The 72,089-nt window shown below is 38.6% G+C and overlaps 3 protein-coding genes and 2 long non-coding RNA genes across 10 annotated transcripts; 1 reads left to right on the top strand and 4 right to left on the bottom strand.

Moving 5' to 3' along the window:
* The first annotated feature begins 2,291 nt into the window (after nt 1-2,291).
* On the top strand, nt 2,292-4,260 carry LOC131709668 (CD276 antigen-like). The gene is made up of 2 exons (XM_059012260.1): nt 2,292-2,456; nt 2,859-4,260. The coding sequence occupies exons 1-2, from the start codon at nt 2,341-2,343 to the stop codon at nt 3,559-3,561; spliced, it is 819 nt and encodes a 272-aa protein (XP_058868243.1). The 5' UTR covers nt 2,292-2,340; the 3' UTR covers nt 3,562-4,260.
* Nucleotides 4,261-12,388: 8,128 nt separating this feature from the next.
* On the bottom strand, nt 12,389-42,034 carry LOC117967171 (erythroid membrane-associated protein-like). 6 transcript variants are annotated; one of them, XM_059012254.1, is made up of 29 exons: nt 41,616-42,031; nt 39,145-39,211; nt 37,209-37,250; nt 36,459-36,548; nt 34,639-34,674; nt 34,234-34,275; nt 33,797-33,823; nt 33,661-33,696; nt 32,155-32,238; nt 26,299-26,334; nt 26,051-26,077; nt 25,905-25,940; nt 25,298-25,324; nt 25,153-25,194; nt 24,391-24,480; nt 20,655-20,690; nt 20,130-20,156; nt 19,995-20,030; nt 18,497-18,577; nt 16,460-16,540; nt 15,385-15,420; nt 15,127-15,153; nt 14,984-15,019; nt 14,592-14,618; nt 14,442-14,477; nt 14,199-14,225; nt 13,795-13,821; nt 13,670-13,696; nt 12,389-13,363 (listed from the first exon to the last, which is right to left on the bottom strand). In XM_059012254.1, the coding sequence occupies exons 2-29, from the start codon at nt 39,164-39,166 to the stop codon at nt 12,861-12,863; spliced, it is 1,644 nt and encodes a 547-aa protein (XP_058868237.1). In that variant the 5' UTR covers nt 39,167-39,211; nt 41,616-42,031; the 3' UTR covers nt 12,389-12,860. The 6 variants fall into 6 exon arrangements, with proteins under 6 accessions (XP_058868237.1, XP_058868238.1, XP_058868239.1 ...); XM_059012255.1 differs by lacking the exon at nt 41,616-42,031 and adding an exon at nt 40,626-41,368; XM_059012256.1 differs by lacking the exon at nt 14,592-14,618 and having other exon boundaries at nt 41,616-42,032.
* A 5,074-nt stretch (nt 42,035-47,108) lies between these two features.
* On the bottom strand, nt 47,109-48,984 carry LOC117967120 (CD276 antigen-like). Its single transcript, XM_059012261.1, has 2 exons — nt 48,927-48,984; nt 47,109-48,478 (listed from the first exon to the last, which is right to left on the bottom strand). Exons 1-2 carry the CDS (start codon nt 48,980-48,982, stop codon nt 47,725-47,727), a joined length of 810 nt encoding a protein of 269 aa, XP_058868244.1. The 5' UTR covers nt 48,983-48,984; the 3' UTR covers nt 47,109-47,724.
* A 12,021-nt stretch (nt 48,985-61,005) lies between these two features.
* On the bottom strand, nt 61,006-63,011 carry LOC131709669 (uncharacterized). Its single transcript, XR_009311569.1, has 5 exons — nt 62,847-63,011; nt 62,604-62,630; nt 62,207-62,233; nt 62,083-62,109; nt 61,006-61,768 (listed from the first exon to the last, which is right to left on the bottom strand). It is a non-coding gene; the product is annotated as an uncharacterized LOC131709669 (long non-coding RNA).
* Nucleotides 63,012-66,096: 3,085 nt separating this feature from the next.
* LOC131709670 (uncharacterized) lies at nt 66,097-67,033 on the bottom strand. Its single transcript, XR_009311570.1, has 3 exons — nt 67,005-67,033; nt 66,742-66,777; nt 66,097-66,238 (listed from the first exon to the last, which is right to left on the bottom strand). It is a non-coding gene; the product is annotated as an uncharacterized LOC131709670 (long non-coding RNA).
* Between the last annotated feature and the right edge of the window lie 5,056 nt (nt 67,034-72,089).

The raw sequence follows: 72,089 nt of genomic DNA, 5'->3' as shown, positions 1-72,089 counted from the left end.
GTAGGTATTTATAAACGAGTATATTTAAAGTTAAATTTGTATAACAGCTACAGACTGCACTGACACCTGCCTGGAAGACAGCTAGACTGCACTGACACCTGCCTGGAAGACAGCTAGACTGCACTGACACCTGCCTGGAAGACAGCTAGACTGCACTGACACCTGCCTGGAAGACAGCTAGACTGCACTGACACCTGCCTGGAAGACAGCTAGACTGCACTGACACCCGCCTGGAAGACAGCTAGACTGCACTGACACCCGCCTGGAAGACAGCTAGACTGCACTGACACCTGCCTGGAAGACAGCTAGACTGCACTGACACCTGCCTGGAAGACAGCTAGACTGCACTGACACCTGCCTGGAAGACAGCTAGACTGCACTGACACCTGCCTGGAAGACAGCTAGACTGCACTGACACCTGCCTGGAAGACAGCTAGACTGCACTGACACCTGCCTGGAAGACAGCTAGACTGCACTGACACCTGCCTGGAAGACAGCTAGACTGCACTGACACCTGCCTGGAAGACAGCTAGACTGCACTGACACCTGCCTGGAAGACAGCTAGACTGCACTGACACCTGCCTGGAAGACAGCTAGACTGCACTGACACCCGCCTGGAAGACAGCTAGCCTGCACTGACTGTAACCTACATGTAATGCAATGATCTGCTCGCTGAAGTCAACCTTCAAACTTCTTTATGAAGGGTTATGCTCAGTATTTTGTAGCGGTATGAGAATCAACAGCAGAACCGACTGTTATGCAATTCATTTAATCTCATGTGCAATTTGCTTAGCCTTACCCCCGTAATTACAAAAACAGCGAACGTGCATTTCACAAAAATCGCCCTTTTTTTAACGTTTTGGTCTAAACACAATGGATTTCAAAGATATTGGTTTAATTTAATATACGGACAGTGCTAGAGGTTATTATAGAAACAAACAAATACAAATCTAACTTTAAATATGCTCGTTTATAAATACCAAAACAAATAAAAATGTAAGTTTAAATCTACAGATTTTACAGTCGAAGGGTGATTTACCACGAGCATTATTCCGTCTTCAAAGCCAGACCGCCGCAAGAAAACAAGGGCAGGATAAAGACAGAAATAAATGAATAAACACGTAGATTAATAAATAAATGAATAAACACATGCATTAATAAATAAATGAATAAACACATACATTAATAAATAAATGAATAAACACGTGCATTAAACCTGTCCCCTGTGGGTGTTTGGTGCCGCTCCCTCTGCTTTAGACGAGTCTCCTCCTCCTGTCAGCCCGAGAGCCGGGACTCCTTCCAAACACTACAGGCGGAGTGATACCAGACCCACAGAAAGTCGGCTCAGTGAACACTGCGGACAAACGTTTAAGGTAAAGTGTTTTAAAGATGTGTTTTTATTGTTTGCAAAGGGAATGCTTTGGCTCGTTATATTTATTAATGTATGTGTTTATTTATCCTGCCTTTTATTCATAAACATCGGCAATTTTGAGGTGGATAATGTAAATGAACGCTCCGAATAAGCGGCTGTCCCAATTAAACGAGAGGCAGTTGAGACGACCCGAGTCACGCTTTTTGATTCTTAATGAAAAGAAAACGAATGAAATCACATCACATTATGATTAAATGTTAAATACATCATTGAAAATACGAGTCAATGTTTTTATTATTCCTGAACAAAGTGAATCGCACCTGCGATGTTGAGACGCCAACTTTCTTTGCAAGAGCAGCCTGAGAAACCACAGGAGACTCCTCCTCCTCCTCCTCCTTGAGGAGCTCAGCGTACTTTACTCAATGTACTCAAGTCACAGTGTAATCACACACTCCCTGCACAGCGCTGCACCACCTGTCTTGCTCTGAAAAGCGATCTCCATTCATCATTTGAAAATACTGCATCCCAATTAAACAAAGTGACGTCCCAATTAAACAACGTCAACAGCATTGGGAAGAACCGTCTCCCAGAGTTGTATCCCATTTCAGCAGCAATCCCAATTAGGCGGGGTGTGTGTAGCCAGGCTAGTTTATAATAAGCAGTGTTGGAGTGTATTCACAAGGGTTCAAAGCTGGCATGTTTGCTGCAGGCTCTGGGTCCTGAAAAAAAGGAAGAGACCCTGTGTCTCCTGCAGCTGAAGTGAACCTGCAAGAGAGGCTCATGGGAAGTGTAGTTTTTCTGGTTGTGAATCTGTAGGCGTTCACAATGGCCCTTTCCTTGTGGGTTTAATTTCATGAAACTTTCCTGGAGTATATAGTCTATAACTAAGAGCGCTGTGATGTGTAAAAATAATGATAAACAGACAGACGAGTCTTTGAATATTTAGTGACTCCAGTGTGTAACGTGGTATGAATTTAAGATTTCTCTTGTGTGTCGGTACAGAGATGCAGACGGAGCGTGCAAAGAGGATGGACTCTGCAGGAGAAGAAGCGTCCCTGAATTCACCTGAGCTGCCCTGGAACCAGTAAGACCCCCGATCCAGTATTGTACTCCAGGGTGTCTTTTCTCTTGGCTTCAATGTGTGCCCTTCTCGTCCTGCTCTCTGCGCTGAGTTTGATGCGTCACTTTCTCCTCTTCTTGTCTTCTGTTCTGTTTCAAGTTTCTGCACGCTATTGAACTTGTTTCATTGGCACCGGATCACATCAGGCAGCCTGGGAGCAAACTGTCCCAGTGAGTGTCCGAGTCATAAATGTACTGAACCCTGTGTGTGTGTGTTTATAACCCTGTGGGTGTGTGTTTATAACCATGTGTGTGTGTGTTTATTACCCTGTGTGTGTGTGTCCTCTCTCTCTCTCTCTCTCTCTCTCTCTGTCTGTCTGTCTGTCTGTCTCTGTTTTTCTGAACTTTTTGCTCTTCTCCTGTTCAGGCTCTATTTGAAGAGAAGGACTGAGTCCAGGATCCAGTTAAGGAGGAGAGTGTGCTTCACTGGCCCTGCTGCTGCTGCTGCTGTTACCGGGGTATTGGCAATCCTCATACTGGCTGCTGACAGTGTGAGCAGTGACAGAGAGTTTGTGAAAGTCTCGAGCTCAGTGAAGTGTACTGAGGGGCAGGACTGTATCCTGAGCTGCACCTTCTACTACACAGCCTGGGATGAGACGTCAGATGTGATCTGGAGAAGAGCAGAAACGGACCACATTGTTCACAGTTACTATAAGAATACAGACCATCTTGCCCATCAGCTCCCTCAGCATGTGAACAGGACCAGCCTGTTTGATTCTGAGCTGCAGCGCGGGAACGCTTCACTGCTGCTGAGGAGAGTCAGGGAGGAAGACGCTGGGAAATACAAGTGCTCTGTTTCCACTCCCAGACTGTCCGGGTTGGGCCTGACTGAGGTAGTCGTGGTTCCGGCTCCACCCACAACAGCACCAGCTCATGTGACAGTCCCGAGCTCTGACCGACACGCCTGGTGGGGTTTAGGAGCAGTTCTTCTTTGTGTGATTGCAGGGCTCTGTGTCGGTCTGTGGCTCTATAAAAAACACGCAGGTTGCTGCTGGAAGTCCAGCAAGGCTTCTAGTCCAGCACAGGCAGTGCCGTTATCAGATGTGATCGAGGAGCCCAGTGAAGTCTGACTGCTCAATTTATCCAGTTTAATACAAGCTCCACTTTGAAGTCACTTTGAATTAGGAAACGTGATCAGTGTTGAAGACAAATTTTAAAAATCACATTGTTTCCGAGACAATTGAACTATAATCTGTACTCTCATTGTCTGTGCACAATATTGGAACAATCCAGCAAAGAGATACAGTAGTTTATTCAACATGACATTAACCTCTTCAGCTCCAGGATGCACATCAAAGGAAAGAGCACTTGCAGTACCACGCCCTGCCTGCGCACGTCAAGGTTTGCCTTCTGTTCTCTGGAGTTTTTATTTTCAATCTGATCTTTGTATTCATGCTCTGAGGCAGGGTTGTCCATATGTTTAAGTTGTAGCACGTTTGCGCTTTTGTTGTTTTTAAATATTGCAATCTACTCAAACTGTTTGCTTTTAGCATGCTTGCACACTCTCTGTGTTTCTGGATACTGCACTACGCACTTTGTTTTGGATTTGTTTAAATTACTACTGCTTTGCACACAACACTGCCATAGGAAGTGACTTGAAGTTTTGTGATAGTCTGTGGGACAACACCGCTCAGCGCTGTGACAAGGTACCTGACTCTTTAAGAGCGTGTCAGTTTTTGTGTAGAGAAGGAGAGAGAAGGGTGTGGTTGCTGTGTGGGCTTGTTAGAAAAAGTATTTTCAATCTACTGCTTGGGGGGGGGGGACAACTCAGGAAAGAAATCTATATAAAAAATCTGAATCAATTCTACAATCATCTCCTTTAGCGGATTTTGAAATTCACCTTTGTGAATATTAATAGAGATTTATATCCAGGCTGTGGATTCCTGGCCACTGTCTCACCAAGCTGTTCCTGCTTTACCCTGGGATTGAGAAGGATCATTTCTCCGAGCTGCCTTTCCATTTGGAAATGGTTTTTGTTGGAAGGATTTTTCCAAACCCAGGTGGTTCTGCGGCTGTGCCGCTTCCTGGACGCTGGGTGAGATCTGGGTGCTCAGATTTATTTGTATTTTTGTTATTATTTGTTTTTTTCTGATTTATTTTAGCTCGCAGAGGGCGCTGTTGTCTGTGGCCTGGCTACCACCTATGGTACACAATATGGTGCAGGTGCTCAAAGAATAATGAAAATGAAAAGGCAAAAAGAAAAAGGGAAAATAAAACACAGTAATGAAAACTACAAAATAAAGGTGCTGCACTCCAGCGGGTTTTCCTCAATTGTCGCTACCTGTACGACCCGGGTCTCCGTCCTACACTCTGCTGTTCCCTCAGCTATTTCTAGACACTATCGGGGTCTGCCCAAGGATTCCCCGCTCTCTCTCTTTATTTCTTTAGTTTCTTCTCTTTGAGTTTCTTTTGTTTTCTGTCCCGTCCGTCCACAGTCTTGCTGAGCAGCGTGACCGCTTGCTCGTTGTTAGGTCTAAAGGGGCAGATCTGAGGAAACACCAAAGTATTAATGTATAGGTCCAGCAAGCCCCGCCTCCCAGCCACTCAGAGAGCAGGAAAGCCCACACATCCTCTTCCACGCCTCTCTGCGTCCATGCCATGACTGACAGGCGGATCCCACGGGACTGCCGCCTCTTCCTGCAGCACTGTGCATACGTCAGACGGCCAGTCCAGGTCTCACCTGTTACAGCATTAAAACATTTATTTTACTGTATACATTTTGCTAACTAATATATATGTTTTGTTATGCAAAAATAAAATATAAAAAAGATCAATCTTTTGTGCCTGTCTTGCTTTATTGAATATGACTATCTAGGGTTAATAAAAATGTTATAAATGTAATGGCTTTTTTCCTAATATTATTATTATTATTATTATTATTATTGTTATTATTAGTAAAATTACCAATTACAATAATGTCTAAATCTGGTACCTGGAGTGCACATTCATTTTGAATCTGGAGTTGAAGAGGTCAACGATTATCATGCGAGTTGTTATAATAGATATGAAATCTGCAATGCGTGCTACGGAGTGCGGCTCATGTGAAATGTATACAGCTGTTGATCCATCATAATTTTTGAAAGTCTTTTATTGTCAGAAATGTTCTCTTAAAAATACATTAACGCAGAAAGTTGCTGAACTTGAAAATCAAATCCTAACACTCGGAGATCTATACAAGTGAGCAGTTTATAGAAAACAGTGTTCATGAGGTAAACAACACCTGGTTAACTTCAGATATTGCAGGTGAGACCTCTGACTTATTCGTCTCAAATGCTCATGAGGAATCAAACTCCTCCTTATCAAACACTGCATGTCCTATTATGGAAGGGTTACATGGAGAGGATGTTAACTTGACTAGACCATGGGTGACAGCTAGGAAAAGCCATAGAACACCTACAAATAAACAACCAGAGGGTATTGTATTATCCAACAAATATCAAGTCTAAAGTACCGGAGATTGGACCATACAGAAAGCAATGTGGATGTTTCATTGGTAGGTGATTCTACAATTCGCTATGTTGATCGTGATTTCACTCGTAAAGATCCATTGAACAGATCTGTAACCTGCCTTCCAGGAGCAAACATTCAGGGCATTGATATGAGAATACACAAACTGGTAAATGGATCCAATAAAACACAAACAGGGCCGGTGGTAATTGTGCATGAAGGTGCTAATGACATAAAAGACAGAAAATCAGAAGTGAAGAAACAAAGATTTAAGTCTCTAACTAAGAAACTGAAAGAGCTACATTGCAAACCCATTCTTTCGGGTCTACTGCCTGTTTTGGGCAGAGGTGATGAACGATATAGTAGAATTTCAACAATAAATAATTGGTTAGCTGGGTGGTGTGTTCAAGAACAGATAGGATACATTAACAACTGAGAACATTAGATAACCTGAGATCCCTGAATATGGGATTGCTGGTAATCCCTAAAATAAAGTATGTTAAATGGGGGGGAAGGGCTTTCTGTTATAGAGGCCGAAAACTTTGGAATGAGCTGCCAGCACATGTGAGGGAAGCTGAGACTCGATCTGTTTTTAAAACCAGACTAAAAAACATATGTTTGAGATGGCATTTTTATAATATGTATATATCAGTTTAGTTTTTATTGTTGTATCTGTTTGTATTTGATCTGCATTATATATATATATAGTTAATGGTGTTTACATTTTACATTTCTTAAACTGTTTTAACGTGAATACCAAACGTGCAATACATTCATGAAACAATTAGCTATAAAGACTTGGCATTACACAGCGCCATCTAGTGACTTAAATACACAACTTTTAATAACTGGATTAAAATGAAAAGAACCTTTTAAAATAAACTGTTAGGGATATTTAAATGTTAGTAAGTGCACAATACCACAATCTATTTTAAAACTAAACACCATGTTACTTAAATTATCCTAATCACCTCTGTTGTGAGTAACCCTTACATCGCAGAGTAATTAAATCAGACTTACCTTAAATTAATCTTCTCGAGTTTATCTGTGCAAAGTCTCTAATAATGTCAGTAACATGCAGTTTTGTGAGAATATCACATTCCGTGGAAAGGATGGCAAGGCTGTTTAGGTGATCCTGGTTCATGGTGGCTCTCAGTTCATTCTTAATGAGTCCCATGCAAGAGAATGATCGTCCTGCAGAACAGTTAGTGCACATTAAGGACAGGTAAATGCCCAGAGCAGGGGTGACAATCCAAAACGTGGAAATCACTTCAGAATTCAGGATAAGTTGAAGGTGGTCAAACGCTGTTTTTCTCTTGTCCTTGCCAGAAACACATTTGGTAAATTGGAGCATACAAAACAATGTTTATTATCTGGGACTGCAATCCTAGTTGTTATTTACCCTGTGCTTTACACATTGGTGTGTATTATCTGGGACTGCAATCCTAGTTGTTATTTACCCTGTGCAGTACACATTGGTGTGTATTATCTGGGACTGCAATCCTAGTTGTTATTTACCCTGTGCTTTACACATTGGTGTGTATTATCTGGGACTGCAATCCTAGTTGTTATTTACCCTGTGCTTTACACATTGGTGTGTATTATCTGGGACTGCAATCCTAGTTGTTATTTACCCTGTGCTTTACACATTGGTGTGTATTATCTGGGACTGCAATCCTAGTTGTTATTTACCCTGTGCTTTACACATTGGTATGTATTATCTGGGACTGCAATCCTAGTTGTTATTTACCCTGTGCAGTACACATTGGTGTGTATTATCTGGGACTGCAATCCTAGTTGTTATTTACCCTGTGCTCTACACATTGGTGTGTATTGCCAGGAGATTATTGTTTGGTCGCCAGACCTGGAAAACAAAATAAAACTCCTTTCCAAACTGGATTATAATCTCTGTCTGTTTCATTCACGCACTGCATCACTCCTGCACCTGTACCCAATCAACCACTTTGCCACAGGATGTGAGAGATATTGGAAGTGTCTGTTTCTTCTCCTGTCTGGATTATAATCTCTGTCTGATTCATTCACGCACTGCATCACTCCTGCACCTGTACCCAATCAACCACTTTGCCACACGATGTGAGAGATATTGGAAGTGTCTGTTTCTTCTCCTGTCTGGATTATAATCTCTGTCTGTTTCATTCACGCACCGCGTCACTCCTGCACCTGTACCCAATCAACCACTTTGCCACACGATGTGAGAGATATTGGAAGTGTTTGTTTCTTCTCCTGTCTGTTTGTTTTTTAAGTGGATCTTGTGAGATTACAGGCAGCTCATGCAGAACTTCAATCAGTAACTCTGCCCTGGTTAAAAAAAAAAAAAAAAAAAAAAAAAAGACTAAAAATGTCAAAGTTTACCTGATTTGAGGAAAAATCCTTTGGATTCTGTTGAGACAAAATAGAAGATTTTCAATACCAGTCAATAACAGCCCTGGTAATGTCTTCAGTGCTATCAATCTACAGCAGTATGTATTGTGAGTGATGTGGTGCATATTAATCTCAGTAAAACAGACAAACATTTCAACAACTTTGTTTCTATGTTTAGAGGCTGCAGTGGCTAAATAACTAGACTCTCAGTCTCTACTGGCCTGGGATCCAATCGGATGTGAATAAACCTACAGCCTATCACATGATGCGACACTTTTGGAATCCCCAGTGCTGTAAAATGCTCTAAAACAAATCCAGATCTTGTTTATCTTAAAGGGGTATATATACACCTGATACGCATGCCAGCGTCAGTGACACACTGTCGCTGGAGGTGAAAAGAGCTCAGTGCCTACTGGCGCTGGTGTATAACACCTGTAACATGTTAAACCAGCGCTCAGTGTATAACACCTGTAACATGTTAAACCAGCGCTCAGTGTATAACACCTGTAACATGTTAAACCAGCGCTCAGTGTGTAACACCTGTAACATGTTAAACCAGCGCTCAGTGTATAACACCTGTAACATGTTAAACCAGCGCTCAGTGTGTAACACCTGTAACATGTTAAACCAGCGCTCAGTGTGTAACACCTGTAACATGTTAAACCAGCGCTCAGTGTCGCACCGCCGCGGACCAGCAGACCATTGCAAGCTAGCAAGCCAATACAGAAAGTGTCGCATGACAATTGTTCGTGTGGTGTTTTAGCTTGCTGAAACCATCTTCTTTAGAAACTTTATTTTTATTTTTGATGGCGCACATTGTAAGTGAATATTCTGGAAGACGAGACTCCCTTTTCAAAGCGCGTAGAAACAAGCAATCAGCAGCGACAGTGCTTCCCGGCAGCTTTTGTCGAAATTCTCTTTTTATATTTATTTTCTGTTAACATTAGTTTATGGATAATCTTGTTTGCTTTTAAACCAATTAAATTGTTACAAAAAAAGACTATTCTATAGTCCATTCATTTTAATTCCGTACATGGTCTTGTTGTACTAGTGCTCAAATATACACTCCCTTTTTTCTTTATATATTTACCCGAAACCTCGCTTAATATAAATTTTAAGAAATGACGTCAGCACTGTACTTGCATCCAGAGCGCATGTGCCGATGAAAATAAAAATACGGCTAAAAACAAAACAGTATTCGGTTCAACAGAGACAGTTAGTAACTTAAAAAGAAATAAGCCAAGTGCTCCGTGTCTGTCTGTACAGTTTGAAATTTGAATGTGCCGCCCCTGCTTGCTCTGCGACGCTCATCCAATAGGCAGGGACCAGGGACGGGACGTTGAAAAGAATTGTGGGAAATGTGGGACCAGGCATAGAAGCAAAGGTATATTTCAAGGTCTTAAAACGACACTGAACGCTGGTTTAACATGTTACAGGTGTTACACACCAGCGCCAGGAGGCACTGAGCGCTTCACCTCCAGCGACAGTGTGTCACTGACGCTGGCATGCGTATCGGGTGCACTCAGCGCCAATACCAACCCAAAATTACAATAGGGTTTCACAACCCCCAATTATATCTCAAAATACATTCAACTACTTCACCCAAATCCAAAGTTAATGAGACTGTCCTATCTTACGTCGCCAGCAGAGGTCGCAGCAGTGCACTCTTCTGCGCAATCCTGTCAATAACTCCATCACTGTCTAGGGCCCTCAGTATCTCTTTCTCTGTAGACATTAGCATGAATCCAAGTGCTCTTGGGACATAGTGCTTCTCAGTCTATTCTTGACAAACTTAGAGAGTAGAGAAACACCTTTCACATGCTACTTGCGTTACTGACAAAGTCAGGAGGAATTTGTAGCCCAAACCAATTACATGATAGGCATCAGTCAATAAATTGTACCGGGATAGAATCAAATAGCAACACATGGCACAGTTTTTGCATGAAGTGCACGTTTTGTTCTCTAGCTCCAGCTCATCTTCACATGCTCCACTGTTTCCATCCTCCTCAGGCATCTCACTTGTTGTGTTGACTCTGTATCTATCCCAAGCTGACATCTTCAGTCTGTCACACTGTGTTTGGGTGATAACAAAAAAATGTGTCCAGCTCTTTGGACTGAGGGCGTGTGAAGTAATCAAAGCTACCAGCTGACCCCCCTGCATTCACTTCATATGCCTGCATCTTCTTGCTCACCTTCTCTTTCCTCAGCTGTTGTTCTCTCTGCACTGGACCCTGCAACAGCATCCATTCTCTCCCGCCTCAAGCTCAGCAGCATCTGACACTGCTGCTGTACCCTTGTGCAAGGTACTTTACCTAGATTGCTCCAGTAAAAACCCAACTGTATAAATGGGTAATTCTATGTAAAAATAATGTGTGAAAAATAATGTAATTGTATGTAAAAAAAAAAAAAATAGTTATATCTTGTAACAATTGTAAATCGCCCTGGATAAGGGCGTCTGCTAAGAAATAAATAATAATACGCTGTGAGTGTCCAGTAGGGGGCAATACTATAGCCAAATAGCATGTCATGCTATAGTTATAGAAATAGAAATTGTCTAATACCACCATTAGCTCGGCTTGCCATGATTTTGTTTCAGTTTCTATCAGGGGTAACCAGCTAAATGGTGGAGAGAAAGAGAGACGTGACCTTGGAAATGTTCGAGCTAATGTTTTTTTTTTCTAAGTAACCCAGCTATCTAGCTAGCTAGCTAGCATAGCATAGCTATACATAGCTGACTAGATCGCAAAAAGTGACTAACGTCACAAATATTGGTGTAGCTATTTTATAAAAGCAATAAGGTACGAGAGGCAGTGATATATCGTGTATATCGTCACAGCTAGGGCGTTATTAGGTACGAGGCGCAGCCAAGTCTTTAATCTATTTTAATGCAACCATAAACTCTACTTCTTGTACCTGCTGTGCTCGACCCTGCCACAGTGTTAATCATCCGCTGAGGGGTCTGATTAACACTGGCATCCTGACGTCCCTCGCTCTCCCTACTACCAGCCGGCCTGCAGAACATGTCCGTTATTTTTGTGCGCTTCGCGGCATCTGCCTCGAGAGAATGTTGCCGTTTGTCTCTAATCTTTTCTGCCCCACCTCTTCTTTTTCTCTCCATTTTCTACACTGACACTCATCCACTATCAATACAAGAGGTTCAAACAAAAGACGAAATCTGGCTGACCAATCCCGTTCTAAGAAAATCCAGGCAAGTCCAATCAGGGAGCGGCCACGCCTTGCCCCCTCCTTAGATATTGCGATATTGGATCTACCCAAGAGATGACTGGTGTGGTGATGTATGCGCGCGAGATAGCCAGACTGCCAAGTTAATAACAGCGTAATTCTCAGCATGTAATGGGAAAAAAATAATTATAAATCAAACAGAGACCAGCGGCCCACGCAGGTCCAAACACACCGGCCCACCGGGGATTCTCCTGCACTTCCCGATGGCCAGTCCGCGCCTGTTATTTAGGGTGCTACTGTATTTAAAACACACAGAACAGTAGAAACAGAAACAAGAAACAAAGCACAACCTGCTATAGTTATACACTGTATCACACAGCTATATATAATACAAAATACAGTGCTTTAATATGTAACAGAACCTTCACCCACAGTCAATCATGGACGCAATACAATACACTGATGAAACCTTGACTTGAAGTTTTATATTTAAATACCCACTACAAGGCTTCTTTAAAACCCGCGTTCTTTTCTCTCACCAGCACGCATTCTTCCCCTATAGACTCTTCTTCTTTTCATAACCTGAATACAAAACATCTAATAATAACGAAACTCCAATACCTTCCTGTATTCTGTCAGAGACAGACAGACAGACAGCAGTTTGTAAATATTTTGTTCCCATCCTTTCCATAGACAACATTTCTTAATTGTAGTGATTTGGGTACAGATTAACTACCAGGGTACAGATTAATAATAATTGTATTTTTAAAATGTGTCTTTTCCTTATGTGATTTTTCAACAGAAATTAAAAACACATTTTTACAATACTAATTATTATATTTCCATGTTTGAAGTTAAAATGATATAATAGCATCTGGCAGGGAAAAAAAATCAGTACATATTTATGTATATATATTTTTATTAAAGTTGGTAAAATAATACATTGAAAAAAAATGTAAAAGAAGATTAGCATCAATATAGCACAAGTCAGAACATTAATCTCAGCCAGCAATAATATCCAGGTGATATTCCAGCTTCAGTGTAAATATCACCTACATGGAAAAGCGAGCATTCATCCGTGTGGCTTTTCTATACAAACCAATACCACTCTTAAACCAGCAAATCTAATATGAATATGCAAGCAGGATATCTGATTGAGGAAACACGAGTCTAAATATTTGAAATAAAATCGTGGTGTCAATGTGTTGTTAAAATATCTATGTCATTCAATTAGAATCCACAGCACATAACTGTGTGTGTGTATATATATATATATATATATATATATATATATATATATATATATATATATATATATATATATAAATTATATAGTGTAGCAGGCTTCTTGTCAGGACTACACATTTTTCACTTTTGTATTGATTATCAAGGGTCCTTTATCGTGTGACCCTGGGCTGAAAATGGGGTAGACCTGCCCAGGGAATGAGCCTTCTAAAGTATGGATGTGAAATCTGGTCTCTGCATTGTAAAATGACAGCCTCCCTCCCCCGTGATCCAGATACACCCCCCACATCTTGCACATCTTCTCCAGATTTAAGGTCTGATCCACTGACTGGCTCACAGCTTTACAGGTCTTCCCTTTAACCAGCCTCATAAGCCAGTAGCCCTCCCCTGGTTTCTGAGGTATGCTCTTCTCATGAGGGTGTGTGGAGACCCCCAGGACCCAGTAGCCCTTCTCCCCCACCTCCACCTCCCAGTAGTGCCCCCCTGAGGTGAACCCCTCCCTGCCCAGCACACTGGGCCACTCTGCTGATCTCTCCCCTGTGAATCTCACTCGTGAGCCATCTTCAGAGACTGCGAGGCAGGGACTGGCTGTGTCGGGATCTAGAGTCACATTGACTGGGGTAAAGGAATGAGAAGAGTGTGTTATTGAGAATCACAGGAAAAGCAGGGAACTTGATTATTGATGCTTTCTCTCTCTCACGATTATGAACAACAACACTTTCATTCTTTGACCATAACAACTGTATTTAGACAGATTTTAATGCTTGTAACTGGAAACAAACATTTAATATTATTTTTTTCTTCTATATATTACATTAGAAATTGCAAGCGATGCTACATTTAATATTTTTTTAAACACATTTAAAACTAAATGTGTTCAATGAGAATTTTGAGAATATGATTTATTCAATGCAAACTTACCACAAGCTTCAGTTATTGGTTTCCATTCTGAAATAAAAGAAGAGAAGAATGAATCAAGTGTAAGATAATGAAATCTGTGGATTCTGATTACTGTAAGTGTATTAATGCAGATTAAAATGTTATACCTCTGTCAACGACATAGACACACGTGTCTGTTTGAGAGAAGAGAAAATATTTAAGGTGAGAGGAAATTGCCACAATAAAATTATAATTAGTGTCCAAACAAACCCTTAATGGGACTCTTCTAATCTGCACACATCTTGGTACAGAGGGTTTGATCCACCCCATTAAATAATTTACACATCTAAACTAATCAATTAAACCTGACATCGATAGCAGCTGCTTTTTTCAATACACCCAAGATGATTATTGAAAGATGATTTATTATTCATAATGAAAAAATAATAAAAAGAGAGAGAGGCCAGGAGTTTATTAATATTGAAGTGAACCAAGGACACGTGTTGAATTCACTTATATGAGATATAAAGATATAAATCCTGAATAGAAAAAAAACAACACATATTCTTACTGGTATTCCTTCGAAGTTCTTTAAAATCTAGGAATGAAACACACAGAAACCATTTCATTAAGTGCAGAAGCATTCCCCCCATTTCAGTTTTAAATGTAATAAAACCACAACAGAGTTCTGAACTATTTAATATTCTCCCTACAATTGGTCTTCAGTGTTACTTTAATAAAATAATAACGTGTTTCTGATCAATTGCATTTGAAATTGTACAGACTGCCTTTATATGATTTATAATGATCTTACCTGCTTCAACCTTCTCTTTCTCCTGTTTTAAAGTCTCTAAAAGATAGAAAATGAAAAGTTGAGTTTGTATTTCTGCTCATGAACTCATGTGATGCAATACAATGGTTTAATTTAATAAAAAGAATAATGAGATGAATGTATTAATCTTGCCATAATTCTTCTGAAGATCCTCATTTTCTAAAAGACGCAAACAAAGACAGCTTGGTTAGTTTTGCTAGTTTAGAACAGTTGAGATTCATCATTAAGGGTGATATGACTAGATTTCATTGCATTAGTAACATTATTATTATACTTAGAAGACCATAAATGGTCCCAAAGCTCAATCGCATTGTCCAATTGATGATTTTGACTTGATTTCATTAGCGGTACAGCATTCCCTCATTTCAGTTTTAAATGTAGTTCAATCACAACAGAGACGTGTGTTTTTAACTCTTTAATATTCTCCAAACAGACTGCAGAGCATTTAGAATTAGAACTGCTAGGGTTTCTGATAAAGGGAGATTGAAATGGAATTGCTTTCTGCAGATTATTTATGCACGTACCTTTTCCCAGACTTTCATTCTCCCTTTTTAAAATGTCTAAAACAGAAAAATGAAAGTTTAGTTTGTATTATAGCTCATGAACTCATGTGATTCAATACAATAGTTTAATAAAAAGAATATTGAGATGAATATATTAATCTTGCCATAATTCTTCTGAAGATCCTCCTTTTCTAAAAGACACAAACAACGACAGCTTGGTTAGTTTTACTAGTTTAGAACAGTTGAGATTCATCATTAAGGGTTATATGACTAGATTTCATTGCATTAGTTACATTATTAATATACTTAGAAGACCAAATAGGGAAGGTGCCCAATGCATTATTTTGTCGTAATTTCATTAGCGATACAGCATTCCATCATGTTTGTTACACTTTCTTTCTGCAAATTAATTATACACTTACCTCTTATCAGTCTCTTGATCTCTCTTTTCACACGGGCTAAAACAGAAAACAAGGACAGGTTTGTGTTCCGGTGTTCACTCAATTTTTGCTTCTTTTTGTACTGCGCATGCTCGCCACTGTCTTTCCACTTACTTGCTTGAATATCAAAGCTTTTCAGACCGTCGCGCGGGCTTTTGTGGCGGAGTTTCAGTTTTCCGACTGTTTGTCAAGTTCCGAGCAAACAGAAGAAATGGCCAGGAAGGATGAGAACAGTCTCAAAACCACGATTCTGACAGTATGAGGAATGTTACGGAAATGAAGCGGCTACCGAAATAACATGAAAAATAAATAAACGAACACATAAATAAATGAACAAATTTATAAATAAATAAATACAAACTATAATTGAATACAGTATATATTTTTTTCTCTGTCCTGATGTACTTTGCTTTATTATTGTGTTCTGTGAAATGTATCTCCTCTTGTTTCTCAGTGTCTCCTTAAAAACGCTCCGCCTTTACACCTTTCGATCCCACCAGTCAGGTGACTGAAATCGTGAAATGACGTAAAAGCTGTCATTAACATAGAGGTTTCTCATTTAAATACTGATTAGTTGTTCCGCCGCATTTATATACTCAGGGCCACTCTGACAAAACAGCCGCGTGTTTCATGAGATACGGAGAAACAAGAGAAGATACATTTAATAGAACACAATGATAAAATAAAGTACCTCAGGACAGAGAGAAAACCAAATAAAGTTAGAGAACTCCTATTTTAATGTAGCCAAACGTACACTGTATTAAATTATAGTTTTGGTTATGGATGATATTTTATGCCAAAATGAAAAAATAAATAATTTAATGCATAAATAAACAAATAAATACATGTCGAAATAAATAAATATACAGACATGTATGTATTTATTTCTAGATTTGTTTATGTATTAATTTATGTATTCCCGTATTTATTTTTCATGTTAATTCGGTACATTATCCCTTTCCTCCTCTAAACTCTCTAGCAGCGCATTGAGCTACTCATGGTGAGGACACAGTCATGACAGAATATAAATCATAAGAATATAGAAAGAATACATTACCTATACGAAAAGCACACCAGAGGATTGCTGCCACTAAAATCCCCACTACCGCAACGCAGAAACCCTCTTCAGAAGAGGCTCCTGTAACACAAGAAAGAGGAGAAATCCATAAATGAACAAACCTGTGAAAGCGCGCTGTGTGTGCTGGGTGAGAGAGGCTCTGGATGAAGGGCTGCGAGTTAATACAGAATCACATTGCACCTCTATGATGCAAGTCTATGGAAGCTGGATATAGAAGCGGAGATAAAAGACACTTCCGTTCAAATGGACCGGAGAAGCTAATTTTCAGGTTCCTCTGTGTGTGTGTGTGCGTGTGTGTGTGTGTGTGTGTGTGTGTGTGTGTGTGTGTGTGTGTGTGTGTGTGCGTGCGTGTGTGTGTGTGTGTATGCGTGTGCGTACATGCGTGCGTGCGGTGCTGCGGTGTCTGGAGCGAGCATTTCGTGGCCAAATCATATCAAGTCTTGTCCACTCTTTCCTTTTTGTTTTCGCGATTTCTTTTGTGTTCTATGATTCTTCGGGTGACGATCGCATGATCAGCTCGTGGTTGTCTAATCTGCACTGTCACGCCACACACAGCTACAGGCTAGCTAAAGAGACACGAGACTTTTTTTCTCTCTGGTAATTCGTGTTCTGGTGTTTTTAATGTATTTACATTTTGTTTAAAGAAGTTAATTCGTGTGTTTGTAACTCTTTAATATTCTCCAAACAAACTAAAGAGCATTTAGAATTAGAACTGCTAGGGTTTCTGATAAAGGGAGATTGAAATGGAAACTTTTTGTCTGCAGATTATTTATACACTTACCTTTTTCCAGTGTCTAGGTCTTTTTTTTAAACAAGCCAAAACAGAAAACAAGGACAGGTTTGTGTTCCGGTGTTCACTCATTTTTTGCTTCTCATCAGTTTTTGCTTCTTTTTGTAATGCGCATGCTCGCCACTGTCTTTCCACTTACTTGCTTGAATATCAAAGCTTTTCAGATCGTCGCGCGGGCTTTTGTGGCGGAGTTTCAGTTTTCCGACTGTTTGTCAAGTTCCGAGCAAACATAAGAAATGACCAGGAAGGATGAGAACAGTCTCAAAACCACGATTCTGACAGTATGAGGAATGTTATGCAAATGAAGCGGCTACCGAAATGACATGAAAATAAATAAACGAACACATAAATAAATTAACAAATATAGAAATAAATAAATACAAACTATAATTTAATACAGTATATATATGTTTTCTATCTGTCCTGATGTACTTTGCTTTATTATTGTGTTCTGTGAAATGTATCTCCTCATGTTTCTCAGTGTCTCCTTAAACACGCTCCGCCTTTCTTTACACCTTTCGATCCCACCTGTCAGGTGACTGAAATCCTGAAATGACGTAAAAGCTGTCATTAACATAGAGGTTTCTCATTTAAATACTGATTAGTTGTTCCGTCGCCTTTATGTAAATAACACTCATTCCACCTGTCGGAAAACAGCAGAAAAGTTTTTCATTTTATGATGGAAACAGCGTTCGGGTTAAGAGTCGGGTTCAAACAGACGGAGCCAGTGAGTTTCGGACTGTCGGGAGACACGTTAGATATTCAGGGAAACTCTGACAAAACAGCCGCGAGTTTCATGAGATACGGAGAAACAAGAGAAGATACATTTAATAGAACACAACGATAAAATAAAGTACGTCAAGACAGAGATAAAACCAAATAAAGTTAAAGAACTCCTATTTTAATGTAGCCAAACGTATACAGTATTAAATTATAGTTTTGGTTATGGATGATATTTTATGCCAAAATGAAAAATAAATAAATGAATGCATAAATAAATAAACAAATAAATACATGTCGAAATAAATAAATATACAGACATGTATGTATTTATTTCTAGATTTGTTTATGTATTAATTTATGTATTCCCGTATTTATTTTTCATGTTAATTCGGTACATTATCCCTTTCCTCCTCTAAACTCTCTAGCAGCGCATTGAGCTACTCATGGTGAGGACACAGTCATGACAGAATATAAATCATAAGAATATAGAAAGAATACATTACCTATACGAAAAGCACACCAGAGGATTACTGCCACTAAAATCCCCACTACCGCAACGCAGAAACCCTCTTCAGAAGAGGCTCCTGTAACACAAGAAAGAGGAGAAATCCATAAATGAACAAACCTGTGAAAGCGCGCTGTGTGTGCTGGGTGAGAGAGGCTCTGGATGAAGGGCTGCGAGTTAATACAGAATCACATTGCGCCTCTATGATGCAAGTCTATGGAAGCTGGATATAGAAACGGAGATAAAAGACACTTCCGTTCAAATGGACCGGAGAAGCTAATTTTCAGGTTCCTCTGTGTTTGTGTGTGTGTGTGTGTGTGTGTGTGTGTGCGTGTGTGTGTGTGCGTGTGTGTGTGTGTGTGTGTGTGTGTGTGTGTGTGTGTGTGTGTGTGTGTGTGTGCGTGCGTGCGTTGCTGCGGTGTCTGGAGCGAGCATTTCGTGGCCAAATTATATCAAGTCTTGACCACTGTTTCCTTTTTGTTTCCGCGATTTCTTTTGTGTTCTATGATTCTTCGGGTGATGATCACAACACCATGTAACAATTTTTTTTTTTTTTTTTGGTTCCTGGGTAGTAAGTGTTATTTCCTAATTGCTTATGCCGCAAAAGTATAGAAAATGGCTATTATTCCCCACAAACTTTGCTTTTGTGACCAGGACAGTGATATTTTGAAATTTACCTACTTTCCAGAACATTCCAGATAGATTCAGTGCTGAGTAAACTTGGAGTAACTTCTAGAACTTTCCAGTAATATAAATAGTAGTATAAATACAGGGGCCTTAAGCCCACCAGTTCAGTTTAGTTCCAGCTGCCTAAGTGGATACATATCTGCATTTTTCTGAGATGGCATCAAGAGGCTGCAAGCATCCGGCAGACGCATTTTGCTATGTCTGCGGACAATTTATCAAGACAAGAGCGAAAAAGTACTCCGTGGAAGCATCTGCTAAGATGTGTGAGGCCTACAAGGCATATTTCGGCATGACTGTCGGGGATCAAGACAAACCCTGGGCACCTCATTTCACCTGCAAGCACTACAAAAAAACTCAGGAAGGTAAGATGGACAATTGTTGCTCGGAATTTTGTGTTATAGAATTTGTTAATTTTTAAAATTGTAAAAGTATTTAATTTTAAAATGTTTTACGATTTTCAATGTTATTGAAAAAATATATCATATATGAAAAATGTTGCGAGAATCTCTTACACATTAGTCATGGGTGAAATAAATGTATTTTTGCAGGATGGTACAGAGGGGAAAAGAGAGCCAAGAAGTTCGCTACAGGCTAGCTAAAGAGACACGAGTCTTTTTTTCTCTCGGTAATTTGTGTTCTGATGTTTTTAATGTATTTACATTTTGTTTAAAGAAGTTAATTCGTGTGTTTGTAACTCTTTAATATTCTCCAAACAAACTGCAGAGCATTTAGAATTAGAACTGCTAGGGTTTCTGATAAAGGGAGATTGAAATTGAAACTTTCTTTCTGCAGATTATTTATACACTTACCTTTTCCCAGTCTCTCATTCTTGCTTTTTAAAATTTCTACAACAGAATAGAGTGAAAAGTTTAGTTTGTGTTCTGGCTTATAATTTAAGTAATTTAATAAAAATAATATTATTATGATGAATGTATTAATCTTGCCATAATTCTTCTGAAGAGCCTTCTTTTCTAAAAGACACAAACAAAGACAGCTTGGTTAGTTTTACTAGTTTAGAACAGTTATTTGTTTATTTAGCAGACGCCTTTATCCAAGGCGACTGACAGAGACTAGGGTGTGTGAACTACGCATCAGCTGCAGAGTCACTTACAACTACGTCTCACCCAAAAGATGGAGCACAAGGAGGTTAAGTGACTTGCTCAGGGTCACACAATGAGTCAGTGTTTGACATATATAAGATATAAATTCTTGACAATTCTTCTGAAGACCCTCCTTTTCTAAATTACACAAACAAAGACAGCTATGTTAGTTTTACTAGTTTGGAACAGTTGAGATTCATCATTAACGGTGATATAACTAGATTTCATTGCATTAGTTACATTATTAATATACTTAGAAGACCAAACATAGGCGTTGCCCAATGCATTCTTTTTTTGTAATTTAATTAGCGATACAGCATTCCATCATTTCTGTTAAATTTTCTTTCTGCAGATTATTTATACACTTACCTTTTCCCAGTCTCTCGTTCTCTCTTTTTAAAATGCCTAAAACAGAAAACAGTGAAAAGTTTAGTTTGTATTTTAGCTCATGAACTCATGTAATTCAATACAATATTTTAAAAAATAATATTTGACATATATATATATATATATATATATATATATAAACCGGGTTGAACTTCCTAGGGTCATGTCTGGGGGCCCTCTTTCACAGGGAGCCACCCGTTTTCAAATGCTACATTTTCAACAAATTTTCACATTTTCAGCATGATGGCATGTCAAGGTTGCATTTCCAATAGCTTTTAAGCTCCAGGTTGGCAAAAAAAGTCTAAACTAGTGTCCTTTCTAGCTGGGGACACGTCACTTGGGGGGATAGACAGGGGCCCTGAGGTGGACCTCCATACCGATTTTCAAGTCTTGGGGACCCCCGGAACCCGAGATACAGCACCCTGAAAAATGTCTATGGGAAATCCCATTATAAAACCCCTTTGGGGCAACGCCCACCATCTGGCGGTGGGGTGACGTTTGAACCCGTGGCTGATGTCTTTCTTTAGCTAAGACTCTTGTGCACGCAAAGAATGTCCTTCTGAGTTTGTTGGCCCAGGGGTCGTGGAGATACGGGTACGATAAGAGACCACCCCCTTCACTATGGCAAATCCCATAATAAAAACACCATCGGGGTAAGGCTCAGCTAATGGCGGTCGTGGGTCTTACAAACTCGAGGAACCCATTTTCTTTAGCTAAGATTGTTATGCATCTAAAAAGAGTACAGAAGCACCAATTTAAGTCCATTCCAAGTGTTTTGTGATCACAGTATCAGCCTGAGTGTATCGGAGCACAGTTTTGCACCAAAAGCTAGCAGAGGCGAAAAAAAGCACTATATACCCTATTCTTTAAGATATCACATGCAGTGCAAATTTGAGGAACGCAACCACTTAGCAACTTGCAAATTGGTACTGCAATTTAAAGGCCTGTAGTGTCAGACTGGTAGTGCCTAACTGATTCAAGCGTTTTTGGAATGATTCTTGCAAAGACTGATTTATAAGAAAAAAGAGAGATTGGCAAACAGCATTTTGCTTTATATGCAGAAATGGGCAACTACAAGAGGGTGTCAAACAAGCTGTGAATGTCCCAGGAGGCTACAGAGTACCTCTGAGTATGAATTCAGATGCTCGCAGTACCTTTTCTTAAATGTCCAAAACCACTGTATCGCTGTATAACTGTATACCCTATAAATATCACTTTTTATTGTGTATTTGAGGAACACAACCAATTACAAACTTCATTTGAATTGCTGTGCTATCAGAATATCAGTGTATAACTTTGCTGGGTATTGCAGGGTATCAAAAGGCCTTCAAACTTTTACAAAAGGCCGTCAAAGTTACAAAAAAATAGGTGTGCTCCTAACCCAATACTTGTCTTTTTAATTCTGTGCATCCAAATACTTGTAGTTAAAAGTTTTAAGAATTAAGCTTACTGTTTGTTGTTCTGTCCTAAACCAGCAGTTTGTCACCCAGATTTATTAAATAAACGGGGGGGGGGGGGGTCATCAGATTATTCTCCATTTTATTGTAACTGAGGTACCGTTCAGTTGAGCGAAAATTGTAAAGGGGTACTCGAGCTGAAACCTCCAGATAGAAGGGGTACAGTTTCAAAAATAGGTTGAAAACCCCTGACCTACAGTATAAATGATCAGGAATAGATAAGGGAAATGCTGACTAATACAATGAAATAGGATTTATTTGAAGTTGTTGAAGGGCACTGGTCTCTTAAACCAAGAAGTTCAGATAAACCCCTCCACCTCACTATATATTGATGGACATTACATAAGCAAATGAGATGTCCTTTTTTTTTTTTTTTTGGTATACCATGTTCCTAAATGTTTTCTGAGGAGAGTAAAAAATACATTAACTTTGATTCATGTACTCTTAAATGAATTAATGGTCCAGTTTACGGTAAACTGTGCATGCATGACTTACAAACTCGGCTGTCAGCTAAGCAGAATATCTCAAAAACTGGCCTGAATTCGAAAATGCAGAATTCGGAACGTTATCTGAAAACCAGAGCAGCCCAGAAATTGGGATGTTATCAAAGCGGCCCAGAATTTGGGACGTTATCTAAAAACCAAATCGGCCCAGAATTTGGGACGTTGTCTAAAAACCAAAGCGGCCCAGAATTTGGGATGTTATCTGCAAACCAAATCGGCCCAGAATTTGGGACATTATCTGAAAAGTAAAGCGCCCCAGAATTTGCGACGTAAATGAAAACAGGGGCAGTCTATATGTAAAACTGTGATTACATTGCAATAGCGTATATCTTTTATATTAAAATATATCGCAAAAACGATTATAGATATATGCTACTTGAAAGAAAAAAGTACATCACCACAGAAAGCCAATTCTTACATTCGTTCTTAACATGATAATTTATATAAAGTAATTCCTCATAGTTTGTAATATCAGTACAGTGTAATACCACATTATATTTTAATAGTACGGTTGTGGAAAGCAGATCACGCTCTCTATATGATCACAATGTTAAAAATGCCTGCACGCTTTCCACTCGTGTGACGACGTATTCATGTGACAGACATGGACCAATCAAAACGCGAGACTGTTATGCGGTTCCATCCCAGAAACCGGGCCTGTGTCATACCTCACTTACTTGCTTGAATATCAAAGCTTTTCAGATCGTCGGGCGTGCTTTTGTGGCGGAGTTTCAGTTTTCCGACTGTTTGTCAAGTTCCGAGCAAACATAAGAAAAGGCCAGGAAGGATGAGAACAGTCGCAAAACCACGATTCTGACAGTATGAGGAATGTTATGCAAATGAAGCGGCTACCGAAATAACATGAAAAATAAATAAACAAACACATAAATAAATGAACAAATATAGAAATAAATAAATACAAACTATAATTTAATACAGTATATATTTTTTTCTCTGTCCTGATGTACTTTGTTTTATTATTGTGTTCTGTGAAATGTATCTCCTCTTGTTTCTCAGTGTCTCCTTAAACACGCTCCGCCTTTACACCTTTCGATCCCACCTGTCAGGTGACTGAAATCGTGAAATGACGTAAAAGCTGTCATTAACATAGAGGTTTCTCATTTAAATACTGATTAGTTGTTCCGCCGCCTTTATGTAAATAACACCCATTCCGCCTGTCGGAAAACAGCAGAAAAGTTTTTCATTTTATGATGGAAACAGCGTTCGGGTTAAGAGTTGGGTTCAAACAGACGGAGCTAGTGAGTTTCGGACTGTCGGGAGACACGTTAGATATTCAGGGAAACTCTGACAAAACAGCCGCGAGTTATATAATATACAGAGAAACAAGAGAAGATACATTTAATAGAACACAATGATAAAATAAAGTACGTCAAGACAGAGAGAAAACAAAATAAAGTTAGATAACTCTTATTTTAATGTAGCCAAACGTACACTCTATTAAATTATAGTTTTGGTTATGGATGATATTTTATGCCAAAATGAAAAATAAATTAATTAATGCATAAATAAATAAACAAATAAATACATGTCGAAATAAATAAATATACAGACATGTATGTATTTATTTATAGATTTGTTTATGTATTAATTTATGTATTCGTGTATTTATTTTTCATGTTAATTCGGTACATTATCCCTTTCCTCCTCTAAACTCTCTAGCAGCGCATTGAGCTACTCATGGTGAGGACACAGTCATGACAGAATATAAATCATAAGAATATAGAAAGAATACATTACCTGTATAACAAGCAAAATAGAGGATTACTAACAGTAAAATCCCCACAGCAGCAGCGAACGCAAAGTATAAACCCGCTTCAAAAGAGTCTTCTGTAAACACAAGAAAGAGGAGAAATCCATAAATGAACAAACCTGTGAAAGCGCGCTGTGTGTGCTGGGTGAGAGAGGCTCTGGATGAAGGGCTGCGAGTTAATACAGAATCACATTGCGCCTCTATGGTGCAAGTCTATGGAAGTTGGATATAGAAGCGGAGATAAAAGCCACTTCCGTTCAAATGGACCGGAGAAGCTAATTTCAGGTTCCTCTGTGTGTGTGTGTGTGTGTGTGTGTGTGTGCGTGCGTGCGTGCGTGCGTGCGTGCGTGCGTGCGTGCGTGCGTGCGTGCGTGCGCTTGCGTGCGTGCCTGCGTGCGGTGCTGCGGTGTCTGGAGCGAGCATTTCGTGGCCAAATCATATCAAGTCTTGACCACTGTTTCCTTTTTGTTTCCGTGATTTCTTTTGTGTTCTATGACTCTTCGGGTGACGATCGCATGATCAGCTCGTGGTTGTCTAATCTGCACTGTCACGCCACACACAGCTACAGGCTAGCTAAAGAGACAAGTCTTTTATTCTCTCTGGTAATTCGTGTTCTTGTGTTTTAAATGTATTTACATTTTGTTTAAATAAGTTAATTCGTGTGTTTGTAACTCTTTAATATTCTCCAAACAAACTGCAGAGCATTTTGTTAAACTTTCTTTCTTCAAATGATTAATTTATACACTTACCTTTTCCCAGTCTCTCGTTCTCTCCACTTACAATGCCTAAAACTGAAAACAATGAAAAGTTTAGTTTGTATTTTAGCTCATGAACTCATGTAATTCAATACAATATTTAAGAAAAAGAATATTGAGAGGAATGTATTCATCTTGCCATTTTGCTTCTGAAGATCCTCCTTTTCTAAAAGACACAAACAAAGAAAGCTTGGTTAGTTTTGCTAGTTTAGAACAGTTGAGATTCATCATTAAGGGTGATATGACTAGATTTCATTGCATTAGTTACATTATTAATATACTTATCAGACCAAATATGGGTGGCGCCTAATGCATTATTTTGTCGTAATTTTATTAGTGATAAGAACATAAGAACATAAGAAAGTTTACAAACGAGAGGAGGCCATTCAGCCCATCTTGCTCGTTTGGTTGTTAGTAGCTTATTGATCCCAGAATCTCATCAAGCAGGTTCTTGAAGGATCCCAGGGTGTCAGCTTCAACAACATTACTGGGTTCCAGACCCTCACAATTCTCTGTGTAAAAAAGTGCCTCCTATTTTCTGTTCTGAATGCCCCTTTATCTAATTTCCATTTGTGATCTCTGGTTCTTGTTTCCTTTTTCAGGTCAAAGAAGTCACCTGGGTCGACATTGTCTATACCTTTTAGGATTTTGAATGTTTGAATCAGATCACCGCATAGTCTTCTTTGTTCAAGAAGACTCCATAATTTTTCTTAAACGTTCTTTCTGCAAATTATTTATGCACATACCTTTTCCCAGTCTTTCATTCTTGCCTTTCAAACTGTCTAAAACAGAAAAGAGTGAAAAGTTTAGTTTATATTTGAGCTCATGAACTCATGTGATTCAATACAATAGTTTAAGAAAAAGAATATTGAGATAAATGGATTAATCTTGCCATAATTCTTCTGAAGATCCTCCTTTTCTAAAAGACACAAAGAAAGCTTGGTTAGTTTTACTAGTTTAGAACAGTTGGGATTCATCATTAAGGGTGATGTGACTAGATTTCATTGCATTGGTTACATTATAAATATACTTAGAAAGCCAAATATGGGAGTTGCCCAATGCATTTGTCGTAATTTCATTAGCGATACAACATTCCATCATTTTTGTTACACTTTCTTTCTGCAAATTAATTACACTTACCTCTTGTCAGTCTCTTGATGTCTCTTTTAAAACAAGCTAAAACAGAAAACAAGGACAGGTTTGTGTTCCGGTGTTCACTCATTTTTTGCTTCTCGTCAGTTTTTGCTTCTTTTTGTACTGCGCTTGCTCGCCACTGTCTTTCCACTTACTTGCCTGAATATCAAAGCTTTTCAGACCGTCGGGCGGGCTTTTGTGGCGGAGTTTCAGTTTTCCGACTGTTTGTCAAGTTCCGAGCAAACATAAGAAATGGTCAGGAAGGATGAGAACAGTCGCAAAACCACGATTCTGACAGTATGAGATTTCCATTACACGAGAGTAGATGTTAAAACTTCATGCTGATTTGAACTCGGCTCTCGCCAAGATAAGCACCAACTAAGACGTAGCTTTACAGTAAACTAATGTGATCCATATGCGTCTCCATCCATTTACGTTTCCTTCCATATGATGATGTAGATATCCTTCTGTCTGGTGTTAATGGCTGAAGTGTAATGCTGGCTCCAGGGATCAGCTTATTTTGCCTCCCTGGCGCATCAGCACACACAACGGCTGCGATGCTGGCTCCAGGGATCAACCAAAGTGCGGCCTCCCCAGCGCATCAGCATGACAACCGTCTGGATTGAGCTAAGTAGGGTACATCTCTGGGGTTTTCAAGTGGGCACCTTCCATCCTCAGTGTTTCGTCGACTAGCCCACGACACCTCAAGAGGGCTCGACGGTGATTCTGGCGTCCCAGCATCACCCCCCTCCGTCCCCCACTCAACTCAGCCCAGCTTACTTACCTGTCCCCAGCCAGAATCTTTCCGTCTCAACCACAGCCAGTTGCTGCTCCTCTCTGCTGCTTCAGATAAGTTCTTCACTGTGCGACGCAACTCTTGGCCACTGAATCCGACGTCTCTGAGAAACCGGGTTGTAGAATGTGCCACAAATCCTCGACAACCCACTTCCACTGGGTAAACCCGAACTCTCCATCCTCGCTGTTCCGCTTCAGTGGCTAGTTGAGCATACCGCAGTTTCTTCCTCTCATACGCCTCATCTACAGCGTCCTCCCATGGCACTGTTAACTCTACCAGGTGAACAAGGCGTGCTGATCCAGACCACAAGACAATATCTGGTCGAAGGTTAGTGGTGGCAATCTCAGGTGGAAAAATAAGCCGTTGACCAACATCTGCCAGCATATTCCAGTCTCTAGCAGCTTCCAGTTGTCCTGGGCGAGGATTGGTTTTAACACCTTTTCTTGGTTGCTCTCCTGGGCGGAGGAATGTTGTCTTTTGTGTGTAATGTTTTGATGGAACAGGTGGCAACTTATTGGTCATGTTACGCTTGTCTTCCAATGCTAAGGCCAAACATCGCAGCACCTGGTCATGGCGCCAAGTAAACCGTCCTTGGCTAAGAGCCACCTTACATCCTGTCAAAATGTGCCTTAATGTTGCAGGTGATGAACACAAAGGACATGAGGGATCCTCTCCTACCCAGAGGTTTAGGTTCTGTGGTGATGGGAGAACATCATATGTTGACCTGATGAGGAAACTGATCCTGCTCTGTTCCATTGACCATAGGTCTTGCCAGCCAATCTTGCGTTGTTCCACACTCTCCCATCTCATCCATTCTCCCTGTTTGGCCTGGGAAATGGCCTTTATACACCTCATCCTCTCCTCCTGCTTTTGCACCTCGTTGACTACCAGCTTCCTTCTTTGAGCTGGGGCCGCCTTGTGCCATGTAGGAGGAGTTGAACTGAAACCAAGACCCCCTCTTCCATGCTGAACTTGCCCCATGATATCACCAATTCGAAGGGCAGCCTTTGCATCTTCCACAGCTTTCTTTGCCGCCCACTTTCTTCCAGTTTTCAACACAGGTGCTGCCTCCCTTACGCATTTATCGCGTGACTCTACTAATGTCATTTCCAGTCTGACCTTGGCGCACTTAAACTCCTCGGTTAGAGCAGAGACTGGTAGCTGCAGTATTCCTTTACCATAAAGTCCCACTCTGCTGAGGCAGCGTGGAACTCCCAACCATTTCCTGATGTATGAACTGATTAAAGCTTCCAGCTTCTCTACTGTTGTCAAAGAAACCTCGTACACAGTCAGTGGCCACAGCAACCTCGGCAGTAGACCAAACTGAAAGCACCAGAGTTTTAGTTTACCTGGTAGAGCGCAGCTGTCTATGCTCTTCAACCCTTCCACTGCTTGTTGTCTAACTTCTCCCACACGAACTGTGTCCTTTAGATCCCCGTCGTACCATCTCCCAAGACTCTTCACTGGCTTCTCAGACACTGTTGGTATTGCCTCACCATTAATGAAGAATGTTTTATCTACTACTTTGCCTTTAATTATAGAGATGCTCCTTGATTTAGTGGGCTTGAATTGCATTCGTGCCCATTCAATGTTATTGGTTAACTTGCCCAATAATCGATTAGTGCAGGCTACTGTTGTAGTCATGGTTGTCATGTCATCCATGTATGCTCGAATTGGTGGTAGTCGCATTCCAGAAGCCAAGCGCTCTCCTCCTACTACCCATTTTGATGCCCTAATGATTACTTCCATTGCCATGGTAAAAGCCAGTGGAGAAATGGTGCATCCTGCCATTATTCCAACCTCTAGGCATTGCCATGTAGTGCTGAATTCTGAAGTTGAAAAACTGAATTGCAAATCTCCAAAATAGGCTTTCACTAAATTTGTTATTGTCATCGGTACACTGAAAAAATCAAATGCTGCCCAAAGTAGTTCATGTGGCACTGAACCATATGCATTAGCCAAATCCAGGAATGTCACATGGAGCTCCTTCCTCTCCTTTTTAGCTGATTGAATTTGTTGCCAGATCACATTGATGTGTTCTAAGCAACCTGGGAAACCTGGAATGCCCGCTTTTTGTATTGAAGTGTCAATGAAGCAGTTCTTTAATAGGTAAGCTGACAATCTCTGAGCAATAATGCTGAAGAAAATCTTGCCTTCTACGTTTAATAGGGAAATGGGACGAAACTGACTGATGCTTGTAGAATCTTTTTCTTTAGGTATAAAGACTCCACCTGCTCGGCGCCATGCTCTTGGTACAACCTGTTTTTCCCATGCCACTTTCATCAATTTCCACAGAATTCGTAGAACTCCTGAAGCACTCTTGTACACTCTGTACGGAACTCCATTAGGCCCTGGAGATGATGAAGCCCTTGCTTTTTTCACAGCTTGCTCTATTTCTTTCCACTTAGGTGCACAGTCCTCCATTTGGTATTCTGGTGGATTGATAGGTGGGATGTCTGACGGAATTGACATAGGCTCCTGCCTTTTTGAATCTGTATGTGTTTCCTCCAAATATCTCTCCAGCTCAACCTTAGATGCTTTTAGTGTGCCATTCTTCTCACTGGTGAATAACTTCTTTACAAATTTGAATGGGTCTTTATAAAAGTTAGTTCTCGCACGCTCCTTCTTTTTGTAGCGTTTCCGTAGGCGCTCAGCTCTGCGCAATGTTGCAAGCTTATCTTTTATGACCCTTTGTAAGAGATTGAGTCCCTCCTTCTGACTTTGTTCTGCTCTTCTCCATTGGTTCCTCAGCTGTCTCCTTTCTCTAACTAAGCGTTCAATCTCCTGCTGCCGTCTAGACTTTCCAGGAATAGTTTGTACTTTTTCCTTCCTTTTTTCAACTCCAAACCTCTCACTTCCATATGCGTAGATGATGTCCCCAAATTTATCCAGCTTCTTTTCAACTGTTCCACTTAATCTTTCCAATGCAACGCAGAGATCTGTGTTTACTGTGTCCCATGCAGTTTTCTCACAAGCTCTTGGCCATTTAACTCCAGGCTTGTGCCCGTTGAGGTTCTTTTCTCTCTTATGCTGGTTTGTCTGACCGGGTTCACAAGGATCATTAGGTTCATCACTAACTGTGTCCATGCAAGTCCTCCTCACATCTATGACAGGGGTGCTGATATCCTGCGAACTGTGGTTTGCTTCCTGTCGCTGGATTTCATTCGACTGACTTGACTGACTTCGTAAGAAGTACTGATCAATGCGAGGCCCTTGTCCCTTCTCCCTCAAGCATTTCATTCTCCCTTGATGAATCTTCAAACCCCTGACCGTTGTCGCCTTGCTCCAGCCGCAGACACAAACCTGGAGTTCCATGTCTTTGTTAACTGCAGATCTTGAACTAGTCTTTTGTGAAGTACTCTCCATACTCATATCCGTTTCCGTTCCCAAGTCGTTAACCGTGTTGTCCAACGTTGAGTCATCTTCCGCCCCCGCTCTCGCAGACTCTAGGGGTATTTTTCTCTTTAATTTCTTAGAAGCCTTGGGCGGGTGTCTCCAGCATCCTGTAAACACAGAGCTGGATACTGCCGACAAGGGTAGCTAACCCTTACCAGCCCCAATGGGGTCTCTTTCCTCCTGTCAGCTGTCTCTCCAGGCTGTCACAAGGTCTTTCCCTTGTTGCCAGCTGCACTATTCACAGCAGTCACTGGACGTATCCAGATCTTCATGATTTCCATTACACGAGAGTAGATGTTAAAACTTCATGCTGATTTGAACTCGGCTCTCGCCAAGATAAGCACCAACTAAGACGTAGCTTTACAGTAAACTAATGTGATCCATATGCGTCTCCATCCATTTACGTTTCCTTCCATATGATGATGTAGATATCCTTCTGTCTGGTGTTAATGGCTGAAGTGTAATGCTGGCTCCAGGGATCAGCTTATTTTGCCTCCCTGGCGCATCAGCACACACAACGGCTGCGATGCTGGCTCCAGGGATCAACCAAAGTGCGGCCTCCCCAGCGCATCAGCATGACAACCGTCTGGATTGAGCTAAGTAGGGTACATCTCTGGGGTTTTCAAGTGGGCACCTTCCATCCTCAGTGTTTCGTCGACTAGCCCACGACACCTCAAGAGGGCTCGACGGTGATTCTGGCGTCCCAGCATCACCCCCCTCCGTCCCCCACTCAACTCAGCCCAGCTTATGAATGTTACGGAAATGAAACGGCTACCGAAATAACATGAAAATAAATAAACGAACACATAAATAAATTAACAAATATAGAAATAAATAAATACAAACTATAATTTAATACAGTATATATATGTTTCCTATCTGTCCTGATGTACTTTGCTTTATTATTGTGTTCTGTGAAATGTATCTCCTCATGTTTCTCAGTGTCGCCTTAAACACGCTCCGCCTTTATACCTTTGATCCCACCTGTCAGGTAACTGAAATCCTGAAATGATGTAAAAGCTGTCATTAACATAGAGGTTTCTCATTTAAATACTGATTAGTTGTTCCGCCGCCTTTATGTAAATAACACCCATTCCGTCTGTCAGAAAATAGCAGAAAAGTTTTTCATTTTATGATGGAAACAGCGTTCGGGTTAAGAGTCGGGTTCAAACAACGGAGCCAGTGAGTTTCGGACTGTCGGGAGACACGTTAGATATTCAGGGAAACTCTGACAAAACAGCCGCGAGTTTCATGAGATACGGAGAAACAAGAGAAGATACATTTAATAGAACACAATGATAAAATAAAGTACCTCAGGACAGAGAGAAAACCAAATAAAGTTAGAGAACTCCGATTTTAATGTAGCCAAACATATACTGTGTTAAATTATAGTTTTGGTTATGGATGATATTTTATGCCAAAATAAATAAATGAATGCATAAATAAATAAATAAATACATGTCAAAATAAATAAATATACAGACATGTATGTATTTATTTATAGATTTGTTTATGTATTAATTGATGTATTCGTGTATTTATTTTTCATGTTAATTCGGTACATTATCCCTTTCCTCCTCTAAACTCTCTAGCAGCGCATTGAGCTACTCATGGTGAGGACACAGTCATGACAGAATATAAATCATAAGAATATAGAAAGAATACATTACCTATATAATAAGCACACCAGAGGATTACTGCCACTAAAATCCCCACAACTACCACAACGCAGAAACCCACTTTAGAAGAGTCTTCTATAAACACAAGAAAGAGGAGAAATCCATAAATGAACAAACCTGTGAAAGCGCGCTGTGTGTGCTGGGTGAGAGAGGCTCTGGATGAAGGGATGCGAGTTAATACAGAATCACATTGCGCCTCTATGATGCAAGTCTATGGAAGCTGGATATAGAAGCGGAGATAAAAGACACTTCCGTTCAAATGGACCGGAGAAGCTAATTTTCAGGTTCCTCTGTGTGTGTGTGTGTGTGTGTGTGTGTGTGTGTGTGTGTGTGTGTGTGTGTGTGTGTGTGTGTGTGTGTGTGTGTGTGTGTGTGTGTGTGTGTGTGTGCGTGTTCGTGCGTGCTGTGCTGCGGTGTCTGGAGCGAGCATTTCGTGGCCAAATCATATCAAGTCTTGACCACTGTTTCCTTTTTGTTTCCGTGATTTCTTTTGTGTTCTATGATTCTTCGGGTGATGATCACAACACCATGTAACAATTTTTTTTTTTTTGGTTCCTGGGTAGTAAGTGTTATTTCCTAATTGCTTATGCCGCAAAAGTATAGAAAATGGCTATTATTCCCCACAAACTTTGCTTTTGTGACCAGGACAGTGATATTTTGAAATTTACCTATTTTCCAGACCATTCCAGATAGATTCAGTGCTGAGTAAACTTGGAGTAACTTCTAGAACTTTCGAGAACTTTCCAGTAATATAAATAGTAGTATAAATACAGGGGCCTTAAGCCCACCAGTTCAGTTTAGTTCCAGCTGCCTAAATGGATACATATCTGCATTTTTCTGAGATGGCATCAAGAGGCTGCAAGCATCCGGCAGACGCATTTTGCTATGTCTGCGGCCAATTTATCAAGACAAGAGTGAAAAAGTACTCCGTGGAAGCATCTGCTAAGATGTGTGAGGCCTACAAGGCATATTTCGGCATGCCTGTCGGGGATCAAGACAAACCCTGGGCACCTCATTTCACCTGCAAGCACTACAAATAAACTCAGGAAGGTAAGATGGACAATTGTTGCTCGGAATTTTGTGTTATAAAATTTGTTAATTTTTAAAATTGTAAAAGTATTTAATTTTAAAATGTTTTACAATTTTCAATGTTATTGAAAAAATATATCATATATGAAAAATGTTGCGAGAATCTCTTACACATTAGTCATGGGTGAAATAAATGTATTTTTGCAGGATGGTACAGAAGGGAAAAGAGAGCCAAGAAGTTCGCTACAGGCTAGCTAAAGAGACACGAGTCTTTTTTTCTCTCGGTAATTTGTGTTCTGATGTTTTTAATGTATTTACATTTTGTTTAAAGAAGTTAATTTGTGTGTTTGTAACTCTTTAATATTCTCCAAACAAACTGCAGAGCATTTAGAATTAGAACTGCTAGGGTTTCTGATAAAGGGAGATTGAAATGGAAACTTTCTTTCTGCAGATTATTTATACACTTACCTTTTCCCAGTCTCTCATTCTTCCTTTTTAAAATTTCTACAACAGAATAGAGTGAAAAGTTTAGTTTGTGTTCTGCCTTATAATTTAAGTAATTTAATAAAAAATAATATTATTATGATGAATGTATTAATCTTGCCATAATTCTTCTGAAGAGCCTCCTTTTCTAAAAGACACAAACAAAGACAGCTTGGTTGGTTTTACTATTTTAGAACAGTTATTTGTTTATTTAGCAGACGCCTTTATCCAAGGCGACTGACAGAGACTTGGGTGTGTGAACTATGCATCAGCTGCAGAGTCACTTACAATTACGTCTCACCCAAAAGACGGAGCACAAGGAGGTTGTGACTTGCTCAGGGTCACACAATGAGTCAGTGGCTGAGGTGGGATTTGAACCGGGGACCTCCTGGTTACAAGCCCTTTTCTTTAACCACTGGACCACACAGCCTCCTTGAAGTTGAGAGTCAAACATAGGCTTTGCCCAATGCATTCTTTTGTTGTAATTTAATTAGCGATACAGCATTCCATCATTTTTGTTAAACTTTCTTTCTTCAAATGATTTATTTATACACTTACCTTTTCCCAGTGTCTCTTTCTCTCTTTTTAAACTGCCTAAAACTGAAAACAATGAAAAGTTTAGTTTGTATTTTAGCTCATGAACTCATGTAATTCAATACAATATTTTAAAAAATAATATTTGACATATATAACATATATAATATCGACAATTCTTCTGAAGACCCTCCTTTTCTAAAATACACAAACAAAGACAGCTATGTTAGTTTTACTAGTTTGGAACAGTTGAGATTCATCATTAACGGTGATATGACTAGATTTCATTGCATTAGTTACATTATTAATATACTTAGAAGACCAAACATAGGCGTTGCCCAATGCATTCTTTTTTTGTAATTTAATTAGCGATACAGCATTCCATCATTTTTGTTAAATTTTCTTTCTGCAGATTATTTATACACTTACCTTTTCCCAGTCTCTCATTCTCTCTTTTTAAAATGCCTAAAACAGAAAACAATGAAAAGTTTAGTTTGTATTTTAGCTCATGAACTCATGTAATTCAATAAAATATTTTAAAAAATTATATTTGACATTAATATATATATATATATATATATATATATATATATATATATATATATATATATATATATATTAAACATATATAATCTTGACAATTCTTCTGAAGACCCTCCTTTTCTAAAGTACACAAACAAAGACAGCTATGTTAGTTTTGTTAGTTTGGAACAGTTGAGATTCATCATGAAGAGTGATGTGACTAGATTTCACTGCATTAGTTACATTATTAATATACTTATAAGACCAAAAATGGTCCCAATGCTCAAACACGTTGTCCAATGGACGATATTGCCTCCATTTCATTAGCGGTACAGCATTCCCTCAATTCAGTTTTAAATGTAGTTCAATCACAACAGGGACGTGTGTTTGTAACTCTTTAATATTCTCCAAACAAACTGCAGAGCATTTAGAATTAGAACTGCTAGGGTTTCTGATAAAGGGAGATTGAAATGGAAACTTTCCTTCTACAGATTATTTAAACACTTACCTCTTCATCTCTCTTTTTAAACGAGCCAAAACAGAAAACAAGGTCAGGTTTGTGTTCCGGTGTTCACTCATTTTTTGCTTCTCATCAGTTTTTGCTTCTTTTTGTACTGCGCATGCTCGCCACTGTCTTTCCACTTACTTGCTTGAATATCAAAGCTTTTCAGACCGTCGCGCGTGCTTTTGTGGCGGAGTTTCAGTTTTCCGACTGTTTTTCAAGTTCCGAGCAAACATAAGAAAAGGCCAGGAAGGATGAGAACAGTCGCAAAACCACGATTCTGACAGTATGAGGAATGTTATGCAAATGAAGCGGCTACCGAAATAACATGAAAAATAAATAAACAAACACATAAATAAATGAATAAATATAGAAATAAATAAATACAAACTATAATTTAATACAGTATATATTTTTTTCTCTGTCCTGATGTACTTTGTTTTATTATTGTGTTCTGTGAAATGTATCTTCTCTTGTTTCTCAGAGTCTCCTTAAACACGCTCCGCCTTTACACCTTTCGATCCCACCTGTCAGGTGACTGAAATCGTGAAATGACGTAAAAGCTGTCATTAACATAGAGGTTTCTCATTTAAATCCTGATTAGTTGTTCCGCCGCCTTTATGTAAATAACACCCATTCCGCCTGTCGGAAAACAGCAGAAAAGTTTTTCATTTTATGATGGAAACAGCGTTTGGGTTAAGAGTCGGGTTCAAACAGACGGAGCTAGTGAGTTTCGGACTGTCGGGAGACACGTTAGATATTCAGGGAAACTCTGACAAAACAGTTGCGAGTTTCATGAGATACGGAGAAACAAGAGAAGATACATTTAATAGAACACAATGATAAAATAAAGTACCTCAGGACAGAGAGAAAACAAAATAAAGTTAGAGAGCTCCTATTTTAATGTAGCCAAACGTACACTCTATTAAATTATAGTTTTGGTTATGGATGATATTTTATGCCAAAATGAAAAATAAATAAATTAATGCATAAATAAATAAACAAATAAATACATGTCGAAATAAATAAATATACAGACATGTATGTATTTATTTATAGATTTGTTTATGTATTAATTGATGTATTCGTGTATTTATTTTTCATGTTAATTCGCTACATTATCCCTTTCCTCCTCTAAACTCTCTAGCAGCGCATTGAGCTACTCATGGTGAGGACCCAGTCATGACAGAATATAAATCATAAGAATATAGAAAGAATACATTACCTGTATAACAAGTAAAATAGAGGATTACTGCCACTAAAATCCCCACAGCAGCAGCTAACGCAACGTATAAACCCGCTTCAAAAGAGTCTTCTGTAAACACAAGAAAGAGGAGAAATCCATAAATGAACAAATCTGTGAAAGCGCACTGTGTGTGCTGAGTGAGAGAGGCTCTGGATGAAGGGATGCGAGTTAATACAGAATCACATTGCGCCTCTATGATGCAAGTCTATGGAAGCTGGATATAGAAGCGGAGATAAAAGCCACTTCCGTTCAAATGGACCGGAGAAGCTAATTTTCAGGTTCCTCTGTGTGTGCGTGTGTGTGTGTGTGTGTGTGTGTGTGTGTGTGTGTGTGCGTGTGTGTGTGTGTATGCGTGTGCGCGCGTGCCTGCGTGCGGTGCTGCGTGGTCTGCAGCGAGCATTTCATGGCCAAATCATATCAAGTCTTGACCACTGTTTCCTTTTTGTTTCCGTGATTTCTTTTGTGTTCTATGATTCTTCGGGTGACGATCGCATGATCAGCTCGTGGTTGTCTAATCTGCACTGTCACGCCACACACAGCTACAGGTTAGCTAAAGAGACACGAGTCTTTTTTTTCTCTGTGGTAATTCGTGTTCTGGTGTTTTTAATGTATTTACATTTTGTTTAAAGAAGTTAATTCGTGTGTTTGTAACTCTTTAATATTCTCCAAACAAACTGCAGAGCATTTTGTTAAACTTTCTTTCTTCAAATGATTGATTTATAAGCTTACCTTTTCTCAGTCTCTCGTAAGCTCCACTTACAATGCCTAAAACTGAAAACAATGAAAAGTTTAGTTTGTATTTTAGCTCATGAACTCATGTAATTCGATACAATATTTAAGAAAAAGAATATTGAGATGAATGTATTCATCTTGCCATTTTGCTTCTGAAGATCCTCGTTTTCTAAAAGACACAAACTAGTTTAGAACAGTTGAGATTTATCATGAAGAGTGATATGACTAGATTTCATTGCATTAGTTACATTATTAATATACTTAGAAGACCAAAAATGGTCCCAATGCTCAAACGCGTTGTCCAATGCTTGATTTTGCCTTCATTTCATTAGCGGTACAGCATTCCCTCATTTCATTTTTAAATGTAGTTCAATCACAAGAGAGACGTGTGTTTGTAACTCTTTAATATTCTCCAAACAAACTGCAGAGCATTTAGAATTAGAACTGCTAGGGTTTCTGATAAAGGGAGATTGAAATGGATTTTCTTTCTGAACACATTGGAGAAGATGCCAGCCCAGATACCAGCAGTGCCATCAACAATGAGGATCCACCAGGTGATTACTCTTGCTCCAAGAGAGCTGGTATATCGTGATGTCAGCTGCATGTGGTCAACACAGAAGCAACTCGACTGCAAGTGCGTCAACACAAAGCATTTCAGTTTCAGCAGGAAGGTTCCAACTGCTGCGCCACAGACAGCCAGTGAAGGAAAGCCACAACCAGTGAAGGAAATCCAGTGGGGAAGTCCAGGGCTGCTTGGGCAGTGGTGTATGCTCAGATACGATGAAGACCTATATCCAGGCATCATCCTTAACACAGATGAAATGCATGTCCAAGTAAAGTGTATGCATCGCGTTGGATCAAACAGATTCTTCTGGCCTGTTCATGATGACATCCTCTGGTACCTGTTTGATGATGTCCTTGAAATCATTCCACCCCCACAGCCTGTGACATCATGCCACGTAGAGATCTTGAAAGAGGCGTGGGACAGACTTTCGGGATGACGCCATGAAGCAAGCCACACACACACCAAAAGTATGTACCTACCTGTGAGACCAGCACCATAGTGCTCCTGAGTGTCTCCATGTCCATGTGCAGACAATGTTTTTATGATTCTGATGACCTGTTCTAACTTGTTGACCTGTTATTAATGACTGCTATGTTTTTGTTTGTTTTGTTTTTTTTTACTGCAGTTGGGTTAATAAAACTCAGTTTAATTCAAATTGATCTTTCTATTGTCCTCATTACATGGTTATATATATATAAGAAATACAATGTTTATAGAACATCTTTGAGTGAATTTGAGAGTAAACAAAACCAATTTATATGGAAGCCCTATTTGTCTCTTCAACCCCGTTACCCTAGTCTCAACCCGGTTACATGACAATTTTGTGATAAAATGTTGGAAGGGTTATGGAATATGAATTCAATGTTTGTTGATTTTAGTTCAAATTCTGAAGTGAAACCATACTTTTGATAAAAAATGATGAGGCCGCTGACACACAAAGTGTCAATTTGAGGCTTTAGTATAGCAAAAGTGTGAGATTTTATATGAATTTTATATTTGCAATTATTGAATTCATTTGAGGGACATATGATTAATAAGAAAATGTTGATTTTATTACAAGAATCTTTTAAAATCATATTCAGACAACTTCCATAGTGTCTGTAACGGGGTTGAAGACAAATGGTGTCCATATCACAAGAAAATGGCTGATAATAATAGGGCTTTGATGCCTGAGATGGGAAAATATGTTTTCTTGGAGGTTAAACATGTCCTTCATGTCGTGGGGAGTTCAGAATAATTATTTATTTTGGTAAAAAAATAAAATGTCAAAGTCCAAATCGTACCGCTTTGGTGGAATGACCCAATAATAATAATAATAATAATAATAATAATAATAATAATAATAATAATAATAATAATAATAATTACCTAAACTGTGTTGTGTCGCCATAGACTTTCACTTTATATAGGGTGGCAGGTTGCACAGAAACCGGACCTGGTTAGTGACAAAAAATAAATAAATCTCTGTATATTTCAGAACACCAATAATATATTCAACATGCATCTCATTGGCGGTTTAGAAATGAGTATTTCAGTTCAACTATCACAAACTGTCCCCTCTCTCTCTCTCTCTCGTTCTTCTCGTTGCCTCAGCCTCCAGTGAAAGGTTTTGTTCTTTTCGGGAGTGTCTCAAAACGTCGGTTTTCTTATTGTTTTTAGCTAGGCGAACAAAAAGAGGAATTTCTGTGGGACCGGAAAATTATACATGTACTATCTTTGTGGGGATATTTTCTCAAATGTTGTCCCCACATTGATATTAATACATAGACTTTATGAAGAACAATTAGTTCATTCTATATAGAGGGGGATGCAACGCGTTTGGCCGGAGCTGTATATTGTATTCTCGGAGGATTTATGAACCCTAAACATATGGATAGAGAGCTCTTATTATTCATCCAAATATTAGCATATAACTTCTCGTTCATTATAGTGACACTCTCCGCTCGCTCCTCCCTCTCAACTCATGTAATGCATCGTCTATAATACATCTTTGTTAATCTATTAACACAACACTGTGATGATGGTGCTGTTGCCAGCGTGTGAATTACATGGGGTGTATCATTATACACAGAGTATAGGACAGATAGATAACGTGAGGATGTGAGGTTCTGATTCATAGTGGTTGTTTTATAATGAAGCGTTTGCATCCTCCCCACTGCTCTGCTCAACATCCCCTCGGCTACTAGCGGGGGAAGGGAGCGGTGAAAGAGAACACGAAAGTGAAAGTATTGCCGAATCTACAAAACAACAAAACCCGAGCCTACAGTCACACGAACAAGGTTATATTCTGCGATCCTTCGTCGTGCTGTAGTGCGGGCTTCATTTAACACTATATACAGTGTGCAAATACACGTGCCAGGGCAAAAATATTTCCTTCACCCTATATATAGAATTAACTAACTTTGCTTCAGAAAATACTACTATTATGGCTTCCGGCAGACTTTTGCGATGTCGTTTTGTAGTTTCTTTACATGAGATGTTAAAAAAAGAGCTAAATGATGTCCATATAGTTGTTTTTTTTTTTAAATGGCCTCAGTCCTAAGATTCTAGTTGATTCAAAACCTATGTATAGTTGTAAGCTATTTTTAGCGCCGTGGTTCATAGACACATCCCTTCACATTGCTGACAATAAACACGTGCATTCTTAATGCACCTTGTTGTTATTTGGTCATATATATATATATATATATATATATATATATATATATATATATATATATATATATATATGTGCTGTTGTATCGGTAGGATTTTAACTGGCACTCAGTCGGCTGGTTTCACTGGCGTTTCCCCCATTTAAAAAGTGCAATAGCTGCACAAAACAAGTTCTTCCTATAAATACTCACTACCCTTTCTGTGCAGGTCGGTAACATGTGAGAGTTCCTGTTTGTTCAGCCCTGGTGTAAAATGGCAGCGCTAGTTTGAGATTTTCCTGTAATATTAGTAATATAGAAACTCCACAAACTGCCGCTCGATTTTTCTTCCACTCTCGTAAAAAGAACCGCCAGAAACAGCAGAAGACTCTCCATTGTATTATGGGGTTGGTTTTTACAGGGATATTAATAGTAGGCTATTGTTTATATATATTTATGTATTTAATGCACCATCATGTAATGAAAATAAACTACTAAATGATATTGCAAATAATAGTAGTACAGTAGTATTTCATGTTAGATTTAGAAAGATCACGTTTTTCACTTTGTCAGCTTTTCATTAAGCATATGGGAAAACTACAAAGCGGTGTGTAATTCAATATGTTAACATAACAATGATTGTGTATCCAGGCGCTGTCAAACACTTCCTTTCACACAATGATCTGAACTTTCGCATTTCATATTTTACACCAAAAAGCTGGAAAAAAGGCATAGCAATTTTATGTATTTTTTAAAAGCCTTTTAAAAACTTTAAAAGAACCCTAAAGTTTCACAATATATACCACAGTATGAATTATTCTATTAGTCGTCACTTTGGTGGCGGGCGAGTGTGACCAAATAATAACAAGGCGCATTCAGAATACACCATTTAAAAAAAACAACTAGATGAACATCATTTAGGTCTTTTATTTAACATCTCATGTAGTCAAAGAAACTACAAAACGACATCGCAAAAGTCTGCCAGAAGCCATAATAGTAGTATTTTCTGAAGCAAAGTTAGTTAATTCTACATATATAGGGTAATGGAAATATTTTTGCCTGGCAGGTTGGTTGGGCGTGTCCGAACACCATGAGTGCACATTCTGAATTAAAGGCAACAAAGAAAACGTATAACAGAAAAAAAGGCGACAAAATAGTTAAACAAACAACCAAACAGATAAATAAACAGAAACAATGCACACTTACCGTCCCTTGTGATTGATAAACTATCACGAACCGACAATAATGTGCTGTTAAAGTCTTCTTCTGAACACCCAATATTGTATGTATTTGCACAATATAGTGTTATATGAAGCCCGCACTACAGCATGACGACGGATCGCAGAATATAACCTTGTTCGTGTGACTGTAGGCTCGGGTTTTGTTGTTTTGTAGAATCTGGCAATACTTTCGCTTTCGTTTTCTCTTTCACCGCTCCCTTCCGCCGCCGGTAGCCGAGGGGATTTTGAGCAGAGCAGTGGGGAGGATGCAAACACTTCATTATAAAACAAGCCCTATGAATCAGAACCTCACATCCCGTTATCTATCTGTCCTGTACTCTGTGTATAATGATACACCCCATGCAATTCACACGCTGGCAACAGCACCATCAACACAGTGTTGCGTTAATAGACTAACAAAGATGTATTATAGACGATGCGTTACATGAGTTGAGAGGGAGGAGCGAGCGGAGAGTGTCACTATAATGAACGAGAAGTTATATGCTGATATTTGGATGAATAATAAGAGCTCTCGATCCATATGTTTAGGATTCATAAATCCTCCGAGAATACAATATACAGCTCCGGCCAAACGCGTTGCATTCCCCTCTATATAGAATGAACTATTTGTGCTTCATAAAGTCTATGTATTAATATCAATGACCTGGAAAACAAAATAAAACTCCTTTCCAAACTGGATTATAATCTCTGTCTGTTTCATTCACGCACTGCATCACTCCTGCACTTGTACCCAATCAACCACTTTGCCACACGATGTGAGAGATATTGGAAGTGTCTGTTTGTTTGTTAAGTGGATCTTGTGAGATTACAGGCAGCTCATGCAGAACTTCAATCAGAAACTCTGCCCTGGTTAAAAAAAAAAAAAAAAAATAGACTAAAAATGTCAATTTCACCTGATTTGAGGAAAAATTCTTTGGATTCTGTTGAGAGAAAATAGAAGAGTTTCAATACCAGTCAATAACAGCCCTGGCAATGTCTTCAGTGCTATCAATCTACAGCAGTATGTATTGTGAGTGATGTGGTGCATATTAATCTCAGTAAAGCAGACAAACATTTCAACAACTTTGTTTCTATGTTTAGAGGCTGCAGTGGCTAAATAACTAGACTCTCAGACTCTACTGGCCTGGGATCCAATCGGATGTGAATAAACCTACAGCCTATCACGTGATGCGGCACTTATGGAATCCCCAGTGCTGTAAAATGCTCTAGAACAAATCCAGATCTTGTTTATCCTAACAGGGTATATATAGGTTGATCAAATTAAAGTGGTACTAAATTTATCCGACTTTGTAGTCTACTGTAGTCTAAACCAAGCAATGATACTTGCAATCTTAGCAGTGTCTGAGGAAGATGATTTCAACCGAAACAGTATTCTGATAATGGGTTTGAAGGAAACTGTCAACAACGCCTAGAAGCGTAAATATCTCAATTTTATTTACAGTATTCAACCTTTTTTTTTTAGGTAAGTAAATAAATATATTTTTTTGTACAAACTCCACGTGTAATAGTCATTAATCGGAAGCTTAATTAGCATCAAATAACATTCGATTTTAGAATAAACTAAATTTTGCAGTTAGGCTATTTTAAGCGCCGTGGTTCATAGACACATCCCTTCAGAATGCTGACAGTAAACACGTGTATTCTGAATGCGCCTTGCTATTATTTGGTCACACTCGCCCGCCACCAAAGTGACGACTAATAGAATAATTCATACTGTGGTATATATTGTGAAACTTTAGGGTTCTTTTAAAGTTTTTAAAAGGCTTTTAAAAAATACATAAAATTGCTATGCCTGTTTTCCAGCTTTTTGGTGTAAAATATGAAATGCAAAAGTTCAAATCATTGTGTGAAAGGAAGTGTTTGACAGCGCCTGGATACACAATCGTTGTTATGTTAACATATTGAATTACACACCGCTTTGGAGTTTTCCCATATGCTTAATGAAAAGCTGACAAAGTGAGAAACGTGATATTTCTAAATCTATCATGAAATACTACTGTACTACTATTATTTGCAATATCATTTAGTAGTTTATTTTCATTACATGATGGTGCATTAAATACATAAATATATATAAACAATAGCCTACTATTAATATCCCTGTAAAAACCAACCCAATACAATGGTGAGTCTCCTGTTGTTTCTGGCGGTTCTTTTTACGAGAGTGGAAGAAAAATCGAGCAGCAGTTTGTGTAGTTTCTATATTACTAATATTACAGGAAACCCCCAAACTAGCGCTGCCATTTTACACCAGGGCTGAACAAACAGGAACTCTCACATGTTACCGACCTGCACAGAAAGGGTAAGTATTTATAGGAGGAACTTGTTTTGTGCAGCTGTTGCACTTTTTAAACGAGGGGAAACGCCAGTGAAACCAGTTAGAATCAGTTAAAATCCTATCGATACAACAGCATATATATATGATCAAATAACAAGGCGCATTAAGAATGCACGTGTTTACTGTCAGCAATCTGGAGGGATGTGTCTATGAACCACGGCGCTTTAAATAGCCTACAGCTATACATATCGGAAAAGGTTTTGAACCCCCTAGAATTTTCACCCGATACGCATGCCAGCGTCAGTGACACACTGTCGCTGGAGGTGAAAAGCACTCAGTGCCTACTGGCGCTGGTGTATAACACCTGTAACATGTTAAATCAGCGTTCAGTGTATAACACCTGTAATATGTTAAACCAGCGCTCAGTGTGTAACACCTGTAACATGTTAAACCAGCGCTCAGTGTGTAACACCTGTAACATGTTAAACCAGCGCTCAGTGTGTAACACCTGTAACATGTTAAATCAGCGTTCAGTGTATAACACCTGTAATATGTTAAACCAGCGCTCAGTGTGTAACACCTGTAACATGTTAAATCAGCGTTCAGTGTATAACACCTGTAATATGTTAAACCAGCGCTCAGTGTGTAACACCTGTAACATGTTAAACCAGCGCTCAGTGTATAACACCTGTAACATGTTAAACCAGCGCTCAGTGTATAACACATGTAACATGTTAAACCAGCGCTCAGTGTGTAACACCTGTTCTTCACTATCACAAACTGCCCCCCCTTCCTTCCCCCCACCTCTCTCTCTCTCTCTCTCTCTCTCTCTCTCTCTCTCTCTCTCTCTCTCTCTCTCTCTCTCTCTCTCTCTCTCTCTCTCTCTCTCTCTCTCTCTCTCTCTCTCTCTCTCTCTCTCTCTCTCTCTCTCTCTCTCTCTCTCTCTCTCTCTCCTCTCTCTCTCTCTCTCTCTCTCTCTCTCTCTCTCTCTCTCTCTCTCTCTCTCTCTCTCTCTCTCAGTGGTCGAGAGGCGGGCCTTGAGGGGTACTCGACCTATATAAATAATGCTGTGCTATTCCTCAGGTCTGCCCCTTTAGGAAGCATGACAGCGGGAGCTGTGCTTGGAAACTGCGTTCCAGACCCTACACAGCTTCTGAAGCGAGGAGGAGAGACATACAGACAAGACAGCCGTGGAAAAAGACCAGACGGGCTGGATTAGTTATCGGGGAAACCCTGGGCAGCCCCATAATGTATAGTTAAAAGAACAGCAGGGCGCAGGTTGTAGTTTGGTTACTGTGTTTTAGTTTCTCTTTTTGCTTTAGTCTTTTGTTTGTATTATTATTTTGACGCACCTGCGTGTGCGTGTGTGTGCAGAAAGCATTGACTCCTTATTTAGTGTCTGAGTTTCTAAAAGATATTGACAATGTCGACACAGGGGACTTCTTTGACCTGAAAAAGGAATCAAGAACCAGAGGTCACAAATAGAAATTAGATAAAGGGGCATTCAGTACAGAAAATATGAGGCACTTTTTTACACAGAGAATTGTGAGGGACTGGAACCAACTCCCCAGGAATGTTGTTGAAGCTGACACCCTGGGTTCCTTCAAGAAGCTGCTTGATGAGATTCTGGGATCAATAAGCTACTAACAACCAAACGAGCAAGATGGGCTGAATGCCCTCCTCTCGTTTGTAAACTTTCTTATGCTCTTATGTTTATCATTGTTGGTATATTTATTTATTGGTAGCGCAGTGCCACCTTGTGGCCGAATTATTAAAGTACACCCCTGCTGCTGTCCAGTGAATTTCACCTCCCTCCCACAACTCCTTATGAACCGTTTTTTTTCTTTTTTACATTTTATTCAATGAAAAACAAAACAAAACCAATAATACTGTAATAACATATAAAATAAAAATAAACAGCTTGCATATGTTTTCACAGTGTGTTGTGTTACAACCTGAAATCTTGTTACAGAAGATATACATTGTTATATTAACTCTATTGTTCAGGGATCGGTGCACACACGAGAAATCCATTTTTTAAATCACATTTTTGAGGATTAAAGGCATCCTCTTCACATTTTGTTAATACAGTTACCAGTGGGGCATTCCAGAATATTTTGAGCAGGGACATTCAGAGGCAGTTTTGTCATCGTTAAGTTATTCATGGTTGCATTTGTAATAAACAGGTACTTAGTTCACTCTATAATAAACAAAAACTATTATTAACTTTTATTAGCAAAATAAAAATAAATAAATAAAAGGCTTTTTGCAATTTTAAACTACAGTTAAAAAAGTCTGTGATTTAGAAACGTATGATTAACTAAAAATATATAAAAAATAAGGACATGTGGTTTCATCCCAACAGAATAATTAAAAAAAAAATCTCTCCTTCGCGACTTCAAAACACACATCATATTACTAACCCTGCCTCAGAGCATGAACACAAAGAGATCAGATTGAAACAAAAACAAAATAGAATAGACGGCAAACCTTGAGGTGCTCTTTCCTTTGAAGTGGTTAATATCATGTTTAATAACTGCTGTATCTGTGTGCCAGTGTCTGAGTTAATGTCATGTTTATAACTGCTGTATCTGTGTGCCAGTGTCTGAGTTAATGTCGTGTTTAATAACTGCTGTATCTGTGTGCCAGTGTCTGAGTTAATGTCGTGTTTAATAACTGCTGTATCTGTGTGCCAGTGTCTGAGTTAATGTCATGTTTAATAACTGCTGTATCTGTGTGCCAGTGTCTGAGTTAATGTCATGTTTAATAACGGCTGTATCTGTGTGCCAGTGTCTGAGTTAATGTCATGTTTCATAACTGCTGTATCTGTGTGCCAGTGTCTGAGTTAACCTCTTCAACTCCAGATTCAAAATGAATGTGCACTCCAGGTACCAGATTTAGACATTATTCTAATTGGTAATTTCACCCCCGAAATTGGTATAAAATAATATTTGGGAAAAAAGTCAATACATTTATAACATTTTATTAACCCTTTAGGCTCCTGTGTGCTCGATAGTCATATTCAATAAAGCAAGACAGACAGAAACGTTTTATCTTTTTTTTACATTTTATTTTGTAGAACAAAACAGACATACATTATATATCTATATGTTAGTTAGAAAAATGTACACTGCAAAAAAAATATTTTATATATATATAATAGAAATATATATATATATTTTTTAATGTAAACCACATACAAAATTATGCATAAAAAACATTTTTGTAAAAGGTTAAATATACATGTGTAATTTTTATGAACAATAAACAGTTATATAGAGTTACACTGTGAAATATTGTTGCAAGTTTTCTAAGGCTTGAAAATATTTATGGCTTTACCAGTTTAAGCATTTTGAGTGTGTTGTGAGTCCACAGTATAAACTTATTTCTTCATATTTACACAGTTTCCTTATTTTCCTATAAACAGTATTTCATGAGGTTGTTTTGCAATGAAGATGCTTTGCTGGTTCATTTTCCATGGTTTGTTCATGCTTATCAATGTACAAGTTTGAGGCTGAACAATAAATAACATATGTTTTGATAAAGCTAATACTTATTGCTTTTATAGTTAATTTTAAAAGCATGGTAATGCAAGTGCTCTTTCCTTTGATGTGCATCCTGGAGCTGAAGAGGTTAATGTCATGTTGAATAAACTACTGTATCTCTTTGCTGGATTGTTCTGATATCGTGCAAAGACAACAGAGAGTTCAGATTATAGTTCAATTGTCTCGGAAACAATGCGATTTAAAAAACTTCTCTTCAACACTGATCACGTTTGCTAATTCAAAGTGATTATTTAGTTTTGGGAGCTTGTATTAAACTGGGTAAATTGAGCAGTGCAGGGGAGCGGTCTGACTTCACTGGGCTCCTCGATCACGTCTGATAACGGCACTGCCTCTGCTGGACTAGAAGCCTTGTTGGACTTCCACCTGTGACATGTGTGTGTTTTATAGAGCCACAGACCGACACAGAGCCCTGCAATCACACAAAGAAGAACTGCTCCTGAAACCCACCAGGCGTGTCGGTCAGAGCTCGGGACTGTCACATAATCTGGTGCTGTTGTGGGTGGAGCCGGAACCACGACTACCTCAGTCAGGCCCGACCCGGACAGTCTAGGAGTGGAAACAGAGCACTTGTATTCTCCAGCATCTTCCTCCCTGACTCTCCTCAGCAGCAGTGAAGCGTTCCCGCGCTGCAGCTCAGAATCAAACAGGCTGGTCCTGTTCACATACTGAGGGAGCTGATGGGCAAGCTGGTCTGTATTCTTATAGTAACTGTGAACGATGTGGTCCGTTTCTGCTCTTCTCCAGATCACACCTGACGTCTCATCCCAGGCTGTGTAGTAGAAGGTGCAGCTCAGGATACAGTCCTGCCCCTCAGTACAGTTCACTGAGATCGGGACTGTCACAAACTCACTGTCGCTGCTCACACTGCCAGCAGCCAGTATGAGGATTGCCAATACCCCGGTAACAGCAGCAGCAGCAGGGCCAGTGAAGAACACTCTCCTCCTTAACTGGATCCTGGACTCGGTCCTTCTCTTCAAATAGAGCCTGAACAGGAGAAGAGCAAAAAGTTCAGAGAGAGAGACAGAGAGTGAGTGAGTGAGTGAATGAGTAAGAGAGAGACACACACACACACACACACAGCACCAGGGTTCAGAAACACAGAAAGAGAGAGAGAGAGACACACACACACAGGGTTATAAACACACACACAAAGGGTTATAAACACACACACAGAGGGTTGTAAACAGACACGCAGGGTTCAGCACATTTATGACTCGGACACTCACTGGGACAGTTTGCTCCCAGGCTGCCTGATGTGATCCGGTGCCAATGAAACAAGTTCAATAGCGAGCAGAAACTTGAAACAGAACAGAAGACAAGAAGAGGAGAAAGTGAAGCATCAAACTCAGCGCAGAGAGCAGGACGAGAAGGGTACACATTGAAGCCAAGAGAAAAGAAACCCTGGAGTATAATACTGGATCGGAGCTCTTACTGGTTCCAGGGCAGCTCAGGTGAATTCAGGGACGCTTCTTCTCCTGCAGGGTCCATCCTCTTTGCATGCTCCGCGTGCATCTCTGTACCGACACACAAGAGAAATCTTAAATTCATACCACGTTGCACACTGGAGTCACTAAATATTCAAAGACTGGTCTGTCTGTTTATCATTATTATTACACATCACAGCACTCTTAGTTATAGACGATATACTCCAGGAAAGTTTCATGAAATTAAACCCACAAGGAAAGGGCCATTGTGAACGCCTACAGATTAACAACCAGAAAAACTACACTTCCCATGAGCCTCTCTTGCAGGTTCACTTCAGCTACAGGAGGTACAGGGTCTCTTCCTTTTTTTCAGGACCGACAGCCTGCAGCAAACATGCCAGCTTTGAACCCTTGTGAATACACGCCAACACTGCTTAGTATAAACTAGCCTGGCTGCGCACACACACACACACACACACACACACGCATACACACAATCAGTCCTGTCTAATTGGGATTGCTGCTGAAATGGGATACAACTCTGGGAGACGGTTCTTCCCAATGCTATTGACGTTGTTTAATTGGGACGTCACTTTGTTCAATTGGGATGCAGTATTTTCAAATGATGAATGGAGATCGCTTTTCAGAGCAAGACAGGTGGTGCAGCGCTGTGCAGGGAGTGTGTGATTACACTGTGACTTGAGTACATTGAGTAAAGCACGCTGAGCTCCTGAAGGAGGAGGAGGAGGAGGAGGAGGAGGAGGGAGGAGGAGGAGGGGTCTCCTGTGGTTTCTCAGGTTGCTCTTGTAAAGAAAGTTGGCGTGTCAACATCGCAGGTGCGATTCAGTTTGTTTAGTAATAATAAAAACATTGACTCGTATTTTCAATGATGTATTTATCATTTAATCGTAATGTGTTGTGATTTCATTCGTTTTTTTTTCATTAAGAATCAAAAAAGCGTGACTCGGGTCGTCTCAACTGCCTCTCGTTTAATTGGGACAGCCGCTTATTCGGAGCGTTCATTTCCATTATCCACCTCAAAATTGCCGCTGTTTAGACATTAGAAAAAGAACCGTATACTGCAGATATGTAAGTTTACATAGGCCATGTAAACTCATTGTTAGACTTCGTTTGTATTTTAATTCCAAACACAATCTTATTTACAAAAATAGTCCGGCTTCACTTTAGGACATTAGGATACAAACACACAGCCTACATATTTGATGTTCTTTATATAAGAAACACGTACTTTAATATCGGTATACCTTGCATACTTAACAGTCTGTTCCGAAAGGGTATCTATTTTAAACACAATATTTAATAAGCTAGTATTTACATCTCTCTCTCTCTCTCTCTCTCCAAGCTGCATGCAGCTCACAGCACAGCTGCAGATCCAGGCTTTGTTTTCCGCGCTGTCGATGCGATCGAGTCAAACACAGTCGAGTTTAATAACATCTAAGCAATGCACTTTTTATTTTATACCATAAAACCACCAGTGTGATTTCTTAAAGACTTGATATAAACCGGGTTTATAAATGGAAGTTACTTACCGGATCTAAAATACATTCAAATATGTGCGCTACGTGTTGAAGCACCTCACTTCTTTTCACTTACATCAATTTGTATAAGCTTAAACCCTGAAAAGCTCATTTGCTGCGTAATGTCAAACCAAGTTGTTCTTGTGTTGCAGATCATTCACATTTCTAAAAGTTGAATCTTTACAGTGTTTAGATTGTATTTAATTATTTATTTTTAAAAATGCAGCAGCGAAGACCAGGCTTTTGTTAGCGGCCACGATTTTTTTTTTAATTAAGTTTACGAGTAAGTGAAATGACTGTCTTAGTCTCTAATCAGACACTGAGCACATAATCCATTAATCACTGCGGTTGAATAAAAGATTCAATAGTTAACGCCATGGCAGGAAAAGCGCATTGTTAATCTGCTCTTTAATGAAAGAAATTATCTTAAAACCTTAAAATATGGGGTGCTATATGTAAAAAAAAAAGGATTAATATTTTCTTTTTTTCCAGATTCAACTTAAATCTTGTATATTTCCCCAGATTTATAAAATATATATATTAAATGTGTACATTCAGATATAATTTATATATATAGTTACACGATTTAACATTTAGCTAAATATTTACCTGGCCAGCTTTGTATGCAAATGAGCTCCACCCACTGTGCTTTCACGTGATTTGATTGGCTCTTGTAATGCTGAAATCTGCATTTTCCAACTAGCATTACTAGAGCTCATCAATCGCGTGGAATTTTAAAAAGCACATTGTTTCCTAGACAACTGAACTATAATATGTAAATTACCAGAACTCGACACACACACAAACTCCCCCTTACCCCACTAACACGGGGCTTAACATTATAATTATGATTTTACACAGTAAAAAAAATATATATCGCAGTTCTGAGACACAGAGTTTGCATCGATTTGATTCGCACGTGTCATTTCATTTGCAAATTATTTTAAATTAAGTAGTGTGACACTACCAACATGTATGTATTTCCCAACGAAAAAAAATACAACACAGGACAGGCTCTGTTTGATAAACTGTAACTTTAGTCAAACTCGTTTTGAATTTCACAGCCAACAATCAACTAATGGGTCAGTCAGCGGGCAGCATCAACGCCATTGGCAAATCATCAGCCAATGGAGTTGTTGATACCGCCCACTGGCTGTGATTGACAGTAGTAGTTTCAGCAGAGTGAAATGTTCAAAGAACAGCAGCTCGCGTCACATCGAAATGCAAACGAAGCAGAAAAGGAAACGGACAGTGAAATGAAAAGTGGCAAAAGAGAAATGAATAAATGAATATAGAAAGAAAAATAAATGAAAAAATAAGTGAATAAATAAATAAATACACAAATAAATATAGAAATAAATAAAAAGGGAAATAAATAAATGAATAAATAAAGATACATTTTATTTATCTATTCATTCCTGTATTTTTTTTTAATGTTGGCATTTGAACGGGACAAAATGAAATTAATCAGATATGCGTCACACTCGTTAAACCTGCACTGAAGTCAAAACTGTACAGGGTCGGATATGCGAGTGCTGACTGCATTAGCAAGACTGTGTTGTAGTGCTGGACCGTAGTTTAAAAACACTTTGACCCAACCACTAATAGCAAACTACAAACCTGTATTTGATAGAGATTATATTTATGAATGGAAGAAAGAAGCATCTGACAACAAGGGCGTAGGTTTGGTTTGAACATTGGTGGGGACACACTTATTTAGGGGGGCGGAGTCGCGGTCGCTAGGGGGGTTCGGGGGCATGCCCGCCCGGGAAATTTTTTTTAGGAGACAGCTGTTAACACCGGTATCTGGTTTTGTTTAGTTTTTTAACTTCTAAAATGTTTTAATAAATGTTGCTGTAATCACGGCCGTGTGTATTTTCTGACGGACACACAGATATTTTACAGCGGTATAGCCACCACAACCACAACATCCAGCTGCAGCGTCGCTTCAGGGCAAATTATCAACACATTTTGAGCAAATGTAATCAAGTGCTGACAGACAGCTGCAACTGGAAAATGTCGCGGACAGGGGGGATTGAGGCTGTGAAAAGATAATCTTAAATTACTGAGAAAAAAAGGAATGGAGGGTGATATGCATTACAAAAAAACTACAACGTTAAATCTAATTATTGATTTAATTGTAATCGATACCATGAGAACGCTAGTATGACTTTGTCAACACAGAACACGTAGAAATAATATTTATGAAACCTCATTACGCAGTCAGGTCTATTTTTTTCTGTAGCTATACAGCGAAAACAGAAATGTCAGATATAGCTAAACACAAACTAATACTGTACAAAGTTTTTTTTTTCTAATTGGTATTATCTTAATACAGTGCTGTTACAGATACTTTTAAATGCATTGTTGCTTAATGTTTTCTAAACGTTACATCATCTCTGTTTCAATCTATGTTTAGTTCCACAATTTTTCAAAAGTGGGATCAAGTTCTGATCCTGCTCAAAAGCAATATCAGGTTTGAGCTCAGATTTGAGCTCAGATTGAGCTCTGATCCGTTTAGTACAACGCAACTAGGATCAAGATCAACACCTGAGCCCGGATCCGGGATCGGATCCCTTTAGTACAACCGGCCCCTGCTGCCGCGCTGAAGAGCTCATATATCTAAAGGGACCGGCCTGCACTTCTGCATTACATCAATCTTAAAGGTGCGCAAGACATCTGCTATTAACTTACATTATATGTATCAGTCTAACATTTAAACATTTAAATGTAAAATGTTGAAGGTTTATGCGTTGATCAAGTGAGATTCTAAATGCTTTTATTTCATAGAAACCGAAAGTTACCGTAGCCTACTGTATTTGAGTGTTTTATTTAAATTTCCGAAAATAAACGCTTTAGAAAATCAACAACATTTTTAAAAAATCACCCTAGATGTACACAAAAAATAAAAATCGAAAAATAACTTAAATCAAAGCATCAAAAATATATATAAAAACATATTGCAAATGATACAACACACAATAAAGCGCAAAGCCATGGTATTAAGCTGTATGCATAACAAAGAAAGAAAAAAAGAAAAAATCGGACAAAATCTAGCAAATCGCAAATAAAAACCAACAGGACAATTTGTATGCAATAAAATTAAGAACGGAAGACTTTATATTCTAGTATTATATAAAACAGCTGTGCAGTGTCTGTAAACACGGATATGCTATTAAAACACATCTCGCTTTGTATTCTGCGCTTTCACGATTATTTTCTTGCTCGGAACGCAGTGTCTGTTTGGAGCAAATGCTATTTTTCATCGAATCTGTTTGGATAGTGGAAGGGATAAACAAGATCAGCTGTTATACTAATTTTCACTTAGTTTACTGTAGAAATGTTTAACTGAATCAACTCGTTATTATTATGTGATAACATTCTTTAAAAAAATATATCAATGAACTCGCTCTCTACCAATTGTCACGTCAATTTCAATAGAACTCGAGTTGGTGTTTCGCTGGAGTGCGCACGCATGCGCACTAAAATCAAAAGTCGCGTCGGGAACATTAGACGATCAAGTATCCATGTATACTCATTTAAAAACTATAGTGTCCCTGTATAAAATGTTTTTAAACTTTAGGCATTAAGTTTATACGAGAAAATATTATAACAATTAACAACACACATGTTTAATTTCTAGTATTTCTCAAGTAATTCGTCGCTTATCAAGAAGTAGGACCAACCAGGAAAATAATTAAAACATACCAATAAGTTTGTGGTCAGAAAAGAAGGAAGATGGGTTATTATTTGTAGTCGTATTTGATATGGGTTATTGTAATTAATAATGCACAGTGACATTGTATTAACTTATATACGGCACTGAATGCCACACACATTACAGGTATTGTTTTGTTTTACAAAAATAAATCTAACTTCTAAATGGGTGATTATTTATTTATTTATTTATTTATTTATTTATTTGTTTATTTATTTATTTATTTTAAAACAGTCTTACCTTGGCTGAACAACAATAGTTTGAAAATATGAAATGATTATTTTGTTCGGCCGGTGGATTTCTATCCCCCGCGCGGCTGTCGGTGGAATTAGTTTTGAGTTTTCTGCCCACGTGCGCGCACTTTAGGGAACTTCGCTAAAGATAATCGTGCCGCGTGCAAAAGACAAACAAACCCAGACACGGCTCTGATTGGCTGTAATCCTTCATTACAGCCAATCAGAGCCGTGCCTCAAAAACATGCCACGTGAGAGCGCACGCCCGGGGCGGGGGCGGAGACCCTGAGATCAAATCTTTGGTGCTCCTCCCGGTCAACGAGCTCTCCAGGCTGTACAGAGATCAATTATTTGTTTTTCAGTGTGTGTCACGTAGGTTAATGCCATTGCCCGGACTTAATAATGAACTTCTGTAACTGCAATAAACATGTGTTTGTTTCTTGAGGAAGCTGGTGATGTATATTAAACTGGAACTTTCTATTTTTTTAGCATGGTGTCACGTTTTCCAGAGTCCCTGAAACAGCTCTTCAAGCTGTATTATTATTCACTTTCTACGGGATCAGATAAAACAGTGTGTTAATATTACACATCTACACTAATCTGACCTGATTAACGATGCAGTTGGTTTATATCCCCCAACAGGTGATTTTGACTGCGGCGCATCTAATAGTCTATGTAGTGCAAAAATAAAGCACACATCAGTCAACTCTTCTGTACAGATTTACTTTCTGACAGAATACTCACAAACAGCATGGCACTGCCACCCTGTGGCGTATTGGAGTATTACTGCACATTTTCCACCTTTCCCCAATTTTCTTCTCTTTGAACGTTAGCTACAATGTTTCGGCCCCCGCTTTCTTCAGATATCATGGTAGAAATAGCGAGGTAGACCGAAAAAATACCATGCTATTTCTACCATGCTACCTGAATAATGCAGAATCCGAAACATTGTAGCTAATTATTAAAATAGGGGGTAATCAGTTTAGCAATGATCCATCTTTGTTAAGCATTTCTAGCGATTGAGGAGTAGCCTGATTCTCCCTGGCTATAGAGCTTTCTTTTTTTTTTTTTAATTATTTGTACTCTAACTATCTATCTATTCTGGGATCAATAAGCTAATAACAACCAAATGAGCAAGATGGGCTGAATGACCTCCTCTCGTTTGTAAACTTTCTTATGTTATCTATCTATCTATCTATCTCTATCTATCTATCGTCTATCTACTCTTGCTGTCTGTCGGGAGTGTATGGGGGTGAAGCTGGAGGGAGCGAGAGCAGCTTGTGTGAGTGGATTTCCCTTTCAAGTCGAAGACGACCACCAACATTAAGTATGGGATATTCCCTGCCCTAGAGGTAGGTAATACTGAGCTCTCTATATCAGAGCTGCCGAAGGCCCCTTCCTGTGATGACGCACTCGGTCCCGCCTACCAAGGGTACAAAACCGTCAGTCAAGGGCAGGGAATATCCCATACTTAAAGTTGGTGGTCGTCTTCTCTTTCAGGGAACCAGGGTTATGGTAAGTAACCTAACGTTCTCAAACTTGCATTATTAGCACTGCATTTAAGGGATTAAATTGCGTTGGGCCACTTATTTCTCTGCTGGTATACGAAGGGGGGTGTCCCCTCTATAGAAATTACTTGTACGAGCATGTCTAGACACCCTGAACACATCAGGTACAAACTTAGAATCCTATTGCATTTAGAAAGGCTTCAAGGCAGGTGATACAGAATATTTCAGCTGAAAAATGTGGTATCCCCCATGTAATAAAATATAGGGGGTACCCCTAGAGAATACAAATGACCTGTATGACCATAACTGGACCCCCTGAACTCATCTGGTATAGTATTAGAAAATCCTATTACGTTCAGAAAATCTTTAAGGCCGGGGATACGAAATATTTCAGCTTCTCTGGTGCTGTGAAAAACAAAACATGATTTAATATCGCAGCATTTCTTTATTTCTTACTGCTTTACAATTTGTATTTTTCCCAAATAATGAATTTCTTAACATTTACAGCACTGCAGCTTTTTAAAGTATGATTCCTTTTTAATTTCTATGGTCGATTCATTTTTCTTTTATAACTTGGTGATAAAATATTATTATATGCTACTGTGTGTGTTTTAAATTGTACGTTTGCATTATTAAAATAAAACCGCAGTCAAATAAATAAAATAAATACATCGTGAAATAAGACTCGAAGTAGCTCGGGTAGTTGAGCAACATTACTACTGTTTTCGAAAGCACAGCAATAGCGGAGAAAATGCGCGTTCACGGCCACACACACAACAATAGCGGAGAAAATGCGGATTACAATAAGGATGGAGGCTTGGGGTTTGAAGCTGTATTACACTTAAAATACGGAGGATTTAAAACAGAATTGTGCCGAAATGTACAAATATGCGTACACACAAAAAACTCAGAAGAATGTGCCCGTGACGGCAGGGACTTCACTGTGGAAGACAGCAAAGGAAAGAAGGGACAGCTTAAGTGTGCAAGAACTGTCGAGTTACTATGATACATGACACACACACACACGCACACGCACACGCACACGCGCACGCGCACGCACGCACACGCACACGCACACACACACACACTCAAGTATTTTGAAAAGTAACCGAAAACACTAATTTCATACAGTATATCAAAAACGAAAGCCCCGGAAAAAAATGATTGACATAAAACTCGAACATAGCTCAAAATAACACCGAAAAACATAAGCCGTAATTATCACTCTTCAAAGCCAGACCGCCGCCAGAATGAAAGGCAAGATAAAGACAGAAATAAATGAATAAATAAACACATACATTAATAAATATAACGAGACAAAGCATTCCCTGTGCAAACAATAACAACACATCTATCAAACACTTTACCTTCCACGCGTGTCTGCACTGCTCGCACAGCCGGTGTGTTGCACCGATTCTGAGGAAGCAGTGTTGCCAGAATTGGTGTAGCCCAATCACAGCTAAAATGCTGCCCAGGACTCACAAAAGTAAGTATTAGAATGACAGGAGACGGGACAACCTGATACAGAACCTCATACCCACCATATTTGCAGGGGCGGACTGGGACAAAAATCGGACCGGGAAGTTCGGGTCCATTGGCCCACATTTATGTCAAAATCAACCTACCAAAATATAGCGCACCGTCACGATGAAGTATCGGTCAAAAAAAAAAGATTTAAATTGTTCGGGTAAAACTTCTTTCTAAATTTTAGCTATACCTACTATCATGTTTTCAAACATATTAGGGGCGATTTAGGTATGGCAAAGTATAGGCTATGACAGTTGCATTACCATGGCTTCATGATCTAGAAGTCACAAATAATATCCTATTGAAAATATCAGAGATTTTTCCGTCTACGAAATATTTTTCTGTTCATTATTCTTTGTCTCCGCACGTCTCTCTGTCTGCCACCGCTTTGCGGTCAGTGAATGCAACATTGTATCAGAGCTAAATTCTTTCGCCAGTTTGTCCAGTTTACGCACCACTGATTATTTCATTGATGGCTCTGCTCTATGCAATTACAATCTTCTGTTTACAGTAATCGGTGGTCTAAGATCTAATTGCATATCAGATTATTTTAAACATTGCCCTCAGTTGGTAGGCTAGTATTTAGTATTGGTATTTACTGTACGCAAATAATAAACATGGGCATTTATCAAGTAGAAAGAAACCATTCTCCGCACGCCAATACCAACCTCAGTAGAACTAATAATAAACTGTAAAGTATAAACACATATCTTATTTATCAATTCTAGAAACCATCACCGACCTCACACAGATTGCGGTCTCTCAATAGGCCTAATAAAAAAACTCTAAATTCTAAACACATCGGCTCATATTTAGCAATTCTAGAAACCATTAGCAGCAGTCAGCGCCAATACCAACCCAAAATTACAATAGGGTTCCAGAACCCCCAATTATATCTCAAAATACAGTCAACTACTTCACCCAAATCCAAAGTTAATGAGACTGTCCTATCTTACGTCGCCAGCAGAGGTCGCAGCCGTGCACTCTTCTGCGCAATCCTGTCAATAACTCATCACTGTCTAGGGACCTCAGTATCTCTTTCTCTGTAGACATTAGCATGAACCCTTCCAAGTGGTCTTGGGACATAGTGCTTCTCAGTCTATTCTTGACAAACTTCAGAGTAGAGAAACACCTTTCACATGCTACTTGCGTACTGACAAGGTCAGGAGGAATTTGTAGCCCAAACCAATTCCATGATAGGCATCAGTCAATAAATTCTACCAGGATAGAATCAAATAGCAACACATGGCACAGTTTTTGCATGAAGTGCACGTTTTGTTCTCTAGCTCCAGCTCTTCTTCACATGCTCCACTGTTTCCATCCTCCTCAGGCATCTCACTTGTTGTTCTGACCCTGTATCCATCCCAAGCTGACATCTTCAGTCTGTCACACTATGTTTGGGTGATAACAAAAACATGTGTCCAGCTCTTTGGACTAAGGGCGTGTGAAGTAATCAAAGCTACCAGCTGACCACCCTGCATTCACTTCATATGCCTGCATCTTGTCTCTCTCTTCTTCTCTTTCCTCAGCTGTTGTTCTCTCTGCACTGGACTCTGCAACAGCATCAATTCTCTCCCTCTCTCGCTCCTCAAGCTCAGCTGCATCTGCTTTAATATGCATAAAAGAACAGCAGCAATCAATTTAATTAATACCTTTAGCAAACTGCATTATAATTTGAAAGAATACTCACAAGAACATAGCTTGTTTGATTTATAAAACGGATAGTTCAGGTTCTCCTCTCTGATTGGTCCACACAGTGATCCAGCTGTGCTATATTCAACCATAGGCCACTGTTAGGCCTTCTCACTGTTCCATAAATTATATCTTTGTGCAACAACCTAATTAACATCGACCGAAGTATCAAACCCAATCAAATTCATGTGAAACGATTGCTTTAAAATTTGGGATTTTGTTAGTGTGATACAATACATGCAATGTGAAATCTACACTGCGAGTGTCCAGTAGGGTGCAATACTATAGCAAAGTAGCATGTCATGCTATAGTTATACAAATAAAAATTGGTTAATACCACCATAAGCTCGGCTTGCCATGATTTTGTTTCAGTTTATATCAGGTTTAACCAGCTAAATGGTAGAGAGAGAGAGAGAGAGAGAGAGAGAGACGTGACCTGGGAAATGTTTGAGCTAATTTTTTTTTTTTTAAGTAACCCAGCTATCTATCTAGCTAGCTAGCATAGCATAGCTGTACATAGCTGACTAGATCGCAAAAAAGTTACTAACGTTACAAATATTGGTGTAGCTGTTTTATAAAAGAAATAAGTTATGAGAGGCAGTGATATATCGTGTATATAGTCACAGCTAGGGCGTTATTAGGTACGAGGCGCAGCCAAGTCTTTAAACTATTTTAATGGAACCATAAACTCTACTGCTTGTACCTGCTGTGCTCGACCCTGCCACAGTGCTAATCATCCGCTGAGGGGTCTGATTAACACTGGCATCCTGACGCCCCTCGCTCTCCCTACTACCAGCCGGCCTACAGAACATGTCCGTCATTTTTGTGTGCTTCGCGGCATCTGCCTCGAGAGACCGTTGCCGTTTGTCTCTAATCTTTTCAGCCCCACCTTTTCTTTTTCTCTCCATTTTCTACACTGACACTCATCCACTATCAATACAAGAGGTTCAAATGAAAGACAAAATCTGGCTGACCAATCCCATTCTAAGAAAATCCGGGCAAGTCCAATCAGGGAGTGGCCACTCCTCGCCCCCCTTTTAGATATTGCGATATTGGATCTACTCAAGAGATGACTGGTGTGGTGATGTATGCGCGCGAGATAGCGAGACTGCCAAGTTAATAACAGCGTAATTCTCAGCATGTAATGGGAAAAAAATAATAATTATAAATCAAACAGAGACCAGCGGCCCACGCAGGTCCAAACACACCGGCCCACCGGGGATTCTCCTGCACTTTCCTTGGCCAGTCCGCGCCTGTTATTTAGGGTGCTGCTGTATTTAAAACACACAGAACAGTAGAAACAGAAACAAGAAACAAAACACAACCTGCTATAGTTATACACTGTATCACACAGCTATATGTAACACAGAATACAGTGCTTTAATATGTAACAGAACCTTCACCCACAGTCAATCATGGACGCAATACAATACACTGATGAACCCTTGACTTGAAGTTTTATTTTAAATACCCACTACAAGGCTTCTTTAAAACGCATTCTTTTCTCTCACCAGCACGCATTCTTCCCCTATAGACTCTTCTTCTTTTCATAACCTGAATACAAAATATCTAATAATAACGAAACTCCAATACCTTCCTGTATTCTGTCAGAGACAGACAGACAGCAGTTTGTAAATATTTTGTTCCCATCCTTTCCATAGACAACATTTCTTAATTGTAGTGATTTGGGTACAGATTAACTATCAGGGTACAGATTATCATTGTATTTTTAAAATGTGTCTTTTCCTCATGTGTTTTTTCAACAGAAATTAAAAACACATTTTTACAATACTAATTATAATATTTCCATGTTTGAAGTTAAAATGATATAATAGCATCAGGCCAGGAAAAAAAATCAGTACACATTTATGTATATATATTTTTATTAAAGTTGGTAAAATAATACATTGAAAATAAAATGTAAAAGAAGATTAGCATCAATATAGCACAAATCAGAACATTAATCTCAGCCAGCAATAGTATCCAGGTGATATTCCAGCTTCAGTTTAAATATCAACTACATGGAAAAGTGAGCATTCATCCGTGTGGCTTTTCTATACAAACCAAGACCACTCTTAAACCAGCAAATCTATAATATATATATTATAGTGTAGTAGGCTACTAGTCAGGACTACACATTCTTCACTTTTGTATTGATTATCAAGGGTCCTTTATCGTGTGACCCTGGGCTGAATATGGGGTAGACCTGCCCAGGGAATGAGCCTTCTAAAGTATGGATGTGAAATCTGGTCTCTGCATTGTAAAACGACAGCCTCCCTCCCTCGTGATCCAGATACACCCCCCACATCTTGCACATCTTCTCCAGATTTAAGGTCTGATCCACTGACTGGCTCACAGCTTTACAGGTCTTCCCTTTAACCAGCCTCATAAGCCAGTAGCCCTCCCCTGGTTTCTGAGGTATGCTCTTCTCATGAGGGTGTGTGGAGACCCCCAGGACCCAGTAGCCCTTCTCCCCCACCTCCACCTCCCAGTAGTGCCCCCCTGAGGTGAACCCCTCCCTGCCCAGCACACTGGGCCACTCTGCTGATCCCTCCCCTGTGAATCTCACTCGTGAGCCGTCTTCAGAGACTGTGAGGCTGGGACTGGCTGTGTCGGGGTCTAGAGTCACATTGACTGGGGTAAAGGAATGAGAAGAGTGTGTTATTGAGAATCACAGGAAAAGCAGAAAGCAGAGAACTTGATTATTGATGCTTTCTCTCTCTCACGATGATGAACAACAACACTTTCACTCTTTGACCATAACAACTGTATTTAGACAGATTTTAATGCTATTGTAACTGGAAACAAACATTTAATTTTATTTTTTCTTCTATATATTAAATTAGAAATTGCAAGCGATGCTACATTTAAAATTTTTTTAAACACATTTAAAACTAAATGTGTTCAATGAGAATTTTGAGAATATGATTTATTCAATGCAAACTTACCACAAGCTTCAATTATTTTTTTCCAATCTGAAATAAATGAATAGAATAATGAATCAAGTGTAAGAGAATGAATCTGTGGATTCTGATTACTGTAAGTGTATTAATGCAGATTAAAATGTTATACCTCTGTCAACGGCATAGACACACGTGTCTGTTTGAGAGAAGAGAATATATTGAAGGATGGGAGGAAATTGCCACAATAAAATCATAATTAGTGTCCAAACACACTCTTTATGGGTCTCTTCTAATCTGCACACAACTTGGTACAGAGGGTTTGATCCACCCCATTAAATAATTCACACATCTAAACTAATCAATTAAACCTGACATCGATAGCAGCTGCTTTTTTCAATACACCCAATGAACCAGTTTTGAAAGATGATTTATAATTCATAATGAAAAAATAACAAAAGAGAGAGAGGCCAGGAGTTTATTAATATTGAAGTGAACCAATGACACATGTTGAATTCGCTTATATGAGATAGAAAGATATAAATACTGAATACAACACATATTCTTACTGGTATTCCTTCGAAGTTCTTTCAAATCTAGGAATGAAACACACAGAAACCATTTCATTAAGTGCAGAAGCATTCCCCCCATTTCAGTTTTAAATGTAATAAAACCACAACAGAGATCTGAAATATTTAATATTCTCCCTACAATTGGTTTTCAGTGTTACTTTAATAAAATAATAACGTGTTTCTGATCAATTGCATTTGAAATTGTACAGACTGCCTTTATATGATTTATAATGATCTTACCTGCTTCAACCTTCTCTTTCACCTGTTTTAAAGTCTCTAAAAGATAGAAAATGAAAAGTTGAGTTTATATTTCCGCTAATGAACAGCAATACAATGGTTTAATTTAATAAAAAGAATATTGAGATGAATGTATTAATCTTGCCATAATTCTTCTGAAGATCCTCCTTTTCTAAAAGACACAAACAAAGACAGCTTGGTTAGTTTTACTAGTTTAGAACAGTTGAGATTCATCATTAAGGGTTATATGACTTTCATTGCATTGGTTACATTATTAATATATGTAAAGCCCAAATATAGGTGTTTCCAATGCATTCTTTTGTTGTAATTTTATTAGCGATACAACATTCCCTCATTTTTTTTAAACTTTCTTTCTGCAAATTATTTATTTATACACTTACCTTTTCCCAGTCTCTCGTTCTCTCTTTTTAGATCCTCCTTTTCTAAAAGACACAAACAAAGACAGCTTGGTTAGTTTTACTAGTTTGGAAGAGTTGAGATTCATCATTAAGGGTGATATGACTAGATTTCATTGCATTAGTTACATTATTAATATACTTAGAAGACCATAAATGGTCCCAAAGCTCAATCGCATTGTCCAATGGATGATTTTGCTTTATTTCCTAAGAGGAACAGCATTCCCTCATTTCAGTTTTAAATGAAGTTCAATCACAACAGAGACGTGTGTTTGTAACTCTTTAATATTCTCCAAACAAAGTGCAGAGCATTTAGAATTAGAACTGCTAGGGTTTCTGATAAAGGGAGATTGAAATGGAAACTTTCTGTCTGCAGATTATTTATACACTTACCTTTTACCAGTCTCTCTTTCTCCCTTTTTAAAATGTCTAAAACAGAAAAATGAAAGATTAGTTTGTGTTCTTGCTCATGAATACAATAATTTAAGTAATTTAATAAAAAGAATGAGATGAATGTATTAATCTTGCCATTTTGCTCCAGAAGACCCCCATTTTCTAAAAGACACAAACAAAGACAGCTTGGTTAGATTTACTAGTTTAGAACAGTTGAGATTCATCATTAAGGGTGATATGACTAGATTTCAGTGCATTAGTTACATTATTAATATACTTAGAAGACCATAAATGGTCCCAAAGCTCAATCGCATTGTCCAATGGATGATTTTGCCTTGATTTCATTAGCGGTACAGCATTCCCTCATTTCAGTTTTAAATTTAGTTGAATCACAACAGAGACGTGTGTTTGTAACTCTCTAATATTCTCCAAACAGACTGCAGAGCATTTAGAATTAGAACTGCTAGGGTTTCTGATAAAGGGAGATTGAAATTGAATTTCTTTCTGCACATTATTGATGCACGTACCTTTTCCCAGACTCTCATTCTCCCTTTCTAAAATGTCTAAAACAGAAAAGAGTGAAAAGTTTAGTTTGTATTTTAGCTCATGAACTCATGTGATTCAATACAATAGTTTAATAAAAAAAAGAATATTGAGATGAATGTATTAATCTTGCCATAATTCTTCTGAAGATCCTCCTTTTCTAAAAGACACAAACAACGACAGCTTGGTTAGTTTTACTAGTTTGGAACAGTTGAGATTCATCATTAAGGGTGATATGACTAGATTTCATTGCATTAGTTACATTATTAATATACTTAGAAGACCATAAATGGTCTCAAAGCTCAATCGCATTGTCCAATGGATGATTTTGCCTTATTTCATAAGAGGTACAGCATTCCCTCATTTCAGTTTTAATTGTAGTTCAATCACAACAGAGACGTGTGTTTGTAACTCTCTAATATTCTCCAAACACACTGCAGAGCATTTAGAATTAGAACTGCTAGGGTTTCTGATAAAGGGAGATTGAAATGGAATTTCTTTCTGCAGATTATTTATACACTTACCTTCTCCCAGACTCTCTTTCTCCCTTTCTAAAATGTCTAAAACAGAAAAGAGTGAAAAGTTTAGTTTGTATTTTAGCTCATGAACTCATGTGATTCAATACAATAGTTTAATAAAAAAGAATATTGAGATGAATGTATTAATCTTGCCATAATTCTTCTGAAGATCCTCCTTTTCTAAGAGACACAAACAAAGACAGCTTGGTTAGTCTTACTAGTTTAGAACAGTTGAGATTCATCATTAAGGGTTATATGACTAGATTTCATTGCATTGGTTACATTAGTAATATACGTAAAGCCCAAATATAGGTGTTTCCAATGCATTCTTTTGTTGTAATTTTATTAGCGATACAGCATTCCATCATTTTTGTTAAACTTTTTTTCTGCAAATTATTTATTTATACACTTACCTTTTCCCAGTCTCTCGTTCTCTCTTTTTAGATCCTCCTTTTCTAAAAGACACAAACAAAGACAGCTTGGTTAGTTTTACTAATTTGGAAGAGTTGAGATTCATCATTAAGGGTGATATGACTAGATTTCATTGCATTAGTTACATTATTAATATACTTAGAAGAACATAAATGGTCCCAAAGCTCAATCGCATTGTCCAATGGATGATTTTGCTTTATTTCCTAAAAGGAACAGCATTCCCTCATTTCAGTTTTAAATGAAGTTCAATCACAACAGAGACGTGTGTTTGTAACTCTTTAATATTCTCCAAACAAAGTGCAGAGCATTTAGAATTAGAACTGCTAGGGTTTCTGATAAAGGGAGATTGAAATGGAAACTTTCTGTCTGCAGATTATTTATACACTTACCTTTTACCAGTCTCTCTTTCTCCCTTTTTAAAATGTCTAAAACAGAAAAATGAAAGTTTAGTTTGTGTTCTTGCTCATGAATACAATAATTTAAGTAATTTAATAAAAAGAATGAATGAGATGAATGTATTAATCTTGCCATTTTGCTCCAGAAGACCCCCATTTTCTAAAAGACACAAACAAAGACAGCTTGGTTAGATTTACTAGTTTAGAACAGTTGAGATTCATCATTAAGGGTGATATGACTAGATTTCATTGCATTAGTTACATTATTAATATACTTAGAAGACCATAAATGGTCCCAAAGCTCAATCGCATTGTCCAATGGATAATTTTGCCTTGATTTCATTAGCGGTACAGCATTCCCTCATTTCAGTTTTAAATGTAGTTCAATCACAACAGAGACGTGTGTTTGTAACTCTCTAATATTCTCCAAACAGACTGCAGAGCATTTAGAATTAGAACTGCTAGGGTTTCTGATAAAGGGAGATTGAAATGGAATTTCCTTCTGCAGATTATTTATACACTTACCTTCTCCCAGACTCTTTTTCTCCCTTTTTAAAATGTCTAAAACAGAAAAGAGTGAAAAGTTTAGTTTGTATTTTAGCTCATGAACTCATGTGATTCAATACAATAGTTTAATAAAAATAATATTGAGATGAATGTATTAATCTTGCCATAATTCTTCTGAAGATCCTCCTTTTCTAAAAGACACAAACAAAGACAGCTTGGTTAGTTTTACTAGTTTAGAACAGTTGAGATTCATCATTAAGGGTGATATGACTAGATTTCATTGCATTGGTTACATTATTAATATACGTAAAGCAAAAATATAGGTGTTTCCAAAGCATTCTTTTGTTGTAATTTTATTAGCGATACAGCATTCCATCATTTTTGTTAAACTTTCTTTCTGCAAATTATTTATTTATACACTTACCTTTTCCCAGTCTCTCGTTCTCTCTTTTTAGATCCTCTTTTTCTAAAAGACACAAACAAAGACAGTTATGTTAGTTAAACTAGTTTGGAAGAGTTGAGATTCATCATTAAGGGTAATGTGACTAGATTTCACTGCATTAGTTACATTATTAATATACTTAGAAGACCAATTATGGGAGGTGCCCAATGCATTATTTTGTCGTAATTTCATTAGTGATACAGCATTCCATCATTTTTGTTACTTTCTTTCTGCAAATTATTATACACTTACCTTTTCCCAGTTTATTCTTCTCGCTTTTTAAAATATCTAAAACAGAAAAGAGTGAAAAGTTTACCTTCTGTTCTGGTTCATTAACTCATGCAATTCAACACACACACAGAGAACCAGCGATGTTATTATTCATAATGAGAAAATAATACTAACAGGAATCCAATGGTTCATATTATTATACTTCAAGATACTACTGTCTCATCAATGTGAAGAACTCAGGAAAGAAAGAGGAGATTATTAAAAAATAAAATTAATATTCTTACTCCGGTCCTGTTGAAGTTCTTCGCAATCTGGTATGAAACACAGAAACCATTTCATTAGTGATACAGCATTCCCTCATTTTGCGTTCTAAATTTAGTTCAATCACAAAAGAGACGTGTGTTTGTAACTCTTTAATATTCTCCAAACAGACTGCAGAGCATTTAGAATTAGAACTGCTAGGGTTTCTGATAAAGGGAGATTGAAATGGAAACTTTCTTTCTGCAGATTATTTATACACTTACCTTTTCCCAGTCTCTCTTTCTCCCTTTTTAAAATGTCTAAAACAGAAAAGAGTGAAAAGTTTAGTTTGTATTTTAGCTCATGAACTCATGTGATTCAATACAATAGTTTAATAAAAATAATATTGAGATGAATGTATTAATCTTGCCATAATTCTTCTGAAGATCCTCCTTTTCTAAAAGACACAAACAAAGACAGCTTGGTTAGTTTTACTAGTTTAGAACAGTTGAGATTCATCATTAAGGGTGATATGACTAGATTTCATTGCATTAGTTACATTATTAATATACTTAGAAGACCATAAATGGTCCCAAAGCTCAATCGCATTGTCCAATGGATGATTTTGCCTTGATTTCATTAGCGGTACAGCATTCCATCATTTCAGTTTTAAATGTAGTTCAATCACAACAGAGACGTGTGTTTGTAACTCTCTAATATTCTCCAAACAGACTGCAGAGCATTTAGAATTAGAACTGCTAGGGTTTCTGATCAAGGGAGATTGAAATGGAAACTTTCTTTCTGCACATTATTTATGCACGTACCTTTTCCCAGACTCTCATTCTCCCTTTTTAAAATGTCTAAAACAGAAAAGAGTGAAAAGTTTAGTTTGTATTTCGGCTCATGAACTTATGTGATTCAATACAATAGTTTAATAAAAAGAATGAGATGAATGTATTAATCTTGCCATAATTCTTCTGAAGATCCTCCTTTTCTAAAAGACACAAACAAAGACAGCTTGGTTAGTTTTACTAATTTAGAACAGTTGAGATTCATCATTAAGGGTTATATGACTAGATTTCATTGCATTGGTTACATTATTAATATACGTAAAGCCCAAATATAGGTGTTTCCAAAGCATTCTTTTGTTGTAATTTTATTAGCGATACAGCATTCCATCATTTTTGTTAAACTTCCTTTCTGCAAATTATTTATTTATACACTTACCTTTTCCCAGTCTCTCGTTCTCTCTTTTTAGATCCTCCTTTTCTAAAAGACACAAACAAAGACAGTTATGTTAGTTTTATTAGTTTGGAAGAGTTGAGATTTATCATTAAGTGTGATATGACTAGATTTCACTGCATTACTTACATTATTAATATACTTAGAAGACCAAATATGGGCGTTGCCCAATGCATTATTTTGTCGTAATTTCATTAGTGATACAGCATTCCATCATTTTTGTTAAACTTTCTTTCTGCAAATTATTTATTTATACACTTACCTTTTCCCAGTGTCTCTTTCTCTCTTTTTAGATCATCATTTTCTAAAATACACAAACAAAGACAGCTTGGTTAGTTTTACTAGTTCGGAACAGTTGAGATTTATCATGAAGAGTGATATGACTAGATTTCATTGCATTAGTTACATTATTAATATGCTTAGAAGACCAAATATGGAAGGTGCCCAATGCATTCTTTTGTTGTAATTTTATTAGCGATACAGCATTCCATCATTTTTGTTACACTTTCTTTCTGCAGATTATTTATACACTTACCTCTTGTCAGTCTCTTGGTGTCTCTTTTTAAACGAGCCAAAACAGAAAACAAGGACAGGTTTGTGTTCTGGTGTTCACTCAATTTTTGATTCTCGTCAGTTTTTGCTTCTTTTTGTACTGCGCATGCTCGCCACTGTCTTTCCACTTACTTGCCTGAATATCAAAGCTTTTCAGATCGTCGGGCGGGCTTTTGTGGCGGAGTTTCAGTTTTCCGACTGTTTGTCAAGTTCCGAGCAAACATAAGAAATGACCAGGAAGGATGAGAACAGTCGCAAAACCACGATTCTGACAGTATGAGGAATGTTACGGAAATGAAACGGCTACCGAAATAACATGAAAAATAAATAAACGAACACATAAATAAATGAACAAATTTATAAATAAATAAATATAAACTATAATTTAATACAGTATATATTTTTTTCTCTGTCCTGATGTACTTTGCTTTATTATTGTGTTCTGTGAAATGTATCTCCTCGTTGTTTCTCTGTGTCTCCTTAAACACGCTCCGCCTTTACACCTTTCGATCCCACCTGTCAGGTGACTGAAATCCTGAAATGACGTAAAGCTGTCATTAACATAGAGGTTCCTCATTTAAATACTGATTAGTTGTTCCGCCGCCTTTATGTAAATAACACCCATTCCGCCTGTCGGAAAACAGCAGAAAAGTTTTTCATTTTATGATGGAAACAGCGTTCGGGTTAAGAGTCGGGTTCAAACAGACGGAGCCAGCGAGTTTCGGACTGTCGGGAGACACGTTAGATATTCAGGGAAACTCTGACAAAACAGCCGCGAGTTTCATGAGATACGGAGAAACAAGAGAAGATACATTTAATAGAACACAATGATAACATAAAGTACCTCAGGACAGAGAGAAAACAAAATAAAGTTAGAGAACTCCTATTTTAATGTAGCCAAAACTACACTGTATTAAATTATAGTTTTGATTATGGATGATATTTTATGCCAAAATGAAAAATAAATAAATTAATGCATAAATAAACAAATAAATAGATGTCGAAATAAATAAATATACAGACATGTATGTATTTATTTATAGATTTGTTTATGTATTAATTGATGTATTCGTGTATTTATTTTTCATGTTAATTCGGTACATTATCCCTTTCCTCCTCTAAACTCTCTAGCAGCGCATTGAGCTACTCATGGTGAGGACACAGTCATGACAGAATATAAATCATAAGAATATAGAAAGAATACAATACCTTTACAAGCACAACAGAGGATTACTACCAATACAATCACCACAACAGGTACAACGTAGAAATCCATTTTAGAAGAGTCTTCTATAAACACAAGAAAGAGGAGAAATCCATAAATGAACAAACCTGTGAAAGCGCGCTGTGTGTGCTGGGTGAGAGAGGCTCTGGATGAAGGGCTGCGAGTTAATACAGAATCACATTGCGCCTCTATGACGCAAGTCTATGGAAGCTGGATATAGAAACGGAGATGAAAGCCTCTTCCGTTCAAATGGACCGGAGAAGCTAATTTTCAGGTTCCTCTGTGTGTGTGTGTGTGTGTGTGTGCGTGTGCGTGTGTGTGTGTGTGTGTCAGTGTGTGTGTGTGTGCGTGTGTGTGTGTTTGCGTATGCATGCGTGCGGTGCTGCGGTGTCTGGAGCGTTACGTTTCCTTCCCCCGCGACTCCGGAACAGGGCGAGCATTTCGTGGCCAAATCATATCAAGTCTTGACCACTGTTTCCTTTTTGTTTCCGCGATTTCTTTTGTGTTCTATGATTCTTCGGGTGACGATCGCATGATCAGCTCGTGGTTGTCTAATCTGCACTGTCACGCCACACACAGCCACAGGCTAGATAAAGAGACACTAGTCGTTTTTTCTCTCTGGTAATTCGTGTTCTGGTGTTTTAAATGTATTTACATTTTGTTTAAAGAAGTATAGCTAATCAGATTTGTAACCAATGTGTGTGGAATGCATTGTACCTATTTAAGTGAAACCCGTTTTATTTGAGGTTGTGTAACAGTGCTAGATAGCCGTTTTTAACGATGTAGGCAAACTAGAATTATGCTTACAATGTTCGATTTGTTTTTAAAGGAATCTCAATCACAAAATCTAGGATTACAAAATCCGGATCACTTGATCCAGATTAGGTTTTGAAAAACCGGTCCCAGGCTATAGGGGCATCCTGCACTCCACGCAGAGCGGTGCCTGTATATTTGAGAGTATTTTATATGAGAAATAACTTTAATAAACACATGCTCAGTTATGCCACACAATATTTTCTTCAGCTTTTCAGTTACAACAAAGTGATGTTTTTGGAGTTTATATGAAAAATGAAGCGAGTTGAGTGATGAAGCTTCAATTTGAAACAACGGGGTGTCGGCGCAACAGAATAATCAACATGCTAATAAGCTTCGGGTAGAAGTATTATGCATCCCATCGATTCTAATGATCACTTTTCAGAACATTTATCAGCTGCAGTAAATGTCCACTGATACTGCCACCAGCTTCAGTAAGACTTTCAGCACGAATGAGTGACACTAAACAGCATCCATACTGGAAAACATTAGACCGCCGTAGACACGCATTGGTGTATTAGATCAGTTTAGTGCCGTGTTATTTTCCCTAGCCCTGTATACAGGTCTGCAGTGTTGAAATAGTTCTAGCTAAATGACCTTGTGACCATTCATGCTGTCCCTTTGGACGAAAAAAAACTGTCCATAGTTCTGTGCTTCTGCATTTTCAATCGACATGCAATGTACTGTAATATACAATAAAAAAGCGGATGAACTTTGAGTATAGAGTTTGTGATTGAGATTCCTTTAAAAACAAATCGAACTTCGTAAGCATCATTTATAATGTGGATACAAGCAATCCAGCAATGACTGAAAAAACAAATCAAAACGATCTAGATAAAAGAAATCTGTAACACAAAATATCAGAAAACAAAATCCGCATCACTGTTATCCAGATTAAACGTTTTGAAAAACCGGCCCCTGGAGATCGTTGGTTCAAATCCAGGCTATGTCATTGCCGACCATGACCGGGGGTTCCTAAGGGGCGGCGCACAACTGGCCGAGCGCCGCCCGAGTAGGGAGGGCTTAGGTCGGCAGGGCAATCCATGGTTCACCGCGCACCAGCGACCCCTGTGGCTGACAGGGCGCCTGCGGGTCCACAGTGAAGCCTTTCAGGTCTGTGTTGTCCTCCGGCACTATAGGTCTGGTGGCTTCTCTGTGGATCCGCAGTGCGAAAAATGACGGCTTGGCAGGAACACGTTTCGGAGAACGTGTGTTTCAGCCTCTGTTTCCCGTGAGGCAGGCGGGTTGCAGCAGTGAACCAGGATACAAATTATAATTGGGCATTCCAAATTTGGGA

Source organism: Acipenser ruthenus, chromosome 44, assembly GCF_902713425.1.
Source record: "Acipenser ruthenus chromosome 44, fAciRut3.2 maternal haplotype, whole genome shotgun sequence".
NCBI classification, from domain to species: domain Eukaryota; kingdom Metazoa; phylum Chordata; class Actinopteri; order Acipenseriformes; family Acipenseridae; genus Acipenser; species Acipenser ruthenus.
This window is presented reverse-complemented; position numbering and strand designations above follow the sequence as displayed.

Coding starts and splice junctions, on each gene's coding strand:
- LOC131709668 (XM_059012260.1), top strand. CDS start 2,341: ATGAATTTAAGATTTCTCTTGTGTGTCGGTACAGAGATGCAGACGGAG. Junction 2,457..2,858: donor CCTGAGCTGCCCTGGAACCA/GTAAGACCCCCG, acceptor TCTCCTGTTCAG/GCTCTATTTGAAGAGAAGGA.
- LOC117967120 (XM_059012261.1), bottom strand. CDS start 48,982: ATGGACCCTGCAGGAGAAGAAGCGTCCCTGAATTCACCTGAGCTGCCC. Junction 48,479..48,926: donor CCTGAGCTGCCCTGGAACCA/GTAAGAGCTCCG, acceptor TCTCCTGTTCAG/GCTCTATTTGAAGAGAAGGA.
- LOC117967171 (XM_059012254.1), bottom strand. CDS start 39,166: ATGGCGACACAACACAGTTTAG. Junction 33,697..33,796: donor GGCTCTTCAGAAGAATTATG/GCAAGATTAATA, acceptor ATTCTGTTGTAG/AAATTTTAAAAAGGAAGAAT. Junction 15,421..16,459: donor CTGGTGTGCTTTTCGTATAG/GTAATGTATTCT, acceptor TTTCTGTTTTAG/CCCGTGTGAAAAGAGAGATC.